Source organism: Chiloscyllium plagiosum, unplaced genomic scaffold (assembly GCF_037043375.1).
Source record: "Chiloscyllium plagiosum isolate Xiang-an unplaced genomic scaffold, Cpla_swu_hap1 HiC_scaffold_10, whole genome shotgun sequence".
Taxonomy (NCBI): Eukaryota; Metazoa; Chordata; class Chondrichthyes; order Orectolobiformes; family Hemiscylliidae; genus Chiloscyllium; species Chiloscyllium plagiosum.
In genome coordinates this window covers 16,790,800-16,862,888 of record NW_028270148.1, presented here as the reverse complement: position 1 = coordinate 16,862,888, position 72,089 = coordinate 16,790,800, and the positions used below count along the sequence as shown (strand labels likewise).

The window sequence follows — 72,089 nt, the reverse complement described above, 5'->3', positions numbered from 1 at the left end:
CCCCCTACCACCACCTCCACTCCTGAAGAAGGATTATACCTGAAACATTGACTTCTTCACCTCCTCATGCTGCCTGGCTTGCTATGTTCTTCCAGCCTCCTGCTCGTCTACTCCCTTTCTCAGGAGCAACTATTTTACACATCCAGCTTCAGCCATATACCCCATTAAATTTAAAAAGACGTTTTTCCCAAGTTGAGTGTTTGTCCTATGCCCCCAAAAGATTCCAGTTGATCTTCTTTCTGAAAGCTTAATTGTGAGAAATAAAACTCACAGTATAATAAATTTCAGTCCGAGTCAAAATCTGAAGCAGCGAATTTTATTGAAAACTTCCTGCAAGAAGGGGTGACCAGTGGGCACACACATTCAGGGATTGCTTTATAATTTATGCAGTTTTAATTTTTGGTACTCCCTGTTTACCTCATGGGTCTTCATACCTATCAATCTTCCTTATTGTGTTCTGCCACTACCCAGCTGCGCTCTGCCCTTATTACTCCCCCACCCCCCCTTCTCCAAGTTGGCGACCCTCCCCTCTGTAAGTGCTGACATAAGGGAGATTTTGCTAAACTTGGATCTTGATGTTCTTTTCACTTTATCTGTTTGCTTGTAACATCTTCCATTGTACATAGGTGCATTCCATTCCTGAATATACATTTTAACAATGTGTCTTTTCTTGCATAGTTTATGCGTTTCAGCTATCTCAGCTATTTTGCTGAGACTGTAAATTATTTAAACTCTGCATTTGTTTTAATATGTCGCTTCCAAATTGACCAGCATCTTTTCCGAAATTTCTTTTTTTTTGGAATCTCCACAAGGTCACTTATTCCCTCATTGTTTAATAGGTAGAACCCTTCCCCCCGATTGTTCTTTAAAGGCATTCATGTGGCTGAAGTTGTTTCAATCAACCTTAGAATTAAACCCCGTGTGCAGGGTACGATACAGCATCCTAGTGCGACTTGTACTCCCACCACTACGGTTGAAGAGGAAGGACCGAAACCACCACACCCTTCCATTTTCCAAACCACGATTCTAGCCACCCAGTGAATGATGTGCTGACTCCTGAATTTTCGGCTACTTCTTCGGCTAGTGTTGTTAGACCTTGCAGGACTCGAGTATTTGGAATATAAGTACAACAGCTCCCTCCTAACATTACACACACTCCCTCTTTTTCTGCTAGGATCATATCAAGGGCCGTTCTATTCTATCATGCCATTTGGCTGGTTGCATCAAGTTGTTCGGCCATTCCTTTAATTGCGTCTCTAGTGTGATTGATAAACCTTTGCTGATTATAGAAAATATAATTTATCCAATCCACATTTTTGTTAACTGTTACTCACCAAAAGAGAGCTGATTCAAAACCTGCTGTGATCTGGTTACGAGCCTTGAACTCATCAGGTACCCCTCTTGGGACTCCTATAGAGCCTAGATATACCTGATCATCAAACGAAGTACCCAATAGTGATCTCTTACTTTGTCCCCCTTCCTTTACTATCTCTTTCTTTTCAAAAGCCAGGGTGAATGGAATTGCCAATTGTACAATTGCACACATGCCCCTCCAATCTGGAGGTAGGGTGGGTCTCAATATTTTCCCTCCGCAGTACCACCACAGATCCGCTCGGGGAATCCTTAATGCTGAGTAGTTCCCTCCCTTTTCCGTCACATACTCAATCTCGGTACATAATTTCAGCTCCCTCAAGTATCTGGATGGATCTGTTCCTCACCTATTTACACACAAGGTGTGATTTCCGACCACGGCTGAAAACATGGGGGGCATCTTCAAGCCTTCCTTCTTCAGAGGAGAGAACTTTAATAGAACGGGCATACAATCTTTATTACTCCATGCAGTCTCATCCTGATACAGGGCTATCATGCATGTCATGCCCCTCCCATTTAGCTTCTACCCGAGCGGAAAGGGGACTACTTGGGCCATTGGTCTCACAGAGGCACATGCATAACAATTGCTTTTATTCAGACTTTTCACAGTGTACTTTACCCAATCAACCCAGGCATTTGTATCCCCATATCCCGTTTCTACTTCAATGGTCTGCTTTAAGTCCTTTACCTCTACTATCTTTATCACCTTAGGGTTAGAGTAAGGGATTTTACTATTCCTTTCTCCTACTCAGGTTCTGTCTTTCACCTGTATTTTAAAACAACATCCCAGGAAATTCTTTCCATTCTGCTTTCATCTCTATTCCAAGGATTTAGTTTAATTTGACCTGATAAGTTTCTCCCCCAAGATTGCTTCATACCATGATGTTTTCTTTATTGTTAAATATATTGGGTTACACTTTTTATCGAGACAGTCAAGAGCCGGCCGGAAGGGGCCTGGGTGTACTGTAATGAGTGGATTAATCAAGAGGTCACCTCTGAGGCCTTCCTGCCTCTGCCACTCTTTACATTCTTTATTCCGAACATATCTCTTACACTTTTCTCTCTGGGACATTTTCTTCCGGCTAGTCTTATCTCATGCCACACCCCCCCTTCTGGAATTCTTTCATAAAATCTAAGATGTATCTCTGAGTTACTGTACTGCCTTTGATTTATTACATCTCCACAATCCACCAGACTGCAGGCAACTGTTTCTATGACTTGTGGATTTGTACTTTCAGGAACCGTTATCACTGAGTAAGACGACATCACCATAATCTGACAGAGTCCTAAGACTAGAAAAGCTAATATAATGTACCTAAACATTTTTCCCATTCTATAGTGGTATGGAAGTACCGAGAGACTTAACATACAGTACTGCAGAAACTATCCCGCGCTTATGCTGCTACCATATAATCAGGAGAGACTTTGCATACAGTATTACAGAAACTATCCCACACTCACGCCGCTATCGTATAGTCAGTTATTTAAAGTCTTTTCCACGTAAGTTTAAGTGGCTCTTTTGTCGATTCAGTTGTCCAGACTTCTGTCTCAACTGGAGATTCCACTGGCCCTTTGATCCGAGTGTAGTGAGTCCAGCCTTTCTCTGCCGTTCTTATCGCTGTTTCAGTGGTCAAGAGTGGCCCCTCCCAGTCTGGTTGCAATTTGGTCTCAGTCCATGATTTGACTAGGACCCAATCCCCTGATTGGATCGGATGGACGGCAAATTCAGGGGGTGGAGTCTGTGCCAGCGAACTCTGTTTTCTGAGGAAAGACAAAGAGGAGGACAAGCCCAGTATATAGTTCTTCAAGAACAGATCTTTAGTCTCCAGCATCGGCAGTTCCCCTTTTGTTCCCAGATAGGGCAGGCCAAACAATATCTCATAAGGGGACAGCTCTATATCTTTCCTTGGGCCGTTCGCACTCGCAAAAGGGCTATAGGTAAACACTTAGTCCAAGGGAGTCTGGTTTCTACTACTAATTTAGATAACTGCTTCTTGAGTGTCTGGTTCATCCTCTCAACCTTTCCTGATGAAGTGCCAAGGAGTGTGGAACTCCCAGGAGATTCCTAATCCCTCCATTACTCCCTGGAGTACCCTGGAGGTAATATGAGTTCCCTTATTTGAATCAATGCATTCCACTATCAGATATCTAGGGATTAATTGTTCGAGTATTATCTTGGACACCCCACTTGCGGTGGCAGTGGCTAAAGGGTATGCTTCCACCCATCCAGATAGGTGATCAACCAGCATATACCTCAGTCTTCCCACTCGGGGTAATTCGGTATAATCTACTCGAATGCTCTAAAATGGTCCTGGGCCAGGTTCTCTCCCTCCTGGGACTTGTTTCCTTAACACCTTCTTGTTTTTTTTTACATGTTATGCATCCCTCACATATCTGTTTGGCTATCATATATATCCGTTTGCATCCATATTTCCTTAAGACTAAATCACACATTGCTTGCACTCCCCAGTGACTCCCTGATGTAGGACAGCCATAATCTCTCGCATCATCATTTTATTCAACATTTCCCTCCCATCGGGTAACATCCAGCACCCATCCGCTGTCTTTGCAGCTCCTAAATCTTTTAGTTCCTTTTCCTCCTTTGCAGTAAACAACGGGGCACCCTGAAGATCTGGAATTGCAGGTATTAGGGAGTGTATCACTGCTCCTTGTGGATTTAGGGCCGCTTCTTTAGCTACCTCATCGGCCAGTCTATTTCCCCTTGCTTCCGGGTCATTCCCCTTCTGATGTCTGTTTATATGAACTATCGATATTTCTCTCGGGTGTTACAAAGATTCCAGCACTTGTTTTATCGATTCCTCATGTGCTAGTTATTTTCCTCTGCTATTTATCAGTCCTCTCTCTTGCCAAATTTTTCCAAAGGTATGTACCACTCCAAACGCATATTTGGAGTTTGTATATATCGTTCCTTCTTTGTTTTCTAAGGTTCTGAGAGCTCTTTCTAGGGCATAGAGTTCACAAGTTTGGGCTGACCAGCTGTTAGGCAGTCTTTCAGCCTCGATAACATTTCCCTCTATCCCGTCTATTACAGCATATCCATTGTGTCTTTTACCCTCAATCACCTGGGAGGACCCGTCGATAAACAACTGAGCTCCCACATGCAACGGTACGTCTCTTAAGTCCATTCGCACTTTAGTCTGATATTCAATAATATCAAGGCAGTCGTGTTCTGGATTGTCAAGGGCCACCCTCTCTCCCTGCCACAGAAATGCAGCTGGATTCAAGCAACTGTCTGTGACTAGCACAAGGTCATCCTGTTCTATTAAGATCCTATTTCAAGATCCTAGAGTCTGTGAGCCATCGTCCTGCTTTCTGATTTAGTATGGTCCGTACCTGATGTGGGGTGCTGACTATTAAGGCTCCTTCAAAAGTAAGTTTCCCGACTCTCCTCTACCAATAAGGCTGTTGCTGCTACTGCCTGCACACATTCCGGCCAGTAACGTAGCTTTCCATTCTTTAATTAACAATAAATTAATGCAGTCATGTTTCAAATTAACCATGAATCAATATGACTGGTCACTGAGAATGTGTGAAGGAATCCTGCCAATTAATATTGATTCAGGCTAACACAATTGATTTATTATAAATATTAATTATTAATTATATATATTATATAATTCAGGATGGAAACGCAACAAGTGACTAAAACATTTTAAAAACTGTAATTGCGCAGTTCTGTTTGTTTACCAGTCACTTGTGACTTCTCATTCTGTTTCTGTAATTGTTTTGCTTGAGCACATTCATTTTTTAGAACCTCAACAGATTTCATAGCACCATTTGCAGTTAATTCAGTCCCCAATTTGGTGGCAGAAATCCTGAAGAAGGGCTCATGCCCGAAACGTCGATTCTCCTGCTCCTTGGATGCTGCCTGACCTGCTGCACTTTTCCAGCAACACATTTTCAGCTTAAAATTTAAGGATGACCTTGCTGCTCCCGTATCGACTAGGAAAACTACGTCCTCTTTGTAAGGTCCCACCTTTAAATTTATCAAGGATTCCTGGTGGGTCCCCGGGGGCAGGAACCCCTGACACCCCTATTCTTCATCAAGGTTCATAAATGGCACTGCCTTTGCTTCCTTTTTCAGATCTGGACACTCTCTCTTAAAGTGACCTGTGTTTCCACAGTAATAACATCCCGCCTGTGGGGATTTCCACTTGGATCCTTGTTCCTGTCTACCAGACCCCTTAACATCTCCTCCCTGATCTCTTCTCCTCCCTTTATTTTCAACATGCTGCCCGCCACCATTCCGGTTTCCTTCTCCTTTTAGGTTTGTCCTTTTCTTTATTACCTCATCAGCTGTGGCTATCATTATTTTTGCCTTCTGTTTCTGCTTCTCATGTTACGTTGCCAGATCAATTGCTGAGCCGATTTAACCAAGTGAACAGCTTTAGGGCCACCTAAAGGCCATTCCTCATCACGCAATGTTTTGTTTAGACCGTGATTTTTTTTTAAAGAAATATTGCAATATTTCTTGCTCCCTGTAACCTCAAATACCAGGAGCCTCTTTCTCCTTGTAATCTCAAACACAATTTATCAATTTATGCTTGTCTAACTTTAAAGCCTGTTCCTAACTATACATTTTGGAATCTTACTTGTAAATATATATTTATATATTATAAATTCATTTATTCAGTGTTTAATATTTAAAATGTAAAATGCATACAGTTCCCAACTTTGGAATCCACTATAATTACTGGTTTTAGTCCCTTGATTTAAATCCAAAATTAGTTTTCTTAAGTAGTCCTGACCAGTCATTGCTCAATTACAATGCTATAGGTCATGAAATAACCAGAGCTGCCTTAAAAAGGATTTGTCTATTCAAGTTAAAAAAAACTTCTAATGCATGAATAATGGCCGAATCCAAGGTCACCGATATTAACCATAGGATTTTTTTGATTTATTACAATCTAATGTTGAACTGAGACTTCAACTGTCCTCCACAAATTGCTTTTATGTAAAGTTAAAAGAGATTAGTTAGAAACTGGTAGTAAGGCAGTCATGACCTGTAAAAAGAACAGGAGTTAACATTTTATTTCATAATCTGTAAAATCCTTAACCTTAAAAGAAATCATGTTAAAATTTCCGTAATAGAAATCAGATTCAAAACAGTCCTGGATCTCAAGCTCCAGGGAACAAAGCACAAACATTCAATCACCAAATGTGCATTCAAACCGAATCACAAAGTGTTAAACTTTGTTAGCTGTACAGCTCTTTTTTTCTCACACACACACATACACAGACACTGTATCTCATAAACACTTTGAGCTTCCTGCAATGACTCCTCGAGCTTTTGAATATTTTTCTGGATGTCTGTCCACGATTTAGTTACGAAGCCCTTCAGCTACAAGCCCTTCCGACACGAAGCATAATCTGATTCCTCCTGACTGTAAGGCTGTTTTCCATCGACATATAAATTTAAATATTTACAAACCCAGTCTTCGTCCGACCCGTACTTTGGCCAGAAGATGGCAGGATGAAGAATGGATTCCTCAGTGCATACAAAGCAACAATATTTAATCATCTTTTTCCTATCTTTTCCCCTCTATCTTTTTCCTGTTCCACAAAATCTGACCCAACGGACTTTCTGGAGGTATGTTGTCAGGGACCCCACCTCCATTTCCATTTTCTTTTTCCCCGGAGGCTTTTTCCTTTCCCTTGGCACAACCCATATTGAATTCCTTCGTTAGTCCCTTATTAACTACTAGAACCCAATCCCAGCCACCAAGGCATTATTTAAAAATCAATTTTCTTACCTTGATCTGTGCACAGAGTTGCTTAGGTCCCTGTGCCTGCTTACAACCTCTCGCCTGGTTCAGATAGACTCTCATCGGATCTCGATCAGTCAACCAGAAGGGGGAACCCACCGCTGAGGAACACGGGACCTTCTAAAAGGAACGGGATGCGTCTTCCCAGCCGTTGACGGTGCTTTACCCTGCCGGTCATGAAGGACATCCCGGACGAAGCCCCCAAATTGTGAGAAATAAAACTCACAGTATAATAAATTTCAGTCCGAGTCAAAATCTGAAGCAGCGAATTTTATTGAAACCTTCTTGCAAGAAGGGGTGACCAGTGGGCACACACATACAGGGATTGCTTTACAATTTATACAGTTTTAATTTTTGGTACTCCCTGTTTACCTCATAGGTCTTCATACCTATCAATCTCCCTTATTGTGGTCTGCCACTACCCAGCTGCACTCTGCCCTTATTACTTCCCCTCCCCCCTTCTCCAAGTTGGCGACCCTCCCCTCTGTAAGTGCTGACATAAGGGAGATTTTGCTAAACTTGGATCTTGATGTTCTTTTCACTTTATCTGTTTGCTTGTAACATCTTCCATTGTTCATAGGTATATTCCATTCCTGAATATACATTTTAACAATGTGTCTTTTCTTGCCTAGTTTATGCATTTCAGCTATCTCAGCTATTTTGCTGAGACTGTAAATTATTTAAACTATCATAATGAAAGAAATTATTTGCTAGAATAATTATGCACTAAAGTTAGTACTCAATTATACTTGCAGAAGTAACACTGTTTTACCTATATCCCACACTCATGAACTACACTGTTGATTTTGTTCACTCGTAAACTCCTAAACAAATTCCCATTAGTCTCCCCACTTATCTCTTTCTCAGGCTTTTTTTAAAAGAAATCACCATGGCAACAAAGTTAAAAAATCACACAACACCAGGTCCAACAGGTTTATCTGAAAGCAATAGCTTTCAGAGCGCCGCTTTTTCATCAGGTGGTCCAGAACCACAAGAAGGAGCAGCGCTCCGAGAGCTTGTGCTTCCAAATAAACCTGTTGGACTATAACCTGGTGTTGTGTGATTTTTAACTTTGTATACCCCAGTCCAACACCGGCATCTCCAAATCATGACCATGGCAACAGAAGTATTGAAATGTTCTTTATTAAACTTCTTCAGACACATAGAAACCCCAATGCCACTAGTTAAAAGTTAAAAATTCCAAAATAAATTATATTAAATTATATGTAAATCACACATTTTACGTCCAGTAGAAACTTAAGAGCTGACTGGACTTGTGTCTCTGTAACTGAATAGCCGTGGGAAATAAATTGAAACTTTGTTTATTTGTTTTCATTAATATCTTTCTAAAAGTAATATAGATACCTTAGTTTATTATTTTCATTCTTTTGTGTAATGTTGTTTGCAAATGTTTTAACAAAAAAAGCCTCATGTGAATATGTTATAGAGACTAACTACCAGTTAACTAACTCAATAAGATAAATTAAAAATATGATTATCAGATCCCAGATTTTATTATGGGATCTGGTTTGTCCATTAGTACCATTAAATGGGACCAAATCAAAATACATCACTCTAAGCCACTCATTGTAGTGCATTATGGCAACACTACTTGGTATGAAACTAAATAAAGATGTGGTAACATTCATAGATTTAAATCTTGTCTGCATTTCTCCTCTTAGGTTGGTTGTCAGCAGGAAGCACAGACCTGGGAAAATATGCTTGCTACTCACAAAACTCAACGAAAAAGAAAAGATGTCTGGGGTCCTTGGGTAAATGTGATTGCTTAAATGCCTTTTTAGCAGATCTGATTTGGAGAGAAAAAATGTTAATAACTTTTTTTCTTCTGTTAAATATTGCTTCTCAAGCATGGGACTTAAGTAGTTCAGCCTAATATTTCAAGAATAATGCATTAGATTATTATACATGGAATGATAAAAGTATTGTCATTTACTGCCCAGAGTAGACCTTTCAGTCATTGTGTCTCTGCCATTATTATTGTTAATCAATCTGTTTGGACATGTTATAACACACTTCTGGGGGCAGATAGGATTTGAACTCAGACCTCTGAGTCAGAGGTAGGGATATTATCACTGTGCCACAGAACCCTTGTGCTGTTATTATGTACTGGTTGCTTTTCTGTAGCAGTGCATACAGAAGTCAAATCCAATGTTCAGGTCAGCTATGTTAAAAAGTGAGAGGATTATTGGACCAACTGGGGGAGTGGATTCATATAACATCATAAAACTTTACAATGTAAAAGAGGATGTACTGGTTCCTGAAAGAGCTCCCAAGCTGGTCCCATTCTCTAACCCTATCTCCATAGCCCTCTAAATTAATCAATTTCAAAGATATATCCAGATCTCTGTTGAAACCTCCTATAGAATTTGCATCCACCCTCTTCCAGACAGTGCATTTCAAATCCTAACAGCTCTCTGAGTAAAGCATCTCACTCCTAGCTAGATTGCTGATAGTCTTGAAATTGTAACCTCCCTGTTACTTACATACTAGTGAGACCAGAATATCCTTCTTTACCCTGTCAAAATTGTTCATAATTTTGAATACCTCAATAAAGTCACCTCTTAACCTTCTCTGTTCCAAGGACAATAAGCTCAACTTCTCTAATGTTTCCTTGTATATAAATCCGGTGGAGAAAGTGAGGACTGCAGATGCTGGAGATCAGAGCTTAAAAATGTGTTGCTGGAAAAGCGCAGCAGGTCAGGCAGCATCAAAGGAGAAGGAGAATCGACGTTTCGGGCATAAGCCCTTCTTCAGGAATTCCCGAAACGTCGATTCTCCTTCTCCTTTGATGCTGCCTGACCTGCTGCGGTTTTCCAGCAACACATTTTTAAGCCTTGTATATAAATCCCTCATTCCTGGTATCATTGTAGTAAATCTCCTTCGCAGTCCCTCCAGAGCTTGAACATCTTTCCTTGAATACAGTACCCAGAACTGAATACAATACTGCAAATGTTGTCTGACCAATCATTTGTAAAAGTTTACGATCACATTTTGATTTTTTTTTCTTTCTCTGTTTCTATTAGAATGAACAGGATACATCTTTGGTTTTATACTCTATTTGTGGGAGGGAAGGAAGGAGATCTCAGGGAGAGGGTTACAGGAGGTGAAGAAAGGAAAGGGAGATGAAGAGGAGATTAATAGGATCCCCAATAAAGTCTTTACGGACCTCTGGAAAGACACTACTGACCCCAAGGGTCAGCTGTCTCCGATTTGAGAATCAATGCTTTTACATCACCACTGTCATGTTCAAAGTACTTCATTGTATTGGTTTCTGGCATCAACAAAAGATAATAGAAACCACTTTATTATCCAATTATTGAACCTACAGACTAAAACCTGAACTTGACCCTAGATAGTTTTTGGTACATGACATCTTTGAAGGCCAAACAAGTTAAAAAGGAAATCTTCTGCATATTGGTTAAGCCACGATTTTCTATAGCTAAACATTGAGAAGATTTTAAGTCATTGTCTTTGGCCTCACCAGAAACCCTGGACTGTTGGCTTCAATTCCATCCCACTCACTGACCACTGTTTCAAGTGAAACTAGACAATTCACAGCCTCAATGTCCTATCTGATTCAAGCTAAGCTTTCAATTTCATATTCTCAGCATTACGGTGAACACTTTCATGTACCTCTGATTTGGAGGAGCTAGTATTGGACTGGATGGACAAAGTTAAAAATCATACACCACCAGCTTATAGTCCAACAGGTTTATTTGGAGGTACTAGCTTTTAAAGCGCTGCTTCTGCATCAGGTGGTTGTGAAGCAGGATTATAAAACACAGAATTTATGGCAAAAGATTACAGTGTCATGCACTGTAGCCTTGAAACATCTGTTCCTGAAACCCTCGTCTATGTGTATATCATATTTTTCGATGTCAAGTCTCCATAGTCTTACCAGATCATAAGGGTGATCTCATTAGAGACAGACAACTGGTGATGATTTAACCTGGGGGCCATCGTACTCAAGCAAGGGGAGAGTTTGAGAAGGAGAGTCCTTCACATTAACTTCAGCTGGTGATGGGAATTGAACCCACATTGTTGGCATCACACTGCTTTGTAAACTAGCCATCCAGTCAACTGATCTAAACCGACCCCATATACTTATCTGCTAAATGTATCTTAATCTCAAGTCATCAGCTGTCCCTCAATTCAAGGATGATATCTATTCAGCCCGGTGTGTTTCTGCTGTCGGGCTACCTTCAATTGAAAAGACAAAATCTTGACATGCAGCTCATTAGGCACATAGGAAAGAATGCCCCATGAGGCAATAGAATCTGGAGTGCACAATTTGTTTCATTTTCTCTCAATCTTTGCTGCCACTCTGCTTTATTAATAACTCGTGTGGATCTGAGGCAGGATGAGCTGAATGGGCAAGTTGTTGCCATTTTGAATGATTGGGAGCAGCTTGCTACTCCCAATCATGAATCTCAGTCTGCATCAAGGTCCACTTTTGTTCACTGAGCTACATTAGCTCCTTGTCTACTAACAGATTCAATTTAAAATTTTTATCCTTTTGTGTTCAGATTACTATATAATTTCATCCTTCTCTATCTCTGCAACGTACTCTAGATTTACAAGCTGCCTAGAGCTCATGTTTTGCTTCACATTGTTCCCTGCTAATTTTACTCCATTGTTCAATCTGCTGTCTAGGCTTTATGTTCTGGAATTGTCTTCAAAGTGGCTTTGCCTGTTCCACCTTCGCCCGCAAAGGCCTTTCAAAAGGTGCTGCTTGCACCAAGAATTTAGTCGTCCTTTCATTATCATAAGTTTTGGCCAAAATCCATTTTATTTGTTTAAACTTCTTGGAATATTTATCTACTTTAAACACACTATATAGATGCAATTTGAAGGCCAATTAGGGATGGGTAGTTAATACTGGCATAGCCAGTAATGTTCACACACCGCGAAGAATTGGCAAATAGAATTAAGGAGAATCCAAAGGGGTTTTACAAACATATTAAGGACAAAAGGGTAACTAGGGAGAGAATAGGGCCCCTCAAAGATAAGCTAGGTAAAAACAATGACTGTAGATGCTGGAAACCAGATTCTAGATTAGTGGTGCTGGAAGAGCACAGCAGTTCAGGCAGCATCCGAGGAGCAGTAAAATCGATGTTTTGGGCAAAAGCTCTTCATCAGGAATACAGGCAGAGAGTCTGAAGGGTGGAGAGATATGTGAGAGGAGGGTTGGGGTGGGAGAAAGTAGCATAGAGTACAATAGGTGAGTGGGGGAGGGGATGAAGGTGATAGGTCGGGGGGGAGGGTGGAGTGGATAGGTGGAAAAGAAGATAGGCAGGTAGGACAAGTCATGGGGACAGTGCTGAGCTGAAAGTTTGGAACTGGGGTGAGGTGGGGAAGGGGAAATGGGAAAACTGTTGAAGTCGACATTGATGCCCTGGGGTTGAAGTGTTCCGAGGCAGAAGATGAGGTGTTCTTCCTCCAGGCGTCTGGTGGTGAGGGAATGGCGGTGAAGGAGGCCCAGGATCTCCATGTCTCAAAGATCAGCAAGGTGGCCTTTGTGTGGAGCCACAGAAAATGGGGGAGATACTAAATGATACTTGCATCACTATTTTCTGTGGAAAAGGAAAAGGAAGATATAGACTGTAGGGAAATAGATGGTGACATCTTTCAAAATGTCCAGATTACAGAGGAGGAAGTGCTGGATGCCTTGAAATGGTTAAAGGTGGATAAACCCCCAGGACCTGATCAGGTGTACCCGAGAACTCTGTGGGAAGCTAGAGAAGTGATTGCTTGGCCTCTTGCTGAGATATTTGTATTATCGATAGTCACAGGTGAGGTGCCAGAAGACTGGAGGTTGGCAAACGTTTAAGAAGGACGGTAAAGACAAGCCAGGGAACTATAGACCGGTGAGCCTGACCTCGGTGGTGGGCAAGTTGTTGGAGGGAATCCTGAGGGACAGGATGTACATGTATTTGGAAAGGCAAAGACTGATTCGGGACAGTCAATATGGCTTTGTGCATGGGAAATCATGTCTCACAAACTTGATTGAGTTTTTTGAAGAAGTAACAAAGAAGATTGATGAGGGCAGAGCAGTAGATGTGATCTATATGGACTTCAGTAAGGCGTTCGACACGGTTCCCCATGGGAGACTGATTAGCAAGGTTAGATCTCATGGAATACAGGGAGAACTAGCCATTTGGATACAGAATTGGCTCAAAGGTGGAAGACAGAGAGTGGTGGTGGAGGGTTGTTTTTCAGACTGGAGGCCTGTGACCAGTGGAGTGCCACAAGGATCGGTGCTGGGTCCTCTACGTTTTGTCATTTACATAAATGATTTGGATGCGAGCATAAGAGATACAATTAGTAAATTTGCAGATGACACCAAAATTGGAGATGTAATGGACAGCGAAGACGGTTACCTCAGATTACAATAGGATCTGGACCAGATGGGCCAATGGGCTGAGAAGTTTAATTCAGATAAATGCGAGGTGCTGCATTTTGGGAAAGCAAATCTAAGCAGGACTTATACACTTAATGGTAAGGTCCTAGGGAGTTTTGCTGAACAAAGAGACCTTGGAGTGCAGGTTCATAGCTCCTTGAAAGTGGAGTCGCAGGTAGATAGGATAGTGAAGAAGGCAGTTGGCATGCTTTCCTTTATTGGTCAGAGTATTGAGTACAGGAGTTGGGAGGTCATGTTGCGGCTGTACAGGACATTGGTTAGGCCACTGTTGGAATACTGCGTGCAATTCTGGTCTCCTTCCTATCGGAATGATGTTGTGAAACTTGAAAGGGTTCAGAAAAGATTTACAAGGATGTTGCCAGGGTTGGAGGATCTGAGCTACAGGGAGAGACTGAACAGGCTGGGGCTGTTTTCCCTGGAGCGTTGGAGGCTGAGGGGTGACCTTATAAAGGTTTACAAAATTATGAGGTGCATGGGTAGGATAAATAGGCAAAGTCTTTTCCCTGGGGTCGGGGAGTCCAGAACTAGAGAGCATAGGATTAGGGTGAGAGGGGAAAGATATAAAAGAGTCCTAAGGGGCAACATTTTCATGCAGAGGGTGATACATGTATGGAATGAGCTGCCAGAGGATGTGGTGGAGGCTGGTACAATTGCAACATTTAAGAGGCATTTGGATGGGTATATGAATAGGAAGGGTTTGGAGGGATATGGGCCGGATGCTGGCAGGTGGGACTAGATTGGGTTGGGATATCTGGTCGGCATGGACGGGTTGGATCGAACGGTCTGTTTCCACGCTGTACATCTCTATTACTCTATGACTTTGTTTTCAACAATAAAACAAAAGACTGTGGATGCTGGAAATCTGAAACAAAAATGGAAATTGTTGGAGAAACTCAGCAGGCCTGGAAGCATCTGTGGATAGAAAATAGAGCTAACCTTTAGGTCCAGTGACCCTTCTTCAGACGTTCTGCTTCCAGACCTGCTGAGTTTCTCCAGCAATTTCTGTTTTTGTTTCCTTTTTTTAAAAGTTGTTGTTATTTGCTTTAAATTTATGGTGAAATTATTGCTGTTTGTAATGAGCTGAAACTACATCATCTGATATAGAACATTATTTTTATAACAATAAGATAATTGAGGTTTATGCAAATATACTTTTGGGTTAAGAATTACAGGTCTTGCTTTGAAGCTCATGGATCGGTTAAAAGCATGGATAGACCATACGAAATCCTGAACTCAACAGGCTCAATGTACCTGACGTGGCCAAATGATCATACTGGAGTTTATCTCTTCACTGTGAAAATAGTGGACCCCAATTTCAGGTCACTTGATATACACTTTAAGAATAGAAAACATTATTTATATGTTGAAACCATAAACCATGTTTTTTGAACAAAAATGTAAAGAATTTTCTCTTTCTTCCATCCCTGGAGTAAAATATTTTTAAAAACAGAATCCCATGCCTTTCTACACAATTCTAATTTAGAATCCCTAAAATAGAGGGATTACTTGCCCTCTAGATTACAGATAGAGTATGTTCTAAGTGAATGTTAATAATGACTAATTTATAGTGTCATTGTCAGCATTTTTCTCACTGGTTTCTAGGTAGGGTTTCTCAACTTCACACACAGCAGGTCCTAGGTTCAGACCCAACTAAAACTTGTAAGTGAAATCTTTCCTTTTCCCACTCTTGAAAGTGTGTGTGTGTGTGTGTGTGTTTGTGTGTGTGTGTGTGTTTGTTTGTGTGTGTGTGTGTGTGTGTGTGTGTGTACTCGTTGAACATTTTAACACACACCCTGGGATGAAAGGTTTTTTTTAAAGTCCTCAATAATGAGCACAAAGTAGTAAAAGTATAATTCATTCAGTATTGTCTTCATCGTCAGTATATGAAATCTGGTGAAAGTCAGAGTGAACAGAGTTGTAGATATCTAATTTTTTAAAAATTCAATACTGTGGCTTGGCCGTAATATCAAGTCTGCTGCATATTGCAAGAGGAGCAACAAAATAAGGCAACTAAGGAATATCGAGCATAGAGCTGACAATTTTATAGGGATGCACAGTATGTATGCTGCCAAACAATGCAACTGAACTTGTCACCTCGCTAACTCAATTTCAACAAACAGAGTGACTGCCCATAAAATAATAATTCTGTATATGCGGATACAGAGAAAGTGAGGACTGGAGATCAGAGTGGAGAGTGTGGTGCTGGAAAAGCACAGCAGGTCAGACAGCATACAAGGAGCAGGAGAATCAACGTTTCAGGCATAAGTCCTTCATCAGGACTGGATATGTCAACAGTTAAACTATTTGATATGGATAAGTCAACAGTTTTTATCATCCTTTGTACCTTTTTCATTACCTCTGAAATTCACTCAGTGTCACTCTTTATGGTGGAAGTATAACTCACTAATAGATAAATTTAGGTTAACAATACTGTTTTGTAAAGCTATGCATGCAAACATAACTAACAACAGAAATTGATAGTCATCCTCATTTTTCGTATTGTCAGTTGTCTTAAAATGTCATCTGTAGATGCTTCCAGGAATATGTTAAATGTTATGTTCACTACCTAGCAATTGCATCTCATGATTGGCAGACCAATCTTGATGTCCTTGCATCAGGTTGGATACAGCATAAATAAAAATCAGTTAATCAGTTTAACTGGTATTTCCTAGGTTACTGTATTTTAGTGCCATTTGGGGTTTTTAAAGCAGAAAACAATTAAATGGAGGGAATCATTTTAAGCTTCCTTATTTTCCCATTGTATCTGCAGACCTTAATGGTTACACTTGTAAGGAGTTTGGGTATCTACTAGGCATAGATCCTGTTATTAAGCACATGCCTTGCCTGAAGATTAAAGAGATTATATGTGCTTTATTAAAAATATCGACACTGGTGCAGGAGATGTGTATTTTCATGGTTGGATTTAAAGCACATGGAAAAGCGGAGGGATTTCTGTTGTCACTGATTTTAAAAAAATGTGCATTAAGATCACATTTCTCATTTAGTAAATTGATTCTCCCCAGAGTAAATGGAGCTTTACTCTTCACCCAGTCGGTCCCTGAAGCATTCAAGATTTCTGTCAACCTGGGCCACAGAGATATTTACCATAAAAAATTCTAGACTCTGATATCAAGATTAAATCCAGAATCTCATGAATTTATATACATTGCAAATAGCTAAGAATAGTAGATAATTCTAATCTGGAATTTTTCTGCCAGGGCAACTCTGCTCCTGATCTTGTTCCCCAAACATGGAAAAAAGAATTTGAACTCCAGAGATGAGGTGAAAAAACTGCCCCTGACAATCAGGTTGGTTGTTATTGAGTTGGGTGTCAAGGACCCCTAGCAAAAATGGAGCCAGTAGGAATCAAGGAGAAAAACTTCACTGATTTGGAGTCATACCAAACATAAAGCATAATGGTTGTGGTGCTGGAGGCCAATCAATTTGGGGTGGCACAGTGGCTCAGTGGTTAGCACTGCTGCCTCACAGCGTCAAGGACCCGGGCTTGATTCCTGCCTCAGGGGACTGTCTGTGTGGAGTTTGCACATTCTCCACATGGGTTTCCTCTGGGTGCTTCAGTTTCCTCCCACAATCCAAAGACGTGCAGGGCAAGTGAATTGGCCATGCTAAATTGCCCATAGTGTTAGGTGCATTAGTCAGGGATAAATATAAGGTAGGGAAATGGGTCTGGGTGGGTTACTCTCAGGAGGGTCAGTGTGAACTTGTTGGGCCAAAGGGCCTGTTTCCATACTGTGGGGAATCTACTCTAATTCAAGTCTAGGACAGCACTTCTGGAGTTCCTCAGAGCTGTATCCCAGGGCCAACCATCTTCAGCTGCCTCATTAATGGACTTTTGCATGTTTGCTGATGATAGCACAAAGTTCAGCACTATTTGCAACTCCTCAGATACTGAAACAGACCATGTCAACATGCAACAAGATATGGACAATATCCACTTTTAGGTTGATAAGTGGCAAGCAACATTGCACCACTCAAGTGCCAGACAATGATCAATTCCAACAAGAGAGAATGTAACTTTCACCCCCTATCATTCAATGTCATTTCCATCACTGAAATCTCACTGTCAACATCATGAAGGTTACCACTGACCAGGAACTGAACTGGACCAACTATAGAAATACTGTGGCTACAAGACCAGGTCAGAGGCTTGGAATTCTGCAACAACTACAACAATCATCCTCTGTGCTACTGTAACTGCAACCAGTGGAAAGCTTTGCCTGAGTCCCATTGACTCCAGTTTTGGTGGGGCTCCTTGAAACCACATTCAAATGCAGCCTTGATGTCAAGAGTATTCATTGTCACCTCGTCACCTTGCCCATGTTTGATCTAAAGCTGTACTGGAATCAGGAACTGAGTTTCTCTGGCTGGACTCAAACTAAGCATCAGAAAACAGGTTATTGCTAAACAAGTACTGCTTTGATAGTACTGTGGATAACACATTCCAACATTATACTGATGACTAATGGAAAGCTGTTAGCTGGATTGGATTTATTGGCTTTTTTGCATAGGACATAAGTGGGAATTTTCCACAATATTGGCTGGATGCCAATTTTGCACTGGAACAGTTTGGCTGTAGATGCAGCAAGTTTTGAGGCACATGTCTTCAGTACAATTTCCAGATTGTCATCAGGCCCCATAGTCTTTGCAGTATCCAGTGCCTCCAGCTGTTTCTTAGTATCTCATGAAATGAATCGAATTGGTTGTAGACTGTAATGCTGGAAATCCCTGAAGAAGGCTAAGGTGGATCATCCACTCAGCTGAATATTATTGTGAATACTTCAACTTTTTATTTGCACTCTTGTTCTGGGCTCCCCCATTATTGAGGATGGGGATAATTGTTTTAATGCCTACCATCATTCATGGCTGGATTTGACAGGACTTCAAAGCTTAGATCTGTACGTTAGTTTTGAAATTGCTTAGTTCTGTCTATCACTTTCTCTTATGCAATTTGGCACACTGTCACCTTTTAAAGTTTCACCAGATTGAGACCTCATGCTGAAGTATGCTGGAGCTGCTCCTCCTGCACTCTTCATTGAACCATGGTTGATCTCCTGGCTTGATGGTCATGATGGATATACCAGGCTCTGCAGTTTGTATTGAAATATAAATCCGTTGTTGCTGATGGACCACAGCACCACATGAATGTCCATTCTTGAATTGCTAAATCTGTTTGATTTAATGCCATTTAACACAATGATGATGCCACACGATGTGATGTAAGCCCTTCTCAACGGGAAGTCAAGATTTTGGCTCCACAATGATTATATGGTGGTCACTCTTAGAATCAAATAATATAAGGTAGTAAATAAGAAATATCAATGCAAATTAGAACTGAATTGCCTAGGTCAATAATAAACGATTAGCTAAACATCTCAGGCCTAAAACAAAAGTGATGTCTTCTATCCTTAGTTCTGTCACCCTGTACTCACAAGAAAATATTTCCTATGACTTTACTTTTTGAACTTACTAATTTTATATTTTTGTGTCTGCAGTTTCTGTGAATTGACAGCTGAATTTGCCATAGAAACCTATGGGGTCATAATCAGGTATAGTGTTTGCAAAAAAGTAACTTTCCAGACTGGACAGTATGCATCTGTATCAGCACTAAATAGCATGAAATAGAACTGAAAATAATTGAAACCTTGGAAAAAACCTGGGGCTTGATCTTCACTACCAAGGCGTGCAATCTGAGTCAGGACATTTTCCAACTTAGCAGACCCATTCAGCTCAAAGGTCACTGTTCCACCTACGAGGAAAGGTAGGAAAGAGTCCAGCCTTCCAAACCTGGTAGATCATGGGGCAAGCAGGTTTTTTAGTAGTCCTGCCTTGCTTCTCTGGGAGTTCCGAATTATATTAAAAACAGTTGGACTCTGCATCCCTCTCTCCTTATATACTCTCACCCCACATTCATACCACACCCATAGCTTTCACACCCCTTCAAACTCCAAGTCACCTCCATGGCTACTCATCCAGTAGTCACTATGGGTGGATATCAGGAGTTATGTAACAAAAACAGAAATTGCTGGTGAAACTCAGAAGGCAGCACCTGTGGGGAGAAAGTAGAGTTAACGTTTCGAGTCTGGTGACTCTTTGTCAGAACTAGTTCGAGAGTCCATTTTTTACAGTCCATTATTAAGGACGAAATTGCAGAGTACTTGGAAGTGCATGGTAAAATAGGGCTGAGTCAGCTTTGTTATAAAGTGGAGGTTGACCCCCCCCCTCTGATAACTAAAACCAAAACACCCAGAGAGGCTCGCCTCACCTTATCTGTTGAAAGAAATGTAAAAAGTGGTATAACCTACCCCTCACACCCCAATCTGTTATAAAGGAGTGGTTATATGAAATGAAATCCTTTAACTCATTCTATAATCAACAAATAACAATTCATTTATCTAACTCCAACACTGAACAAAAAAACAGAACCACTAACAAACTGAACAATTCCCCTTTAACTGCTGACTATCCCCAAATAAACAAAACTTCAATAGTATGCCGTTTCAATAAATAGAAGTCCCACTTACATGAACAAAACAATAGAATTTAGTCTTTCAAAATTACAACTAGGATACGTCTTCCAGAGTGTTCCGCACCCTCTCTACTGATCTTCTTTCAAGAACACCTTTCTCCTTTGAATTCTTGCATCAGGAATGTTCTCTCTATGAATTCTACTGTCTGGAATATTAGCTAAGAGTGCCTCGGTACCGTTATTAATTAGATGGTGCTTCCTCTGAGAACTGAAAGTCATTATTTCTTGGCATTTTCCAAATGCTCTCACCGTTTATACCCTTGATGACCTATTAATTTCTTTACAATCAGATTGGTTCTAGGTAGTCAAACCCATCAGATTCAAAGTTAATTGGTTTTTAATATCTAAGGGTTGGTTAATATGATTGGCTAAATTCAAAAAGAGAACAGACTGACTCTATTTCAAATGTAGTCTGACGGGCGCCTTAACAGCCTGAGAGGTACACATCTGCTCATGAATCCCAAAGCTTTTTTCCATTTAGAAAATAGTTTATGCCTCTATTCTTCTGACCAAAGTGCATAACTTAACACTTTTCCCACATTGTATTCATTTGCCATTTCTTTGCTCACTCTCCATGGCTGACCAAATCCTTCTGCAGCATTCCCAATTCCTCAAGATTACCTGTCCCTCCACTTATCTTTGTGTCATCTGCAAATTTAGCTTGTCTTGGTAAAAATGCTACTTGGCTGTTCCATATAAAATGTTTCAATTCAGGCACTTGCTGTGCATCTACACTTTTAAAATGCTTGTCTGAACAGCAGTTTACTCTAAACACTGAGGAAAAACATCATATTTTAAAGGGACCACACAACGCTTTCCCACATTTTACACACACCAACTTCACAATAGCTTGGCTTCATCAAGGGGAGACCATGCCTGACAAATCTGTTAGAATTCTTTGAGGAGGTAAATAGCAAGTTAGACAAAGGAGAGCCAGTGAACATGAATTTATTTGATTTCCAGAAGGCCTTTGACAAGGTGCCATACAGGAGGCTGCTAAATAAGTGCCCCTGATGTTAAGGTCAAGGTACTCATATGAATAAAGGATTGGCTGAATGGAAGTAGGCAGCGGGTAGGGATGAAGAGGTCTTTTTCAGGGTAGCAGTCAGTGACTAATGGAGTTCTGCAGGGGTTGTGTTGAGCCAATTATTCACATTATACATGATTTGGATTTGGGAACTGAGGGCATTGTTGCTAAATTTGCAGATGACACAAAGATAAGTGGAGGGACAGGTAATCTTGAGGAATTGGGGAGGCTGCAGAAGGACTTGGACAGCCAAGGAGAGTGGGCAAAGAAATGGCAGATGAATACAATGTGGGAAAAGGGTTAGGTTATGCACTTTGGTCAGAAGAATAGAGGCATAAACTATTTTCTAAATGGAAAAAAAGCTTTGGGATTCATGAGCAGACGTGTACTGCTCAGGCTGTTAAGGCTTCTGTCAGACTGCATTTGAAATAGAGTCAGTTCTGTTCTCAAGTAATCCAGTGCCATTTAAACTAATGGGGGTGGAATCACTATATAATTAATGGATGCTTTAAAAGTTCATGCCTTAGAAACAGTGTATGCAATTCGTCAATCATGTTATCACAAATTTGCATTAACGAAACACATGTTACAGGAGAACAACCAGGATTGTGAGCAGTTTTAGGCCTTGTATCTAAGGATGCGCTGGTGATGGGTCCAGAGAAGGTTTTTGAAATGACTGGAATGATGTCAGCCAGGTGGATCTGGATGGGTTCCTGATTGGGGCTATTAACCTGTCCAATCAGGGCGTCCTGGCTAACTGATATAAAGAGGATTGTTTTGATGTGAAGGGCACTGCTTGTCACTTACGTGTTTCTTTTCTTCCTGGTGGTGGAAACTGAATAAAGATTCATGCACCTTGTGTCTTTCACTGTGTCTCACACCTGCGATAAAACAAAAAAGAGAAAAAAAGGATTGTCACGGATCCTGCTCACTCTAGAAGACAACTCTGTTCTAGCTGAGTCAATTTTCATGTACTATGCATGTGTAACTAAACGGTGGCTTAGTAATGGTATGCCAGCCTTTGTGGAGTTATTTCAGTTTTCCAGAATGATCCTGGGGACGTAGGGCTTGTCATATGAGCTTCCATTAGTCGGACAGGCTAAGAACCAAGAGTACACACTGAGTGAAGAGACAACCCTTTAGAACTGAAGAAATTAGGAATTCCTTCAGCCACAGGCTGCTGAATCTGTGACATTCACTGCAACAAAGGGCTGTGGAAACCAAGTGATTGAGTGCATTTAAAAGTGAGGTAGATAGATTCTTGACTGGTAAAGGGATCAAGGTTATGGGGCAAAAGAAGGAGAATAGGTTTGAGAAAACAAATCAGCCGTGGTCAAATGGAACTTTAGACTTGATGGACTGAATAGCCTAATTCTGCTCCTCCGTCTAATGGTCTTATAAAAAGCTTTTGGCACGTCATGGAACTGTCATCCAAACATTCTTCATACTGAAAAACATATTCTAGAACATATTGTAAACTGTTAAATCCTCATGTTTAATTTTTTTCATACTCTTTAAACTTTAATCAAAATGTGAAACCTGCCTAGTTCATGTCTCTCCTACAAAGAAAAACATGCTTCAGTATCCACTCAGGATCGTATGTGTTTCAATAAGATTAACTCTGATTCTAATCTCAAACGTGTGCAGACCCAACCTTTCGAACCTTACCTGACATGACTCTGGAAATCCTCGTCCTAGAAATTAGTTGAATGAATATAAACTTGTATTACTTCAAACTATAAAGCATTCTTACTGTACCTCTTAATAATCAAAAGTTTTCTGTCATTACAGAGAAGACGGCACTATAATTGTCTCTTTGGTGTGGTCCTTTATATTTATTCTACTCTGCAGCTTTGCCTACAGTTACTATAAGTATATGAAGATCTTTGGAGAGATGCTGTACTACAAACAAATTAAATACACTTGATAATATAGCTATGCAATCTGTAGAACATACATGATGATGGATTCCATGGTTCTCTTTATTTTATCATAACTGCTTAATTTAATATCCTTATTGATCAAATATTCAAAATACTTCATGAAATGTTTGTGAGAATTGCAATGTTATTCATCCCAACATTGTCAATGAACTTTTACAATAAAGTAAGGATTAGCTTTTCATGTACTATTGTTCAATGGTTTCTTCTTGGAGGGTGGGGGAGGAAGGGGGCGGAGTGGTGTTGTTGTGTAGATTTACACAAATCTATAAATTACAAATATTGTCCAGCCCAGATAATCTGTGTTGCTGTTTTATCTCTGCATGAAAGTTGTTCTTATTCCTTGTGCCCAAACTACTCCTATATAATTTTGCAAAAGCAGAGTACAATGGCGATGTGAAGTAAAAACAAAACTTGGTATAAATAAATACCCAGCAAGTCTACAGACAGAAAAGTAAATGAGTTGGATTTTACAACAACTGCAAGAATCCAACCATCAGAGCCAAAAGTAGATGTGGAGGTATTTAAGTGTCCCTTGTAAAGTCAGGAGTCACAACCTGATTTTCAGTTAATTGGCTGCTGCCCCATTAAGAATTGTCACCTCATCCCAAGAGTATGCTGGCCAGTCAAGAGTCAGCAGTGACACTGGGAGCTGTGATTGTTGGAGTTTCTCCTTACAGTTAGGAAGTATCAATTGCCTTACATCCTCAAAGTAAGGGAAGTGGTATCTAGATCTTTGTGGTGCACTTACCATGTGGTATTCTTTGCTGCGCAGAGGTCACAACATGGGCTGCAGAATGCACAAATAAAGGCCCTCGCTCATAACCTGCCAGGCAACAAATTATGCTGGTCTGTCTGAGTGGCGGAGGGTTACCAAATGCCAGCATAAGTGTGGATAGGCGCTTAATTGGTCACATTAGAACAGTGAGAGAAAGTGAGGGCTGCAGATGCTGGAGATCAGAGTTGAAAATGTGTTGCTGGAAAAGCGCAGCAGGTCAGGCAGCATCCAAGGAACAGGAGAATCGATGTTTCGGCCATAAGCCCTTCTTCAGGAATGAGGAAAGTGTGTCCAGCAGGCTAAGATAAAAGGTAGGGAGGAGGGACTTGGGGGAGGGGCTTTGGAAATGCGATAGGTGGAGGGAGGTCAAGGTGAGGGTGATAGGCCGGAGTGGGGTGGGGGTGGAGAGGTCAGGAAGATGATTGCAGGTTAGGAAGGCGGTGCTGAGTTCGAGGGATTTGACTGAGACAAGGTGGGGGGAGGGGAAATGAGGAAACTGGAGAAATCCACACCCCCCCCACCAACCCAACCTCCACTCCCGGCACCTTCCCCTGCAACCGCAAGAAATGCAAAACTTGCGCCCACACCTTCCCCCTTACTTCCCTCCAAGACCCCAAGGGACACTTCCATATCCGCCACAAATTCACCTGCACCTCCACACACATCATCTATTGCATCCGCTGCACCCGATGTGGCCTCCTCTATATTGGGGAGACAGGCCGCCCACTTGCGGAACGTTTCAGAGAACACCTCTGGGACACCCGGACCAACCAACCCAATCACCCCGTAGCCCAACACTTTAACTCCCCCTCCCACTCCACCAAGGACATGCAGGTCCTTGGACTCCTCCATCGCCAGACCATGGCAACACAACGGTAGGAGGAAGAGCGCCTCATCTTCTGCCTGGAAACCCTCCAACCACAAGGGATGAACTCAGATTTCTCCAGTTTCCTCATTTTCCCTCCCCCCACCTTGTCTCAGTCAAATCCCTCGAACTCAGCACTGCCTTCCTAACCTGCAATCATCTTCCTGACCTCTCCGCCCCCACCCCACTCCGGCCTATCACCCTCACCTTGACCTCCCTCCACCTATCGCATTTCCAAAGCCCCTCCCCCAAGTCCCTCCTCCCTACCTTTTATCTTAGCCTGCTGGACACACTTTCCTCATTCCTGAAGAAGGCCTTCTGCTTGAAACGTCGATTCTCCTGTTCCTTGGATGCTGCCTGACCTGCTGCGCTTTTCCAGCAACACATTTTCAGCACATTAGAACAGTGTCTACATGTCATGCAAAATGCATTGAGGTATCCAGTGATTGTGAAAAGCACTATATGAATGCAAGTTTTTTTTTCATTTGAGAATAACGAGTCCCTTAGCTGATAGAGCCATCAATGTTCAGGAAGAACCTCTTCACAGGAATGATTCTATCTGTGGCCTTTGTGAAGACTCTAACTATTGTGGTCCTCGACTCCATTAGTTCCTTTTTAGTAACGAGGTATGCTTCCACCATGCACCCACTTTTTCCGGCTGAATTGATTGCTTATAATGTCACAACTTGTAATTACTATCATTACAGACTGAGTGGAGGGATTTGTAACAGCGGGTACAGAATCAAACAACTGAACTTGCTTTTGATTATTAATACATGTTTTGTGAGATGTAATTTTGGTTGAATGCTGTTCCTGATGAAAAATATTTGTCTTGTATTGATTTTCATTACCTTTGTAAAAACTTTCATGGCACAATTGGACAGTCTTCATGGCACACCAGTTGAAAACTACTCTCCAGCAGTTCTAGTTCTGCTGTCATAAGACTGCTTTGGGGAGCTGCTTTGGGGAGCTGCTTGGCTCCAAGTTTGTCGTGGTGGTACCGAAGGATTTTTTTTTGTATTATTTAATGGCATGTGCATGTCAGTGGAAATGCTGACATTTATTGATAATATATAGCAAGTTTTGAGAAGATTTGTAGATCAGGTTGAGGTTCTGGATGTATGTTTGCTCGCTGAGCTGGGAGGTTAATTTCCAGACGTTTCGTCACCCTATTAGGTAACATCTTCAGTGAGCCTCAGGCGAAGCAGTGTCCATGATTCCTGCTTTCTATTTATATGTTTGGGTTTCTTTGGGTTGGTGATGTCATTTCCGGTTATTTTTCGCGGGGGCTAACTCAATGTGTTTGTTGATAGAGTTCTGGTTGGAATGCCATGCTTCTAGTGCGTACTCTGTTTGGCTTGTCCTAAGATGGATGTGTTGTCCTAGTTGAAGTGGTATCCTTCCTTATCTGTATGTAAGGATACTAGTGATGTCGTTTTGTGGCTAGTTGGTGTTCATGTATCCTGGTGGCTAGTTTTCTGCCTGTTTGTCCAATGTAGTGTTTGTTACAGTTCTTGCACGGTATTTTGTAAATGACATTAGTTTTGTTTGTTGTCGGTATAGGGTCTTTCAAGTTCATTAGCTGCTATTTTAGTGTCTTGGTGGGTTTGTGGGCTACCATGATGCCAAGCGGTCTGAGTAGTCTGGCAGTCATTTCTGAGATGTCTTTGATTTAGGAGAGAGTGGCTAGGGTTTCTAGACGTGTTTTGTCTGCTTGTTTGGGTTTGTTGCTGAGAAATCGGTAGACTGTGTTCATTGGGTATTCATTCTTTTTGAATACAGGTATAGGTGATTTTCCTCTGCTCTGCATAGTTCCTCTGTACTGCAGTGTGTGTTGGCTCGTTGAAATATGTTCTGATTCAGCTTCGTTTGTGGATGTTGCGATGATTGCTTCTGTAGTTCAATATTTGGTCCGTGTGTGTTGTTTTCCTGTCGATGCTGGTTTGAAGTTGCCTATAATTTTCCTTCAGAAGGTAATGGTAGACACCTTCAAGCGTTGCAGTCTGTCTTGTGCAGAAAAATGCAAAGTGTTTTTGGGAAAAGAGTTCCAGGTTTATGACCTAAGAATGGTGAATAAACAATATTGTTCCAATTTAGGATGGAATGTCTTTGGAAAGAGAATTTACAGGTCATGACGTTCCATTTCATGCCTTTGCTGTCCACAAGGGTCCGCAGAGGCCCTTGGTTTCAAAGGTGTTGTTGAAGGAGATTTTATGATTTTCTACAATGTACCTTCTGTATGATCGATACTGCTGAAGCTATGTATTGGTGTTTAAGCTGATGGATGGGGATCCAACGAAGTTGACAGTTTGTCATGGATGGTTCAAGCATGAATCTTTTTGGAGGTGTGCGCTCATCCAAGCGAGTGTACAGTATTCCACTTTCTTGTGTCTTGTAGATGATGGCTTTGGGTACATGGGGTGAGACACTTGTCAGAATTCTCTTTCTTGTAGCCACTGTAGATACAATAATGTTTCAGGTGCCACTTTCCACAACATATTAAGGTTCTAAAGTATATACACTTCCACTAGAATGTCGCAACTTTTTTTCTCCAGAAAACAGAATTTTACTGTTTGTCACATTGTTTGTGGGATCTTTCCATGAACAAATTTTCTACTGTCATTCATTAATCCAGCAGTGAAAGTTTGTGTTTTTATTTTTCTGCATTTTCAGTGATCTGGAACCACCAGGCTTCCACTCCTAAAACGAGGCAGGGAGCCAATTTAATATTTGCTGAACATACAGTATGCATAACAGCAACTGGGAACCCATCATACATGCTTCGGAACTATATGGGGTAGTAGGGGTCACAAATATACAATTCTATTTAAAGGAAAGCAAATTTCGTGGAACGTTTCAAATCCAACACCTGAGTTCCCAAGTATTGGGCGAACAACTGGTGGTGGAACAGCTTTGCGCATGCGCTTATTGATGGTGCACCGGGGAAGGGTTTGAGTGAGGCACGGCAGTCGCCATCTTGGCAGTGAGACAGCAGCTGCATCAGGTCCGGGAGGAAATGCCGCATTTGTTCGAGTCCATGAGCAGTATGGAGGGATACCAGCAAGCAGGACCCACACAGTACCGCTTCTCGCCCTACACTTTTAATGGAGGGTGAGTGTGAGCTACCTTCAGGCCTTGGTAGGAGCGGACAGGTGATGGTTGGTGGTTGGAGTTAATCGGGCCTTGCAAGGGGATAGACAGGAAGAAGGTCCTGGGAGTGGTGTGTGTTGGAGGGGGCGGCTGTGACTGGGGAAAGTGGGTAAACAGAGCAATGGGTTAACAGGCTCGGGACGGAAATTTGGTGGGGGTGAGGGAATCAAGCAGTAGAGGCTTGGGAAGCTATGAGGGGTAATTCAGGACAGACTCGGGAATGGGCAGTAAACAGGCCTAGGCTGGGGAGGGTGGAAAATGGGCGTGGGGTGGCCGTGGCAAAGTGAGCTGGAAATGTGTTGCTGGAAAAGCGCAGCGGGTCAGGCAGCATCCAGGGAACAGGAGAATCGACGTTTCGGGCATAAGCCCTTCTTCAGATGCAGAAACTTATGCCAGAAGTTTCCTGAAGGGCTTATGCCCGAAATGTCGATTCTCCTGTTCCTTGGATGCTGCCTGACCTGCTGCGCTTTTCCAGCAACACATTTCCAGCTCTGATCTCCAGCATCTGCAGATCACTTTCTCCATGGCAAAGTGAGGCCAATCAGGCCCGGGAGTTGGTTTGTAACTAAGCCGCGGGAGAAGGCGAGGAGGTACAGACACAAAACAGAACTTAGCTAGATATTTTGAGTACAGAAATAGGACCTTTGGAAAGGGGTAAAGTATGACCAGTTTGGAGTCTACAATAAAAGGTCTATGTTGCATGTAACAAAACATTCACAAAGTTGGCAATGAGTGCTAAGCTTAGGGTTAAAGTCAGTGAACTAGTCCTGAACCTGGGCAGTGTGTTTGGCAAGGTGTATGAGGACTTAATTCCGACTTTCACGTTCACCCATTGACCTTTTAAACACCAATGATTCACAGCTATGAATTTGTGAGAATGGTGCAAGACCAATCAACATTGCATACTAACAGTATACTCCTGATAGAGGAAGCATGTTAGTGTACTGAGGCTAGTTTCCTGAAGGGATAAAATCAAATTGAATTTATTTTGTTTGTAAAAACTAGTTCAAGTTTTCAATCTTATTCATTCATACCTTGATGGAATAATTTTGAAATTTGCTCATGGTAGCAAACCCAGTGTGGCAACAGTGTAGATGAAACCAATTGACTGCCACAGAACATCAGGCAGGAGAAAGTAAGGACTGCAGATCAGAGTCAAAAAGTGTGGTGCTGAAAAAGTACAGCCAGTCAGGCAGCATCTGAGAAGCAGGAGAGGTGACGTTTCGAGCATAAGCTCTTCATCAGGAATGGGGGAGGGGAAATGAGGGATAAATGGGAAGGGGGCTGGGGGAGTAGGTAGCTGGGAATGCAATTGGTAGATGAAGGTGGTGGGGTGATGCTGATAGGTCAGAGTGGATAGGTGGGAAAGAAGATGGACAGGTAGGACAGTTCAAGAGGGTGGTGCCGACTTGGAAGGTTGGATCTGGGAAAAGGCAGCAGGAGGGAAGATGAGGAAACTGGTGAAATCCGCATTGATCCTGTGTGGTTGAATGGTTCCAAGGCGGTCTCCTCACCTTATCCTAGATCCAACCCCCCAACTCAGCACTGTGCTCTTAAACTGAACTACCTGATCTCCTTTCCCACCTATCCTTTCCACCCTCCTCTCTGACCTATCTCCATAACCCCCCCCATCTTCATCTACCTATCACATTTTCAACTACTTTCCCTCAGCCCCACCCACCCTCCCATTTATCTCTCAGCCCCCTTGGGCCTCCCCCACATTCCTGATGAAGAGCTTATGCTTAAAGCATCGGCTCTCCTGCTCCTTGGATGCTGGCTGACCGACTGTGCTTTTCCAGCACCACACGTTTTGACGCGCAACATAAGGTAACAGAATGAGCAGACAGAACTTAAGCAGGTATGAGGAAATTCATTTAGGTAGAAGGAATGGGAGAGGTGATGTACACTAAGTCATAGTCATACAGCGTAGAAACAGTTCTTTTGGCCCACTGCATCTTTGTCAGCCAACAAATCCCAAACTGCTCTAATCCTTTCTCCCTGCACTTGGTCCATAGCCTACTTTGCCCTGGCATTTTAAGTGCTCATCCAGATACTACTAAAATGTTACAATAGTAATTGCCCCTATCACCCTCTCAGGCAACCCATTCCATTTTTCTGCAAATCTGTGTTGAAAATCCTTTCCTCAGATCTCGTTTAAACTACTTGTCACCTTAAACATGTGCTCTCTGGCCTTCGATGCATCTACCATAGGGAATTGCACTGAAGAGTGCAGTAATCTGTAAATTATCGTACAAATATTTGAAAGACACTGAAAGAGTGGTTAGCAAAATAAATAGGATTTTGAAGTTTTTTTTACCTGGAGGCATTGAATACAAAAGCAGCAATGGTGTGCTGAACTCTTAAATCTCTGTTTTGGGCACACCTAGAATATTGCATTTTATTCTGGTCACCAGACTTTACGAAGGATGTGAGAGTGCAGAGATTTTCCAGAATGGTTCTATGGATGAGATAATTTAGCTGTAAGGTTAGCTTAGAAAAGCAATTTGGAATACAGGTATTCAAAGGGAGATTAAATGGATGAGTACAAGATTGTATCAGGTTTAGCTAAGTTCGAGAAATGTTCACATTTACAGAGGACACACTTGGAAGTTTGTCAAGAAACGCAGGTATGAAGAAGAACTTTTATGCACAGCCTGACCTGGAGCTTGCTATCTATGAAGATTGTGCAAGTGAAATTAAGAATGATTTCAAAACACAATTTAATGCATATTTGATCTTGTAGCACTTTAAGAACAGAAAAAAATAAATTCAAATCAAAAGCAAAAGACATCTGAATGAGAGGTTTGCTAAATCCATACATTCAACTAGTTGCTCATGTCTGCAATACAAGGCCATCTTCGAAAGAGACCTAAAGTTGACTGGAATCATTCGATGCATGGGAAGGCTATGCTGCTAGCTGTGGCTGCCTAGATTTTAACAATCAGGAAGGGTTTGGGAGAAGTGGAGGATAGTAAAGTTATCAGTTGATAGAAAGGAGTGTGATATGGATGGAGCTGGCACTGACTTATTGGTCTCCACAAGCACAAGATTTAATGCTTCATGCTGATGTGGCATGCATCTTGGGTGTAGTCCATCATCTCCCAAATTGGATGATGCCTTCCTGCACACCCCACCCCGATAGGCAATTTGTTAGCTTCTCAATGCCATCTAGAAAGGATCTCTTCTCTATTATATTGGAAAGCCTTCACCTCCATATTCATAGACAGATCATGGCTGTAAAGTAAGTGAATGTGGGTAACCAGAGAGGGAAACTGAAGTCTTTTACTGAGATAAATGTTAGCTCTCACAAAAATGCAGCTCTTAACTGCAACGGTTGCTGCTGTGCCACATACATAAAGTATCTTTGGCAGACCTGAATTTGTATTACATCTGTACATAACTGAATACAACTAAATGTCTGTAAGTTCCAAACAATACTTTCTTTTATATGAATGATTAAGGGCATAATAGTACATAGGCTTTTAGACATGTTTGATAGAAACTGCTAATGCTATATGTTAGATTTATTTTGTTTTAATTTTAGTTTGATTTATTGTTGTCACATGTACTGAGGTACAGTGAAAAGTTTTGTGTGCTATATAGGCAGATCGTACCATACAAGTGCATCAGGGCAGCAGAACAGCTTATAGTGTTAGAGCTGCAGATAGATCAGAATTCACTTTGAGAGGTCTGTTCAACAGTGGGGAAGAAACTGTTCTAGAATGTATTCACATTTACATGCAAACTTATATCTTCTGCCTGCCGGAAAAGGGTGGAAAAGAGTATTACCAGGGAGGAAGGGATCTTTGATTATATTGGAGTCATTTTAGATTATTGATGGAGTCAGTGGATGGTTTTTGTGGTGGACTATGCTGTGTTCATGACTCTTGTAACTTATTGCATTCTTGTGGAGATCGGTTCCAGTACCCTAGCTGTAATGCACCCAGATAGGATGCTTTCTCTGGGCCATCTATAAAAAATTAGTAAGTGTCTTTGTGGACATGTTGAGTTTCCTTAGCCTTTTGCAGAAGTAGACATGTGCTTTCTTGACCGTCTTGTCATCATTGCTCCCAAGGACTTGGCGCTCTCAACCATCTCCATCTCAGCGCCATTGATGCAGACAGAGTCATGTCATCCACACAGCTTCCTGAAGTCAGTAACCAGCTCCTTTGTTTTGCTGACATTGATGGAGAGATTGTCTTTAACCATGCAGCTAAACACTCAAACTCTTTCTTGTATTTTGTCTTGTTGTTTGAGATCCAACCTACAATGGTGGTGTTGTAAATGGAGTTAGTGGAATTTGGCCACCCAACCATGTATATATAAGGAGTATAGAATGGCTGATGCAGTCTTGCAGGGCACCATTATTGAGGTTTATGATGGAGGTGGTATTGTCACTTATTACTGATTGGGGTCTATGGGCCAGTAAATTGAGGATCAGGTTACAAAGTGGGGTGCCGAGATGTAGATCTCCAATTTTAGAGATGAGAAATTGGCTCTTGTCCACTGCTATATTGTCAAACATACTTAATTGGTTGTAAAGCATTTTGAGATATTCAGAGGTTAAAGCAGCAATTTTGGAAATGCAAGTTTGTCTTTGAAAATCGGTTATACGTCCCCTGACCATATGTACACTGAAGAACAGGTAGCCATGATGTGGAGATGTCAGTGTTGGAAATCTCAGGACACCAGGTTACAGTCCAACAGGTTTATTTGAAATCGCAACCGTTTGGAGCATTGCCACTTTGTCAGGCAAAGTATGACAGCAAAGGAGCAGCGCTCTGAAAGCTTGTGATTTCAAATAAACCATAACATGGGTTCATATGACTCTGAAGAACAGGGCATTCTTTGTGAAAATGAAAAATGAATGTCTCCACTTTGAGAGGTGCAAATAAGTTAGTGAATCCGTATGATATGAGAAGTTGCTGACTGTGTTAAATTCTACTGAGTGACTGGAGCAATGTCTATGTAAACCATATTGAAATTATTTTCACAGTAAATTCCAGCACATGTAAAGCGCAAAATGAAAGGCAGCCTTCGGTTGTTCTTTTTGTATTTTTTGGAATGTACTTCTGACATATTGATTTTCTTTCTTCCCACCCCACTTGTCACTATCAACAGAACTGTGTTGGCCTTAGCTGGCGAGGACTTTTCCATTGTTGCTTCAGATACACGACTGAGTGAGGGTTACTCCATTCACAGCCGGGACTCTCCAAAATGCTACAAACTGTAAGTTCAAAAAGCATGATTTTATTCATGCCAAAGGATTTTGAGCAAAATTATGCACACCTGTGTGTTTTGAGATTTATTTTTCTTAAATCATTAGCTTTAAGTGAACAGACTGTGAAAGAGAAGGCAACCTGGGCTCTGGTTCAATTGAGAAATTTATTCTGGCATGGTAGAATTGGTTTGTTCCCATTCCAAGTCTGAGAGGATGTCTGCTAAGGTTTCCATTCTTGACTGTTATTCTATGGGTGAAGGATTCAAATTGATGGTATGCAAGAAAAATCCTCCCTTGTGCTGTTTAGGATTGTATACTGGCTAATTCATTTTCCTTTTCACCTTATGGTTATAAATTGCATTTATAGATTTTATTTCCTATACAGAAAGGAGGGCAATCTTTGGGATAAAAATTCATAGAACCTAGGAACTTCAAGTGTGCCTTGTGTTTGATTCACATAGCCAGATTGTTCCAAATATTTATCCATTTATCTTTGTTTTGTGTGTGTGTTGAGACCCTTGGGTTTCCCTCTTGCATCCCCCCCCCCAACAACTTCCTTGTGGAAGCTTCTGACCATCACAGAGATTACCCAGCATTCACTGCTTTCAGTCCACCAGACACTGAAGGTGTGTGCAAGTGGGAAGTTGTGCCTCAGTATTAGCAGGTGGACTGTCTGTAAATTGTTGTTGGTGTCTCAGTTTTATTTAAGTCTGCTTTTGGGCCTGTGCATGCTAACCCTCTTGTGATGTTTCTGGTGACTAAATGATTTTTCTTTCCCATCTCTTAAATGTCAAATGGGGTGAATCAAATCCAGGATTTAAACTGTTCCAGTGATTGTGAAAATGGTGGAAATTGTATTTCTCTCATTTGTAAGTCACCATGGTTCAGTTGGTAGTATTCAGGCCTCTGAGCCAAAGTTTGTATTCCAAGTTTTACTCCAGAACATGAGTTGAAAAGATAAGGCTTGCACTATAGTCCAGTACTGAGGGAGTGCAGTGCCGTAGGAGGTGATCTCTCTCCCTCTCAGGTGAGAGGCTGAATTTCAGGTGGATGTGATTATGCTGTTCAGTATTATTCAGCAAATTAGATTAGTATGTTCCAGCCACTCAGATTTCACATGATATCCTTTTTGTTTTTAGGACTGACCAAACAGTGATTGGATGCACTGGATTCCATGGGGATTGTCTTACTCTAACAAAAATTATTGATGCAAGATTAAAGGTATTTACAATTTGTAAAATGCAGCATAAGATATTCAACTACATTGGATATTGAAAGTACAGTGCTGAGGATTGTTAAATTTCTATTTGTGTTTATCTACATTATAGATTATAAATCTGAACAGTGGAACATCTCTCACATGAGCCACTAGGTAGCAGATTCAAGTATGGCTTTGTCGGGTCAGTTACCGTCAGGATTAGAGTAGTGCTGAAAAAGCACAGCAGGTGAAGGCAGCATCTGAGGAGCAGGAAAATTCGATGTTTCGGGCCAAAGCCCTTCATCAGGAATCCGATAAAGGGCTTAGGCCCAAAATATCAATTTTCCTGCTCCTCGGATGCTGCCTGAGCTGCTGTACTTTTCCAGGACAACTCTAATCTTGACTCTAATCTCTAGCATCAGCAGTACCAACCTTTCTCCCTCAATTGCAGTCAGGCACACTAAAACTCTCATTTATCTTCTTTGTCTGAACACCTGTACTCTTGCCTAAGATTCACTATCTTTCCACCCTTCAGGCACTCTGCCTGTATTCCTGATGAAGGGCTTTTGCCCAAAACGTCGGGATTTTACTGCTCTTCGGATGCTGCCTGAACTGCTGTGCTTTTCCAGCACCACTCTAATCTAAACTCTGGTTTCCAGCATCTGCAGTCATTGTTTTTACCTAAGAGTACAGTCTTGTGGAAAAAACTGAACCTTCAACATCCTTTGGCCTCTGTAGTTGTCAAATTAGAAGTAGATTCATGTTTTTTTGTGACTGTGGGACTAAAAATTAGTTCTGTTGTTTTAGTCCTTAAATCACCATTGCTGAATTAGGCCATTCAGCCCATCCCGTCTGCTCTGCCATTTAATCATGGCTGATATGCTTCCTAACCACATTCTCCTGATTTCTGTCCATAACCTTGAATCCCCTTACCAATCAAGAATCTATCTCTCTCTGACTTAAATACACTGAAAGACTAGGCCTCCACAGCCGTCTGCAGAAATGAATTCCATAGAATAACTACCCTTTGGTTGAAGAACTTGCTCCTCAACTGTTCTAAAGGCCTGTCCCTTTACTCTTGAGGCTGTGTGCTTGAGACCTCGTCTCTCCTACTTATGGAAACATCACCTCCATGCACTCTATCCAGGCCTGTCAGTATCTCTTAAATTGAAATCAGATCACCCCACCCCACCCATCTTTTAAACTTGACTGAGCACAGACCCAGTGTCTTCAACCATTTCTCACATGATAAGCCAGTCATCCCTTGAGATATTCTTGTCAACCTCCTCTGGACCCACTTCTTCCTTAGATTGGGCCCAAAACTGCCCATAATATTCCAAATGCAGTCTGACCAGAGACACTTGCAGCTTCAGCAGTGCATAGAAGCCCTATAGTCTGAAAACAGGCCATTTGGACCATTGGGTCCACGCCAACCATCTGAACAGCATCCCACTCAGACCCTCCTATTCTATCCTTGTAACCCTGCATATTCAATGGCTAATTCACCTACACTGGACACTGGGCAATTTAGCATCTTTGGACTGTGGGAGGAAAACGGAACAGCCCGGAGAAAATCCATGCAGACACTGAGAGAATGGGCTGACTCCACACAGACAGATGTCTGAGGCTGGAATTGAACCTGGGTCCCCAAAGCTGTGAGGCAGCAGTGCTAACCACAGAGCCATTGTGCAGCTCTTGTTTCTCTGCTTTTGTTTTCTAGCTCTCGAAATAATAGCTAACATTGCATTTGTCTTCCTAACTGCCAGCTGAACCTACATACTCACCTTAAGAGAATCCTGAATTAGGATCTCAAGTCCTTTGTGCTTCAGATTTCAGAAACCTTTCCCCATTTAGAAAATAGTCTACACCTCTGTTCTTCCTGCCAAAGTGTGTAACCTCGCACTGTGCCATATTGTATTCACCTGCCACTACTTTGCTCACTCTCCCAACTTGACCAAGTCCTTCTGCAGCCTCCCTGCTCCCTCAACATTACATGATCCTTCAACAATCTTCGTCATCTGCAAACTTAGCAACAATGCCCTCAGTTCCTTCATCCAGATCATTGATGACAATTCACATTATACATCAATGTAGAATTACTATATGTCTTTTTTCACCACGATGCTTATAGCTGCAGTATTTGTTTTTATATTTAACTGATCCCTTTGTAATGTATTTCAGATGTACAAACATTCGAACAATAAGACGATGACAAGTGGGGCGATAGCAGCAATGCTGTCTACAATTCTGTACTCACGACGGTTTTTCCCTTACTATGTTTACAATATCATTGGTGGCCTTGATGAGGAAGGTGAGATTGATTGCTTGTTTAATTGTGACTGTACAGTCTATTCTATTTTCTTCCAAATCATGTTCATTCTTAGCACCGGTCTATTTATTTCTGTGCCTGAGATTGATCGATTGAGTTGCTGTGTTTGTGTTTTTTGTTTATTTTGCAGCTAAAGGTACAGTAATTGTGAAGCATTTATTTCAGGCTGTTTACAGTGTAGCATTCACTGAGGCCTGGGAACAACTTGCCTATCCACCTGTTCTCCTTATTGCTAAGTTTACAAAATACTTGTTTATAAAGTATTTTTCGCAATCTCAGAATATTGCTAAACAGGCTTTTTTATTCACTTTGCTGGCTGCAGCAGCATTTATTACCCATCCCTAGTTGGTCTTGAGAAGGTGCAGATGAGCTGCTTTCTTGAACCACAGCAGTCTACCAGCTGTGGGTTGACCCATAATGCCGTTAGGGCGGGAATTTCAGGATGTTGAACCAGCAACAGTGAAGGAATGGCAATATATTTGCAAGTCAGGATGGTGAGTAGCTTGGAAGGGATCTTGAGGGGGATGGTGTTCCCATTTATCTGCTGCCCTTGTCTTTCTAGATGGAAATGGTCATGAATTTGGAAGGTGCTGTCTGAAGATCTTCGATGAATTTCTGCAATGCATCTTATAGCACACACTTTAACTGAGCGTCGGTGGTACAGAGTGTGAAAGCAGTGCCAGTCAAATGGGCTGCTTTGTCCACGTGGTGTCAAGATTCTTGTGTGGTGCATTCATTCAGGCAAGTGGGGAGTATTCCATCACACTCCTGACTTGTGCCTGGTAGATGGTGGACAGGGTTGTGGAAGTCAGGGGCTAGGTTTCTTGCTGCAGTATTCCTAGCCTCTGACCTGCTCATGTAGCCACTGTATTTATCTGTTGAGTCCAGTTGAGTTTCTAATCAATGATAACTCCCAGGATGTTGATAGTGGGGGATTCAGTGATAGTAACAACATTGAATATCAAGGGGCAGTGGTCAGGTCGTCTCTTGCTGGTGATGGTCATAGCCTGGCATTTGGCGCAGATGTTACTTGTCAGCCCAAACCTTGTTGCATTTGGACATTGATTGCTTCAGTGTCTGAGGGTCGCGAATGGTGCTGAACATTGTGCAATCATTGGCGAACATCCCCACTTCTAACCTTGTGATGGAGGTAAGGTCATTGAAGCAGCTGAAGATGGTTGATCCGAGGACACTAGCCTGAGGGATTCCTGTAGAGATATCCTGGAACTGAGATGACCTCCAACAACCACAGCCATCTTCCTAAGTGTCACATAAGGCTCTAACCAGTGGCGAGTTTGCCTCTTGAAACCCATTGATTCCAGTTTTGCTGGGGCTCCTTGATTCCACTTGGTCAAATGCAGCCTTGATGTCATTTCACCTCTGGAATTCAGCTCTTTTGTCCATGTTTGAGCCAAGGCCGTAATGAGGTCAGGAGCTGAGTCGCCCTGGCGGAACCAAAATTGACCATCACTGAGCAACTGATTGAACAAGTGCTGCCTGATAGCACTGTTGATAACACCTTCCACCACTTTACTGATGATTGAGAGTAGACTGATGGGATGGTAATTGATTGGGTTGGATTTGTCTTGCTTTTTTATACTTGGGCAATTTTACACATTGTTGGGTAGATTCCAGTGTTGTAACTGTTCAGGAACTTCTAAGGGGACAGTAAGATCTGGAGCATAAATCTTCAGAACTATTGGCGGAATGTTGTCAGGACCTGTAACCTGTGTCCAGTGCCTCCAACCGTTTCTAGATATCACGTGGAATGAATTGAATTGGCTGAAGATTGTTATCTGTAGTGCTGGGGACCACTGGAAGAGGCCGAAGTGGATCATCCACTCATTATGTCTTGCTGAAGATTGAGTGAATGTTTCAGCCTTCTCTTTTGCACTGATATGCTAAGCTCTTGCATCATTGAGATTGGGGATATTTGAGGAGCCGCTGCCTCCGGTGAGTTATTCAATTGTCCACCAACATTCACGACTGGATGTGGCAGGACTGAAGAGCTTAGATTTCAATCGTTGGTTGTGAGATCACTTCGCTCTGTCTGTCACTTGCTGCTTATGTTGTTTAGCATGCAAAGTTGACACTCCTCTTCAGGTATGCCTGGTGCTGCTCCTGGCATGCCCTCCTGCACTCACCATTGAACCAGGGTGATCCCCAGCTTGACAGTAATGGCTGAGTGTGAAATATGCTGGTGGACCATGAGGTTATAGATTATTCTGGAGTACAGTTCTGCTGCTAATGGCCCACAGCACCTAATGAATGCCCAGTCTTGAGTTTCTAGATCTGTTCGAAGTCTGTCCCATTTAACATGGTGATAGTGCCATGCAACACAATGGAGGTTATTCTCAATGTAAAGGCAGCACTTTGGTCTCCACAAGGACTGTGTGGTATCCCTCTTACTGTCATGGACAGATGCATCTTTAGCTGACGGATTGGTAAAATGAGGTCTCACTACCTCCTGCAGATCCAGTCCAGGAGCTGTGCCTTTTAGGACCTGACCAGTTCAATCTGTAGTACTGCTGCTGAGCCATTCTTGATGATGGACATGGAAATTCCCCCACCCAGAGTACATTTTGTGCCCCTGCCATTCTGAGTGCTTCCTCTCTGTTATTCAGCATGGAGGAGTACCAATTCATGAGGGAGGACAGTACGTGGTAATCAGGAAGTTTTCTTGCCAGTAGTTAACCTGAAGCCATGAGACTTCATGGGATCAGGGGTCAATGTTGAGGACTTCCAGGGCAACTCTCCCAACTGTACATCACTGTGCTGTTACCTCTGTAGGTCTATCCTGTTGGTGAGGCAGGACATATTCAGGGATGGTAGTGTCTGGGACACAGTCTATAAGGTATGATTCCTTGAGTATGACTATGTCAGGCTATTGCTTGATTAGTCTGTGAGGCAGCTCTACCAGTTTGGCACTAGCCCCCAGATGTTAGTGAGGAGGACTTTACAGGGTCACCAAGGCTGTTTCCACCATTGTCTTTTCTGGTGCTGAAGTTGATGTCAGGAGAGTAGTTTGGTTTGATTTCGGAGACTTCATAGCAATTGGTAAAACTGAATAGCCTGTAAGGCCATTTCAGAGGGCAATTGAGAGTCAGCCAGATTGCTGTGGGTCTGGAGTCACATCTCAGCCAGACCAGGCGAGGAGGGCAGAATTCCTTCCCTGTAGGACATTAGTGAACCAGATAGGTTTTTTCACTAATCAGCAATAGTTTCATGGTCACCATCTGCCATGGTAGGATTTGAACTTGGGTCCCTAAAACATTATCTGGGTTTCTGGATTGATAGTCTGTAAAAGCTGTAGTCAGGTGTTATAAAATAGGAAACATAGCAGTTAATTTGTACACAGCAAGCTCCCGTAAGCATCACTGTGATACCGACCATTTTGTCAGGTTGTTTTGTGATGTTGATTTGAGGGATAAATACCTGTGGCCGTGGGGATAAGTTTTTTGCTTCTCTTTGAAATAGTATTTTGGGAGCTGTTTTTCCACCTGAGAAACATCAAGGGGCCTCAGTTTTGCCATTTCTTATGAAAGGCCGCACTTCAAATAGTGCAGTGCTCCCTCAGTCAGCCTAGATTTTGTGCTCCAGTGTTTTGATTGAATCTTGTTCTTCAATCTTCCAATTTACAAGTGTTACCATCTGAACCACAGGAAGTGAATAGATTGGTTCTGTTATAAATTTATCCTTAGCTGTAATGTAATTGAATCAGCTCTTTGAGAGCTTTGGCTAAAGACTTTATCTTTGAGGTTGTAAGTAGAATAAGAATATTAATTATAATTGCGGTGGTCAACTAAGCTGGATATAAGGTGATACTTAAAAACCAGAGAGACCACAAATTGCAGGAACATTTTTTAATTCATTCATGGGATATGAAAATCCCTGATTAGGCCTGCATTTATTATGATCTCTGGGTCGGTGTGATGAGCTGCGCCTTAAACTGTTGCAGTCTATGATGGGTAGGTTATTTACAAAATACTGAGAGGCCTGGATAAAATGGATGTTAAGATGTTTCCACTTGTAGGTGAGATTAGGACCAGAGGACACATCCTTGGTGAAGGGATCACCCTTTTAGAATGGAGATTCTGAATTTCTTCAGCAAAGGGGTAGTTAATATGTGGAATTTATTGCTGCAAAAGGCTGTGGAGGTTATGTCAATGAATCTATTAGCGAAAGAGATAAGTTCTTGATTAATAAGGAGATCAAGGGTTATGGAAGATGGCAGGTGAACGGGAGTGTGAAACATATCTGCAATGATCGAATGATGGAGCAGACTTGAGCCAAATGGTTTAATTCTGCTCCTAATTTTCATGTTCTTATAGATGTCAGACTTTCCTTTCAGTAAGAAGGTCATGGATACCAGCTGAACACGAGTGATTCAACTCCATAATCCGGTAGTAATAAGCCAGTGCACTCCTAAGGGAGTGCTGTTGGAGGTGTTGTCCTTCAAATAATGTTTTAAATGAGCTTCTGTCTGCTTCCCTCAAATAAACATCAATTTATTCCTCAGTATAACTATAGATTACTTGCACATTTCACAACTGTTTGTGAGCACCTGCTGTGTTTCCCTACACTAACAAACTTTGAAAGTACTTCCTTGGCGTTGAAGTAGCTTAATATATCTTGAGGTGAAAGAAGCTATTACTGTATAATTTATATATCTTTTATATATGGAATGTTTAATGTATGTTTCTTGATGCTGCTTCACTATGGAATAAGTAGTAAAAATTTATACAAATAAGTTGTTTTGATACAAAAGCAGTGGCATTTCTGCCAGTTTTGAAATACATGAGAAAATAATTCATAACTGTATTCATTTGTGATGTACATACTTGAATGTGTTTTCTCACTTTGTTAAATGCAGGGAAGGGTGCAGTGTATAGTTTTGACCCTGTAGGATCCTATCAGAGAGATGCTTACAAAGCTGGTGGATCGGCCAGTGCTATGCTTCAACCGCTTCTGGACAACCAGGTAATATTTTTGATCCAAGAACACACTCACTAACAAACTATGCAGCAAGTAGAATTTACGCAGGGCTATGTCAGAGCCGGACTCCTATCGTAGTGTGGAGATTTACTTGATGGGGATATGAATCACAGCACTCTTTTATTTTACCAGTCACTAATGAAACAACTCAAACTTAAGGCACTATTTGTCTGTTATTTTCTATTTAAATAACAATAAAAGTATAAATCAATTATCAGCTAAATGCGGTGAAGATTTATAAATAGAAACCTTTAATCTGGTTGTGTCTTCTTTGCTAGATTGGGTTCAAGAACATGGAGAATGTGGAACCCATCCCCCTCTCACTGGAGAAAGCACTACAGCTGGTAAAAGATGTTTTCATCTCTGCGGCTGAGAGAGATGTTTATACCGGTGACGCTCTGAAGATTTGCATCATTACAAAAGATGGAATCAAAGAGGAAACATTGCCTCTGCGGAAAGATTAAGACACAAAACCCTTTCTATTCAGAACAATCTTTGACTTAACATAGTTACTTTTCCTTTCATGCCAGTAATGAACCTGATGGAAAATGGTTTTTGTATGTTTTATTGTAAGATACTGAACTAAACATTCGCCAATAAATTAAACATGTTTCTGTTTTGAATTTATAGGCAAAATTATACTCTGAGGCAGGTTGTAATAATGTGTTGCGTTTGAGTGTGGAATGCTCAGTGTTTCCAGACAACAGTTTGTTCTTAGCCAAATTCCTGTCCTGAGGGCATTTCCTCCGTGTTAAGGTATGAATTATACTTTTACAAGCTAACCTCTGGTAGCTATCCAAGGTCAGCTGGTGACTTACAATTAAACTCCTTTACCCATAGAATGCTGAGAATGTGGAAGTGTCTTCCATGAGGAAGATAATACATGGTTGAATGAAAGATGGATAATCGTGAGAGGGTGAAAGAACTAGGTTAGTTTGAGTTAGCGGAGAGCTAGAGGGAGTTTAACTGGAGCGTAAACAGTCCTGTGACTGACAAACCTGTTTCTGCAATGCCCTTTCTATGGATTTTTTTTTGATTCAGTCCAAGGGTATAAGAGCCACTGGCAAGGGCAACATTTGCTGGCCATTCTAAATTGGTTGTGAGAAAACAGGTCGGAGCTGTTGCATTGTGGTCCAAATACGGGGCTATCTGGGGAAGCTGATCCATGTTTTTGAGCCAATGATCATAAGAATGGGGATATCATTCCAAGTCGAGATATGTGAAGATGGTGGTGTGAAGTGGGTTTATAGAAAGGATGTGAAAGCTTTGGAAATGGTTCAGAGGAGATTTACTAGGATGTTGCATGGTTTGGAGGGAAAGTTTTACGAGGAAAGGCTGAGGGAACTGAGGGTGTTTTCATGGAGAGAAGAACGTTGAGAGATGACTTAATCAAGACGTATAAGATAATCAGGGTTAGATAGGGTGGACAGTGAAAGCCTTTTTCTTGGGATGGTGCAGACTAACATGAGGGTACGTAGCTTTAAATTGAGGGGTGACAGACTTAGGACAGATATTAGGGATTGTTTCTTCACTCAGAGTAGTAGAGGCATGGAACGGCCTACCTGCAACAGTAGTAGACTCGCTGACGTTAAGACCATTTAAATGGGCATTGGACGTACACATGGATAATGGTGGAATGGTGTAGGTTAGGTGGGCATCATTATTTTCACAGGTTGGCGCAGCATCGAAGGCCGAAAGGTCTGTAATGCTCTATAACATTCTATGTTCAATGTTCTAAACCTTCCCAGACTGATCCACTTGTGTGTTCAGATCTAACGACTATGAGTTTGACTCTTAACTGCCCTCTGAAACAGCCTCGTGACACACTTGTATCAAAACTGCAATTAGCAATGGCAACTCTAGAGGGGGCAAATTTATTGAGCTTAATAGAAAATAATGGGTATTGCCTGTATGCTACAAGATATGGATAGTGTAACAAATACAGCAGGGAAGCATTGAATACTCAAGTCATTTTAAAAAAAAAATTGCTCTATTAAATGATTTTTTTTCAAAATGGGTGCAAATCCATCATATGCAAACAATTGGAACAGCTTTCACTTCGAATTTTACCAAAAGGTGTTTAAGTGAGGTTATTTACGAGGGAGAAATGGAATTGAACAGCTCAGACAGGGGAACAGAACATTTCTTGGGTTCCCTGTTGCTGACCGCTACACGTGAATAAACCTTCAAGCTTAGTCTCAGTGACAATGTCCAACATACAAATTAGAAGCAGAAGAAGATCGTTCATCTCATCCAGTCTGCTCCACCTTTCAATAAGACCATGCCTGATCTGATTGCGGACTTAATTCCACTTTCCTGCCTATCCTCCATAGCCCTTGACTGTTGTAGTTGAAAAATCTGTCTTAACTCAGCCTTGAATATATTCCTAAAGTCTTGTTCCTTGAGATAGAGACTTACAAAGGATAAAGACCTTCTCAAAGAACAAATTCCTCCTCATCTTCCTAAATTGAGGCCCCTTATTTTTAAACTGGGGCCCCAAGTTTAAAGGTTCCATATGGTAGACTGATGGAAAAAAATGCAGAGGCATGGAAATGAGGGTGATTTAGCAGCTTGGATTAGAAACTGGCTTTCTGAAAGAAAGCAGCGAGTGGTGATTGATGGAAAATATTCAGCCTGGACTCCGGTTACACAAGGTGTGCCACAAGGATCTGTTTTGGGACCACTGCTGTTTGTCATTTTTATAAATGACTTAGATGCAGGCATAGGCGGATGGATTAGTAAATTTGCAGATGACACTAAAGTCAGAGTAGTGGTCAGTTTGAAAGAATGTTACAGGTTGCAGGGGGTCTTGGATAAACTGCAGAATTGAGCTGAGAGGTGGCAAATGGAGTTCAATGCAGCTAAACGTGAGGTGATGCACTTTGGGAAGAATAACAGGAAGGCAGAGTAATGGATCAATGGAAAGATTCTTGGTAGTGTGGATGTGCAGAGGGATCTTGGAGTCTATGTACATAGATCCCTGAAAGTTGCCACCCAGGTGGATAGTGCTGTTAAGGAGGCATACGGTGTGTTAGGTTTCATTGGTAGAGGGAGTGAGTTCCGGAGCCACAATATAATGCTGCAACTATACAATGCTGCAGCCACACTTGGAATATTGTGTACAGTTCTGGTCCCCATATTTCGAGAAGGATATGGAAGCATTGGAAAAGATGCAGAGGAGATTTACCAGGATGTTGCCTGGTCTGGAGGGAAGGTCTTATGAGTAAATGCTGAGAGACTTGGGTCTGTTCTCATTGGAAAGAAGAAGGCTATGAGGAGATTTGATAGAGACATACAAGATGGTCAGAGGATTAGACAGTGAAAGTTTTTTTTCTAGGATGATGACGTCAGTTATACGAGGGGGCATAACTACAAATTGAGGGGTGATAGATTTAAGACAGATGTCAGAGGCAGATTCTTTATGCAGAGAGTGGTTAGGGCGTGGAATGTCCTACCTGCTAATGTAATCAACTCAGCCACATTGGGAGATTTAAACAATCCTTAGATAAGCACATGGATGATTTTGGGATAGTGTAGGGGGACGAGCTGAGAATAGTTCACAGGTCGGCGCAACATCAAGGGCCGAAGGGCCTGTTCTCCGCTGTATTGTTCTACGTTCTAAGTTCTACATACACCCAAAACAGGAAATACTCTTACAATCTATCCAACTTGTGTACATTTATACATCAAATGGTCATCTTTCTCTTCAAACACATCCTTCAATTATTTTCTCCATCCTGTGCTTGCCTAACTTTGCTTTAACTTTAGCTATTCATTGTGGGAGTGAAAATCAAGCAAAATTTCCCCTGATTCTCCTATTAGATTTATGAGTGATTACCATACACCATATGCATGACCCCTGGTTCGGCCTTCCTTCATAAAGTGAAACCAACTTCTCTAGTTCTACCCTCTCAAATTTCTTCATAATTTTGAAGCTCTTGTGATGGTCACTTTTGAACCTTTTTTATTCTAGTTAAAAACATACTTTAAAAGAAGGACTTAAATTATTGCCCAAGACAAAAATCCAAACAAGTAACCAACGATTTTGATGCTGGAGATGTATCACACCCTGCAGCGTTTAACTGACTGTAAAGCTATTGTGTCAATATTGGAAAAAGTGTTATCTAATGAGCTGTGCCAAAGATTAACACAACAAAACAAGCAATCTTCTCTGTATGTGGGTTCGATGCAGCGGACGTGTACTGCCTGCAGGATTTCCCTGGGGCAGGCTATTTTGACGTGACCTTCAGGAGCGTGAAGAATTGCAAAGGTCTTCAAGGAGAAGGAAGGGGAACCTTTGTTCTCCATCTTGTCGGCGGTCCCGTTGTGTTTGCTTCCTGCGCAGAGGAGTCGGGTCGTTGCAATCCATATGTACAAGACCAATGTCCCAGCAGCGGATGTCCTGACCTTCCTGAGAAGATACGTCCAGGTCAAGGGAGAAAGCACCGATGGGGTCGATCCTTTCGGGATCTGGACCAGCAAGCGGCAGGTCAGGGTAACCCTGAGGGTCGATGCCTGTGGGAACATCCTCCACCCACCCTCCAGCTTCGCAATCAGAGGAAGCAGAGGTTACCTGACATACGCAGGGCAGCCGAAAGTGTGCCGAACCTGCGGGAGGTCAGGCCACATGGCGGCAGATTGTAAGGTGACCGTCTGTCGAAACTGCAAGCAGGAAGGTCACCCGATCAAGGAATGTAAAGAGGCCAAGAACTGTAAACTATGCGGAGAGGCGGGCCACATGTACAAGGCCTGCCCAAGACGAGGGGCTGCCACCTATGCACAGATGGCAACACGAGCCGTGGACCGCCTAAGACCAGCAAGGTACCACAAACCAGCACGGGAATGGTGTCTGGTGGCACCCAGAAGGAAGGACAGGCTGGAGCGGAGCAGACGGCAGCCATCGGGGAGGTGCAGCAGCCGATCCAAGCTCCTTCAAGACAGACGGAGGAAATGGAAGAGGAGGGAACAAAGAAGGGAGAGGATTGGATTACTGTCAAAAGCAGGAAGAGGAAACCTCACCAGGCCACCAAAGCCACCCAGCAAAGCGGGAAGCGATACCTACACGACAAGGATACAGGCAGCTCTTCCGATGGTGAGGATGGGCGCAAGGAGGGACGTCACCAGAGGAAGAGACGAGTGCCGCAGAGAAAAGGGAGGGCAGCAGGAAAAGACAATCTCTCTGAGGGGATGGGTAAAGACCTCCCCCCAACCGGTGAGAACCATGAGGTACCCACTGCCCCACAGCTCCAGGTACCTGGGAGCAGCGGTCCTGTGACAGCCCTGCTGTCAGACAGAGAACTGGACTGTGCAGACCCTGGGCCCGACCCGAAGACACCAGAGCGGGGAAATGGCCCCAGCGTGGAGCCGGACAGCTACCGCAGCCCTGGGAGGGTCCAGAAATTTGCCGTCACCACGGGGATGCACACAGCTACCCTAGAGAGGCAAGACCAGCAGCAAATGGACACTGGTAACCTCGTAAACTGTTAAAATGGGGATAAAAATTGCCAGCATCAATGTGCGTAGCATCAAATCGGCTACGCAATGCGTTTCTATGATGGCCTTCCTGGCCAACGTTAAAGCCGACGTCCTGTTTCCGCAGGAGTGTGGGATACCGCACCTCAGTAGCTACAGGTGATGGTCGAGCTTGTGGGCCCATGGGCCAACAGTTTGGTCGGGCGGCAATGATAGCCGTGCCTCCGGCCTAGGTATCCTGTTGCGAGGAGGTAACTTCACCATCTCCGAGGTTAATGAGATGTTGGGCAGGTGCCCTCTCGTCACCGACATCATATACAGTAATGCTCCCCTGAGACTGATTAATGTGTATGCCCCAGTGGGTAAGAGTGAACGGTTGGCAGTCCTGCAGCAGCTTCCACTGTTGCTGGCTACGTCCAGGCCAGTCATTCTGGCCGGAGACTTCAACTGTATCATCGATGCAGATGGACGATCCGTCAGGGGTGACAGTAAACTGGACGCCATGTCCAGAGCCCTGATGGACACGGTAAAAGATGCCAAGCTGCACGACGTCTTCAGCACCCCTGCAGATGGAGCGCAGCGTAGATACACCTGGTCACGGGCAGACGGGTCTATCCACTCAAGGATAGATTACCTGTTTGTGTCCCGAATGCTCTCGGTCAGAGCCACCGACGTCAAGTCGGTGTTCTTCTCTGACCACTGCCTCCTGCTGGCCGACTGTCACCTACAGGACGAGCAGGCTGGTAAGGGAAAGTGGAAGCTGAACACAAAGCTGTTGACCCCGGAAAACATTGGGGAGCTCAAGAGGGACTACGCAGGTTGGAGAACCGTGAAGCCCCTGTTTGACTCTCCAGCGGACTGGTGGGAAACAGTAAAAGGGAACATCAAGAGGTTCTTCATCCTCAAAGGTGTTCAGGAGGCGAGAGAGAGGCAGGGAAAACTGTCCCAGCTCCAGGAAAGTATGCAGAACCTGCTCCTGCTGCAGACGATGGGGGTCGATGTCACAGAGGACCTCAAGGAGGTGAAGGGCCAGCAAGCCTCGCTCTTTGCCTCGGAGGCCTCCAAGATAATCTTCTGGTCCAGGGTCTGCTCGGTGGAGCAGGATGAGACATGCTCACGTTTCTTCTTCCAGAAGATGCACAAAGACAGGTCCGTGCTCAGCAGCCTGAAGGAAGAAGATGGCTCGATAACATCATCTCAGGCTGACGTGATGAGGACTAGCAAATCCTTCTGTGCCAGTCTGTATGACTCGAAGCCTACCGACAGCGCAGTCTCTCAGTTGTTCCTGTCCTCTATCACGGAGGTCTTAGACGGGAGGCTGGACCAGCCGCTATCTCTGGATGAGCTGACCAAGGCCCTCGAGTCCTTCGAAAAGAACAAAACTCCCGGAAGTGACGGCTTACCGGTCGAGCTCGATTCTGCTCTGTGGGACTTGATTGGCCAGGACCTGCTGGAGGTATATGTCAGTATGCTTCTGGCAGGTAGCATGAGTGAATCCATGAGGAAAGGCATCATCACCCTCATCTACAAGTGGAAGGGGGAGAGGGAGGAACTCAGAAATTGGAGACCCAATCTCGCTATTGAATGCAGATTACAAAATGTTGTCAAAGGTAATCGCCAACCGGGTCAGGTCTGCTCTGGGGTCGGTGATTCACCCTGACCAAACCTGTGCTGTACTGGGCAGGAAGATTGCTGAGAGTCTCGCACTCCTCAGGGATATGATCGCCTACGTGCAGGACAGAGGGTTGGACACGTGCCTTATCAGCCTGGACCAGGAGAAAGCCTTTGACAGGGTATCAGACACATATATGAGAGATGTTCTCTCCAAAATGGGCTTTGGGGAGGGAATCTGCAATTGGATCAGACTGCTCTACACCAACATTGTCAGTCCAGTCTCCATCAATGGGTGGGAATCAGATAGCTTCCCAGTCAGATCTGGAGTCAGGCAGGGCTGCCCTCTCTCTCCTGCAGTGTTTGTGTGCTGCATAGAGCCATTTGCCGAGTCCATCAGGAAGGATGCGAGCCTGAGAGGGGTGACTATTCCTGGCAGCGGGGGCCTGCAGGTTAAGGCCTCCCTGTACATGGATGACGTCGCCGTTTTCTGCTCGGATCTACTGTCCGTGCGCAGATTCATGTGCATATGTGACCAGTTCGAACGGGCCTCAGGGGCCAAGGTAAACCGAGGCAAGAGCGAGTCCATGCTCTTCGGGAACTGGGCCAACCAATCCTCGATTCCCTTCACCGTCAGGACCGACTACCTGAATGTGCTGGGTATTGGTTCAGGGGGGCTGGGGCGTTCGCCAAGTCTTGGGAGGAGGGTATCAGCAAAGTGAGGCAGAAACTGGGCAGATGGAAGCTACGGTCACTCTCCATCACAGGAAAAAACCTGGTCATCAGGTGTGAGGCACTGTCAGTGTTATATATGGCACAGGTCCGGCCTATTCCCAGAACCTGTGCCGCTGCAGTCACCCAGGCCATCTTCCAATTTATATGGAGGTCAAAGATGGACCGGGTCCGAAGGGACTCTATGTATAAAGATCTGGGCAACAGGGTTAAAAATACACCTAATGCCACCCTCACCCTGATGGCCACCTTTGTATGTGGCTGCATCAAGCTGTGCGTAGATCCCCAGTATGCAAAAACCAAGTGTCACTACATACTGAGGTTCTACCTGTCCCCGGTGTTGCGAAGGATGGGCCTGGCCTCATTGCTGCGGAACGCTCCAAGTAGTTGGACCGTTCTGTATCACCTGTCCTTCATGGAGAAATGTATGAAGAAAAACACCTTTGACCACAAGTCCATCAGGAAGTGGTCAGCACGTAGTGACCTTGACACCCTTCGGGTAAAGGAGAGGGCGGATCCTATCGAGCGGTTCCCTGAGCAGACTGTCAAAGTCATTTGGCAGAATGCCTCATCGCCAGAACTTTCCAACAAGTTCCAAGACATGGCTTGGCTGGTGGTGAGAAAGGCTCTGCCTGTGAGATCCTTTATGCACGCCCAGACTCTGCCGCACCACACGCTGCCCTCAAAGCGGCTGCGGGGGGGGGACGAGACTGTCACACACCTCCTTCTGGAATGTGCCTATGCAAAGGAAGACTGGAGAGGAATGGAGTGGTGTTTGTCGAGGTTCGTCCTGAGCAGCGCCATGACGCGCGACTCCGTGCTCTACGGTCTGTTCCCCGGGACGCACACCAAGACAAACATCAACTGTACCTGGAGGATCATCAACTCGGTGAAGGACGCTCTCTGGGGCGGTCCGAAACCTGTTGATCTTCCAGCTGAAGGAGTTAACCCCGACTGAGTGTTGCAGACTGGCACATTCCAAGGTCCAGGACTACGTCTTGAGGGACACGCTGAAGCTTGGGGCAGCTGCCGCCAAGGCACGGTGGGGAAAGACCACCGTGTAATGTCTGCCTGCCAAAGAATAACAGGGGGCTCATGCAGTCATTTGGGCTCTGCTGATGCCTCAGCTAAATATATGGATGTATGATTGATAAACGTATAGACCTGTATATACAAATGATAAATTCTGATCTCTGTATGCAAAGAAATGGAATGTTTACGTATGTATGGCATGACTAACTGTACAGACCATCAAAATATTTTATGAATAAAGTATATGTTTGAAATAAAAAAAAGTATTTGAAAATTCAGGGAAATATTGGCTTATATTTAATTGCTGGTTTTGAATATAATTAAAAGAGATGAACAGTTGAGATGCCAGTGTTTCACAATGTGGTTGAAACACACTGAAGTCAAATCCTGGCTTCATCTGACCTTCATCTGAGGCCAATGGTAAAGACACTTCACTACCACATAGTGGCTGCTTGCTGTACACAGAGTAGCTGCTGAGTGTCCAACAATGTGAACAATGGCAACACTTTGGAAGTGGGTCATTGCCTGTAAAGTGCTTTGATACATCCCAAGGTTGTGAAAAGCATATAAATGCAATGCTTACTTTTAATCTTCATTGTTGTGGTTCTGTTCAGCAAGCTGGGATTTTGTGTTGCAGACGTTTCGTCCCCTGTCTAGATGACATCCTCAGTGCTTGGGAGCCTCCTGTGAAGCGCTTCTGTGATGTTTTCTCCGGCATTTATAGTGATTTGTATCTGCCGCTTCCGGTTGTCAGTTCCAGCTGTCTGCTGCAGTGGCCGGTATATTGGGTCCAGGTCGATGTGCTTATTGATTGAATCTGTGGATGAGTGCCATGCCTCTAGGAATTCCCTGGCTGTTCTCTGTTTGGCTTGTCCTATAATCGTAGTGTTGTCCTAGTAGTGGGACAACGCTACTATTATAGGACAAGCCAAACAGAGAACAGCCAGGGAATTCTTAGAGGCACGGCACTCATCCACAGATTCAGTCAATAAGCACATCGACCTGGACCCAAAATACCGGCCACTGCAGCAGACAGCTGGAACTGACAACCGGAAGCGGCAGAGACAAACCACTATAAATGCCGAAGGAAACACCACAGAAGCACTCCACAGGAGGCTCCCAAGCACTGAGGATGTCATCTAGACAGGGGATGAAACGTCTGCAACACAAATTCCCAGTTTGCCGAACAGAACCACAACAACCAGCACCCAAGCCACAAATCTTCTCCCAAACTTTAATCTTCATAGATTACCATTCTGACTGGCATATAATAAATTAATAACCATCAAAATTTTAGATTTTGAAATGAAGGCAGCTTGCATATATCAATTGAAATTCAAACTCTAGTTTTCTATTCTTTGTCATTTCATACTTTCAAAAGTCTTGATTCTAAGGTATAAAGCTACATATCTTTACTCAGAGAGTAGAAAGGGTGTGGAATGCTTTGCCTGCAACGGTAGTAGATTCACCAACTTTAAGTACATTTAAGTCGTCATTGGACAAGCACATGGAATAGTGTATGTTAGATGGGCTTCAGATTGGTATGACAAGTCGGCACAACATCGAGGACCGAAGAGCCTGTACTGCGCTCTACTATTCTATATGTTTATGCATGGAAAGTTTTTGAAAAGTCTTGTGTACAATTGTAAATTGGTTAAAAAATATTAAGAATTCTCATTTGCTTTGATCAGACTGGGAGCAACTAATCAATTGCCAAAGTCAAATGTCATTATTGTCCGCTGCATTAGAATTGAGATATTTTCTAATCAGCTGGTTCAGTGATGTTATGGCATACCACTGGAGCAGGTGGGACTTGAACGCAGGCCTGGTTCAGAGATATGGAGGCTGCAACAAAGGCCCTCATATTAAAGTTTATCATCCAGACAATAAAAAGTATAATCTAGTGAGTAAGGGATGGGGTAATTTCATAACATCAGTCATATCCATACTTATACCACTCACTGGAGGGAATCATGATCTGAGGATAACTTAGTGGAACAGGATTTCAATTAAATTTCAATTTCCCGATGGCTGGGTGAGAAATAGAGGTAAGTCACTGGCAATTCAAGCATTATGCCATCCCGTGGCTGTTTAGACTTACAATATAGTTGTTTTGGCAAATGTTCATTCACTTGAAACAATTTTCTTGAAAGTCCTACTGTTGAGATCACGTCAGCATGTTTGTTTAATTGTATGGCAGAAGGGAGAGGAACATGTGAACGTGCTCATTCTTGGAGGCTCAGTTCCACAAGGGTGATTCAGCTGGAAGGGGATGGTGGAGTTGAGCACAGGCTGAGGAGAAGAAAACTTGGGTAGGGCCAGATGTGGTGGGAATAGGATTCTGGGGACAGTCAGTCATGGTCAGAGAATATGCGTGCCTGAAGGACACTTTGTGTTGTCCACATGTAAGTCCATCTCAAAGTGTCAGTTGGCAGAATCCTGCCAAAGACTGCAATATTTCAAATACTCCACTGGGAGTAATGTTGGACAATATTCTCTACAAGACATGGAGGGGACAGTCATCTAAATCTGTAAGTTCAGCCATATCTCATAGAGTGCCAAGTACAACACTAAACATTAAAATGAACATTCAGTTGGGTGAATGCCAAAACAAAACATTGTTTCATCACAAATAAAGGAAATGTCCCTAACTCCCCTGTAATGAGATGTGCCAGTACAGTTCATTGTCTGACTAAGCTGGTCTCAATGAGTAACGATGATGCACAGATGTATCAAGGGAATGCAGTGGGATATGAAATATTTACAAATGGAAGTTAGTTTTGAAAAACAAAGATTCTGCTTCCATCACTGTTTCAGGGAAAATTCCAGAGACTCAGGACTAAGAGGTAAGAAAACATAATTACTGTTGTAAATGGACGATCCCTTATTTTTAATATGTGACCCTTGGTTTTAGATACTCTCACAGAAAGAAACATCCTTTCCACATCTATTCTATCAAAACCCCTCAGAATCTTATATTTTTCAATCAAGCCTCCTAACTGTTCTAGACTCCAGCTGATACAAACCTTACAAGAGAGGCAATGTCGTGATTTGGAGGCAGAGTAAGACTCTCCAGCCGAAGCTTTTTTTCAAACTTTTAATTTAAACTTAACTGGAGGCAAATGGAAGAGACCAAAGGTGAGACCCGGAGGCGAGTCCTGGACCAGGCAGGAGAGGATGGGCGGTGAGTGCTGGAGCACAGGGCAGTGTGAGGAGAGGGGCAGTGAGTCCCAGACCAGGCCAGTGCGGGATGGGGTGGAGGGGTGAGTCCCAGATCAGAGGGGAGGCCTTCGGGGACTGGAAGCGAGGCCTCAACATTTGAAGCCCAATGTAGATTAGATTCCCTACAGCGTGGAAACAGGTCCTTCGGCCCAACAAGTCCACACCAATCCTCCGAAGAGTAACCCATCCAGACCCATCTCCCTCGGACTAATGCACCTAACACTATGGGCAATTTAGCATGGCCAATCCACCTGACATACACATCTTTGGACTGTGGGAGGAAACCCAAGCATACACGGGAGAATGTGCAAACTCCATATAGACAGTTGCCCGAGGCTGGAATCGAACCTTGGACTCTGATGCTGTGAGGCAGCAGTGCTAACCACTGAGCCACCATGCCGCGCAAAGAGGGGTGAGGTTGAAAAGGTGAGTCCTTCATGATAACCTCAGCCTGTGCAGAAATTGAACTCGTGCTGTTGTTGACACACTGCATTGCAAGCCAACTACCCAGCCAATGTAGCTAACCAACAGCAGTAGTCTAGAGACGTGGCCTGAAGGCTTGGTGCTGGCATGGACTCGGTAAAAAGACTGAAATTCAAGGTCGTTTAAAATAGGAGATTCTTTATTCTAATGCTGAACTTCTATTTATCATTCTTTCAAGTCTGTAACACATGCTTAAGTATTCTGTACCTGGGTACCTGTATCTAAGATGACATCAAAGCGGCAACATTACAAACTTTTCACTGCACTCACTCCAGTGCACGTGACAATAAAGGCTAATTCAATTCAATTCATAAGACAACACACCTGTTCCAGGTATCAGTCTGGTAAATCCTCTCTGAATTACTTCCAATGCATTTACAATAAACTGACCAACACAGTATACAGTAACCTGGATGTGTTCTCACTAACACCATTTTACTGAAAGTTGGCCAAAGTAGGATCTTACTGACACTTTTAAGCTGAGAATGGGAGGTGGATGTGTTAAGAGGGAGGACTCTACAGATTGTAATCTAAGTGACAGAAGCCAACAGCCAGTGTTGCGGGAGAGAACTGGTTAGATGCTCTAGGGAGCCAGAGTCAGAGGATTGGAAAGTGTGGATTGTATGGCTTGAAGAATTTAAAGAGATAGGAAGAGGCAAGGCAATGCAGGGCTTTAAACAAATGGATGAGCTTATTAATTTGGAAACAGTGCTCCCCTGTAAGTCAGCAAGGACAGGAATGATGAGTGAGCGAGAACTGGCTTGATCATGAGTTGATTGGTCATGGAGTTTTGAACAAGTTGAATGTCACAGAGAGTGGAAGGCTGGAAGTGAAAGTCTGGAGGTAACAAAATCTGGATGAGAGCCTCGTGAAAAATTGGTTGAGGCAGGGATGGAAGCAAAGAATATGGTGGAGATCAGGATCTGCCAGTAATGTAACAAACACATCCAGGTTACTGTACACTGTATTCATGATTTGGAGATGCCGGTGTTGGACTGGGGTATACAAAGTTAAAAATCACACAACACTAGGTTATAATCCAACAGGTTTATTTGGAAGCACTAGCTTTCGGAGGTAGTGCTTCCAAATAAACCTGTTGGACTATAACCCGATGTAGTGTGATCTTGAACTGTATATTGGTGATTTTATCATAACTGCATTGGAAGTAATTCAGAGAGACTGATACCTGGAACAGGTGTGTTGTCTTATGAATTGAATTGAATTAGCCTTTATTGTCACATGCACTGGAGTGAGTGCAGTGCAAAGTAATGTTGTTGCTTTGATGTCGTCTTAGGTACAGGTTTGTCCTGCTGTTCGTGCTGCTGTTATCATCTGTACAGTTGGAGGAGGGATGTTATAAAGCAACACTGCAGGTCATTGATCTGGGAGTTTAGGTAAAATGTAATAAAGGGAGAGTTACATGTTAAAACAATGTTGTGGCAATCACTGTTTTTTTAATCAATATTGTTTTTCTGTGAATAGGCCAAAGCCTCTTCACTGGGGTTTCGTTTTACAGAAATGATAGATTGCAGTTGGCAGCCTGGGTTTAATGTTGTTTTAATTTCTCCACCTGTTCCTCCATTGTGGATTGCTAAATCCCAGCACTAGAATAAAAATAGGTTATTGAGCAAATCTGTTTGATGTTCACAGTTTACGAATGCCATAAATGTTCATATTGAGATTGGGAGCTCCGTAAATGTCATGGAAATGCTCTGGGGATTAAGATTTGACTCACAGCCGGTAGCTGCGTTTAGATGGGTTCCAGCATCGTTAGGGCTGAGCTCAGATACACTCCTGTGTGCTATCCATGTTCGGTGCCTTCTCCAATGGAATGAGGGCTGCTGGGAATGCCAGGCAGGGAATACGATCACATTAGGCTGTGATACCCATCACTGGAGAATAGTCAGTCAACCACATGATCTTCAAGCATAAAGAAAGGACAATGTGGTTGCTAGATAGCACAAAACTTGAGTATTGCTGATAAAGGGCACAATGTTGAAGACTTTTATCCTGCACTCATCATTGCAGTATAAATTGCTCTTCCCTTTGAGATTTGGTGTATTCCTGTGATCCTGTCCTGATGAGTACAAGACACGTTTCTTTTTTCAGCAACATTTAAAGAGCGATGTATTGGTAGTTGCAGGGTTTTTGCAGAGTTGGGAGTGGGTTGGGTAGGTTGGGGGGGGAAGAGTTTGAGGGAATTAGTTGAAAAGAACATACTACCAATTATTAAATTTATCTTTAATGGGTCATTAATGCGCAAGTTCCCATTGTCTTTCGGAGGCTCACCGGGAGATTGAAGGCCAGTTGCCATTTTCATGAAGCTAATGGTGGAACCACACACATCTTCCATGAGCTTGTGGCAATTCACGGTTCACAGAGTAGACTTCCTTGCTGTATAATTTATAGGATAACAACAGTGGGTGCTGCTCACATGTCTTTCTTTCATGAAGCAAATTGTAATGCTACGTGAGATTTCAATGAATTGCACCAGGTAGTGTTCTCACATCAGATATTGATGTAAGTTCTCCTCCACCCCACCCCGTGCCCTTTTCACTCCACCTTCACTGGGCAAAGTGATCCTGACCATTCTCCCTGGAGCTCCCTCCCCAGTGCTCTCCACCTCAACTTTCAAAAGCCTCTCGAAAAGCATTTAATTCTCACCAAATGTTCCATCATCTCTTCTGACCCTTTCCTGGAATTCCAACATCTGCTCCTTATTACCTCTTTGATATACTTTGGACTGAAAAGTGTTAAGTTAAATGCTAATCGTTAACAAGAGAAAACGTTTCCTTTGAGGACAACATGCTGATGTGTCAGCATCTCCTGTGGAGGGTGCTGTTGTCAATTATATCAGAGTTCAGGAGACAATTCCACACAGATTGGCACCAGGCTGTGTTTAAACATAACCAGGTGACAAACCACAGCATAAATACTGCGGTAAAGAATTAGAAAATAATCACTTATTTTAACAAGTTGCTTGGCGAAAAGTCTGTTCAATCCAAATGAATCACTTTTAAACAAAGAGCTATCAGCAGCCAGATAACAAAGTCACTTTATCAGCCCACACTATAAAAACTGCAGAAGATTCACCTTTGAGAGGGTTAAGGGAAGGACTTGCTTATGTAGATAAAATAGGTATTTGAAAGAGTCAATCTAGAATAGAGCTTCAAGGTGAAAAACGGAATTAGCTCAAATTGAAGAAATGCCTTCAAGACTGATGACCTGAGGCTATTAATTCAATGCAGATTTATGGTGATTCTGGGGACTGAGGGCATACTATCTGTTTAAAACCAACAAGCCATTTCTGAATTACGAAAATTTGGGAATGGATGAATATCTCAGAAGGTTTACCAATCATGATCGAGAAATGTACAGCACAGAAACAGGTCCAACTAATCCATGATGGTGTTTATGTTTTACATCAATTCTCTCCCACCCCCCACTTAATCCATCACAATTTCTTTGTGCATGTGTGTGAAGTTTCCTGTTACATGCATTTCTGTGTTTTGTCTCTACACCCTGTGATCATGGGTTCCACATTCTCAACACAAGCTACATAAAGAACTATGTCCTGAATTCCCTGTTGGATTTATTCAGTACTGTCCCATGTTTATTGACTCCAGTTTCAGTCTCCACTGGAACTTGGGAACCTTTTCAAAAGCTATGCTATCAAATGTTCTCATAAGCATAAAGACCTTTACTACCTTTCCCCAAAACCTCTCCTTTCTAGGAAGAAAAAGATCCCAGCTTGCCTTCCTCAGTCAATTCTTACACTTTCTGGAAAATTGTTTTTCACCTTCACCATCTAGCTGAGGACAGCAAGACAGGTTTGAGGGGCTGAAAACTCTCTGTTGGGAACTTCTCCCCGCAAAGTGTGATAACTATGTGGAACCCACTTCTGGCTAAGGCGGTGAAGGCAATACAATATTGGAATCATGTATGGAATGGTCAGATGTTGTGATGATTTCTTGTTTCTTCAGATGGGTGAGGTAAGGGAGCCTTGTCATTTTGTGAAGAGAGGCTATAATATTCACTGTCACTTTTGGTTAATTCAGTCCCACTGGGTGGCCAGCAGGTGGAGCTAAATCACACAGTACAACTGAAGACCATGGCTGGCCCAACAATGAGCCTGTCCATTGGAGTCAGTGACATCCAACTCTCATCTTTCAGGTTGATGCAGAAACAGTATCTAAACATACCTCATGTCACAGATAGAAAAATGGCAACACCACAAGCTAAGTGACACTACTGACCTGAAACAGAGACAGATAACGTCCTAACAAATAAAACTGAAATTGCTGGAGGGATTCAGCAGGTCTGGCAGCATCTCTGGAGAGAAAAAGGAGTTAATGTATCAAGTCCAGTGACTCATCTTCAGGATGGTTCAGGATTCTGAGGAAGGGTAATTGAACTTGAAACTTTAACTCTGTTTTCTCTCCACAGATACTGCTAGACCTGGTGAGTTTCTCCAGCAATTTCTGTCTTTGTCTGTTTCAGATCATCTGCAGTTCTTTGTTTGATCCAGATGACTGATGTCAGGCTCCTCATTTTGTGTACTATTTGCCTGTTGGATTGGTTTCTCTCTGCACACTTCTCTTGAGACATGACTCCAAGGGATGGGCCCATCATCCAAAGTTAATTTTAAAAAGTTAAAGATAGTATCAAACTTAAAGAGAATGTAATTTCACAAATTCACTTCACAGCTCAGAACATTAGACAGAATATCAAAAACAATAAAGAATAATTAAAAGATTAATAAGGAGAAAACTAGAGAATGAGAAAACGCTATCTAGAAAAATATAAGATATTAAGAATTTCTCCACATATTTAAAAAAGAAAATAAATGCAGTGAGTGTTGATGCTGGAGGAAGTGAGTCTGAGGAATTACTAATAGAACTTAAGGAAATGGCCGATGAAATGAGCAAGCATGTTGTATCGGTCTATACCGTAGAGAGTACAAGTAAACTTTCAGAAAAAATCTATAAATCAGGAAATGCAATGGAGGAAGGAACTCAGCAAAATTATGACTTCCAGAGAAGTGATACTGAGCAAATTGTTGTGGATCCAGTTGATAAGATCCAGATGGATACCATCTTTGGGCCTTAAAGGAAATAGCTGCTGAGATCATTGATGTGTTGTTTCTAATTTCTGAAAAGTCCCTCCATTTAGGGATGGTTCTGTTAGGTTGGAAGGTAGCAAGCGTCACTCCTCTATTCAAAGAAAGGAAGCAGAAAACTGGAGATCAACTAGCTTAACGGGAAAGCTGTCAGGAGCTTAGAAAAACTTAGAAAGATTCAGGGTAATTAGGCAGAATCAACATAGTTTGCGAAAAGGAAAACAGGTTTAACTTATTTATTAGAGTTCTTTGAAGAAGTAACATGTGATGTGGATAAAAAGGAAGGTGGTACTATCCTTAGGTTTTCAGAAAGCATTTGGTAAAGTGCCACCTGAAAGATTATTTTGGAAACTGAAAGCTTGTGGTCTTGGGGATAACATACTGACTTGGCAAGGAGATTGGCGAGCTGACAGGTAACAGATTGTAGGTATAAATGCACATTTTTCTTGTTGGCAAGATGTAACAAGTGTTATGTCATAGGGATTAGTGCTAGAGACTTCAACTTTACCATTTTAATATAACTCGGATGAAGGGACTGAAGGCATGATGACTAAATTTGCTGATGACAGTAAGATAGCTAATTAAGTGAGATGTAAAGAGAATGTAAGGAGACTGTAAAGGCATATAGATAGATGAAGTGAATGGGCAAGTATCTGGCAAATTGAGTATGATGTGGGAAAATGTGAACTTGTCCATTTTGGCAGAAAGAATAAAAAGAAGCATGTTATCTAAATGGTGAAAGTTTGCAGAACTCTGAGGGATCTGAATGTTCTAGTACATAAATCACAAAAGGTTAGCATGTAGGAACAGCATGTAACCGGGAAAGCTAATAGAATATTATCGCCTATAGTGAGAGGAATTAAACACAAAGGTCGAAGGTTATACTGCAGTAATACAAGGCATTGGTAAGAGCGTGACTAGAGAACTGCGCTTAGTATTGGTCACCTTATTTAAGGAAGGATTGCAAGCAGTTCAGAGAAGGATGACCAAATAATACCTGGGACGGGTGAGCTACCTTGTGAGGGATGTTTGGACAGACTAAGCTGAATCCATTGGAGTCTCGAAGAGTAAGAGATATGTTGATCGAAACAATATCCTGAAATACAAGTGGTCGGCATGGATGAGTTGGACTGAAGGATCTGTTTCCATGCTGTACGTCTCTATGACTAGGTCCCATAGTAACTTCAACAATGTTTAAAAGATACTTCAATAATTTCATGAATAGAAAAGGTTTGGAGGGATATGGGCCAGGAGCAGGCAGGTGGGACTAGTTTAGTTCTGGATTGTAGTCAGAATGGGCTGATTGGACCAAAGGGACTGTTTCCGCGCTGTATGATTCTATGACTGTATAAGGTTCTAAAAAGCACCATATAAAGTCTTCCTTTAGTAAATACCTCAATAATTTCACCATCTCAGACCTGCTCTCAAGCAGATCTGGATTTATACTGATCAGTTCAATCAATGGCTCATATTTTAATTCCCAGATCCATTTTCCATTGATATGAATGTGTTCACACTGAGGTACAGTGCACAGTGGAGATTAGCAGTACAGGTGAATCACATAGTCATATTTCAATGTCAGATGGAATTGCACAGCTTGTGGGAATGGTTCAGGCACTGACAAGAGGACAGATAAAAGGATCTTTACCTGTTTGTGGGGAACGCTTTCTGTTTTCTCTCTCTGAATAACAGCTTTTAACCACTTGAACCTTTGTAGACACTGTTGTATGTTCCACTCTTGATGTGGAGGTGCCAATGTTGGACTGGGGTGGACAAAGTTAAAAATCACACAACACAAGGTCATAGTCTATAACCTGGTGTTGTGTGTTTTTAACTTTGTTCCACTCTTGAGCAAGATGGAGAAGTAAAGTTTCCCTGGGATATCCAAGACCAAACTAGATATTAGCCTGGACAGCTGATGTGATTCTGATGAAAACTGACTGTGTGAAATAAGAACTTTCAGTCCCATTGTCAAAAGACAGAAGCCAGACGTTGTCTTCTGATTAGATTCCTTTAATGGAGCGTTGAGGTTTAATTTTGCTTACCCTTACAAAATTAAAAATCATACAACACCAGATTACAGGAGAAAGTGAGGGCTGCAGATGCTGGAGATCAGAGCTGAAAACGTGTTGCTGGAAAAGCGCAGCAGGTCAGTCAGCATCCAAGGAACAGGAGGGAGGGCTTGTGCCCGAAACGTCGATTCTCCTGCTCCTTGGATGCTGCCTGACCTGCTGCGCTTTTCCAGCAACACATTTTCAACACCAGATTACAGTCCAACAGGTTTAATTGGAAGCACTAGCTTCTGGTTGTTGTGAAGTATAAGATCGTAAGACACAGAATTTATAGCAAAAGTTACAAAAGATGTAACTGAACTTATATATTGAAAAAGACCTGGATTGTTCGTTAAGTCTCTCATCTTTTAGAATGAACATGTTGATTTCAGTTCTTTCATATGTAAATCGCAAGACTTTTTTGAAAGTTACATTCTCAAGTGAACTTCAGCAAATGGTGTCATGTCGGCCCATTTAAGGTGTGAGCTGCCCTGTGTGAGACTGTCTATGCCACAACGGTCAGACTGATTCTAATCTAAAAAGTGGATTTACATAATCTTACATGGATTCATGCAGTTTTTGGGCAAAGTAAATTGTAATTCTTCAAGTACAAACTCACCCCACAAACTTATGTGTGTGTGTGTGTGTTGGGGGGTGGAGGGGAGGGGCGCGGTTATGAGCCTGTGAGAGAGTGTCTGTGAGTGTAAAGGGGTATAAGTCTGAGAGGATGCATGTGTGAGTATGGGAGTGCATGAGAGAGGGTCTGTGTGAGAGTATGGGACTGTAAGCGAGTGTGTGTGTGTGTCTGTAGGAGTGTGAATGTGTATAGGAGTGTGTGTGTGCGTGTGTAGGAGTGTCTGTGTCTGTCTGTGTGTGTGTATAGTTCAATGGGGTCAGCTGTCATGTGACATGAACCCAAGGTCCCGGTTGAGGCCCTCCCCATGGGTACCTTACAGTTACAGCGACAAGGAAGCTTCTGGTAACCTGAGCACATTTGTAGGGCTTCTCTTCAGATCTTTTGTGAACAATGGGTGTTTTTCACTATCCACCAGTTTATCTAAAACCTAGATAAGAGGAAACATTCATTTTTTTTAAAAAAGCATTCTTAGCTCCAAGTAATTGTGGATGGCTGCTTCTACCGAATTGTAGATTTTATGTTAATGTTCCTGCCAGTGCTGCTGCTTCCTGTAACCAAAGGAAAGGTGAGATCAAATGCTCAAAATAGTGGAAAGAAAAATAAAATCAGAAATTCAGCTTCTTTTTCTTCTGATGTACCTCTTAGCCACACAACCTCATTGCCAGCCCTCCCACGGGCTTAAAGCAAAACATCACCTCATGTCTTGAATGGAAAAAAAGAGCAAGTGTGAATCTTTTTGTGTGAGAGAATCATGGAGTCCCTACAACTGTGAAAGTAGGCCATTAGCCCATTGAGTCCTAAGAGCATCCAAGCCCATCTCTGGAACCCTGCATTTCCCATGGCCAATATTTGGACTGTGGGAGGAAACTGGAGCACCCAGAGGAAACCCACGCAGACACGGGGAGAATGCACAAATTCCACACAGACAGTCGCCCAAGGCTGGAATCAAACCTGGGTCCTGGTGCTGTGAGGTGGCAGTGCTAACCACTGAGCCACCGTGCCATCCTTCCCTTCAGTGTGAGTCTGAGCGTGTGTGAGGGTCTGTGAGTGCAAGTGAGAATCTGTACAAGTCTGAGTGAGACTGTGTACTCGAGTGTGAGTGAAAGAGTCTGAGTACAAATGACAGTGCATGCTTAATTGTGAATGTGTGTCAGTGAGAGTGTGTATGAGAGAGTGAGTGAGAGTGTGAGCAAGCCTGAGTGTGTGAGAGGGTGTGTATGTGTGAGAGTGAGTGAGTGTGTCTTTAGACCACCCCCACCCACTGCCTTTTTCAGAACAGGCACCTGCTGTTCTCACAGCTCCTCACAGCTCACCAGTGGCTCAGCACCAGATTCAGTCAAGAGCGTGGGGCTGCCTGAGCCTAAGGGTACAGTAACCATCATTGGTTTCAGACAGCAGTCAATCCCCAATTCTCGACAGTGTCCATGCAGCTTCTCTGTTGACAGAAGAGGTACTCAAGCGGGTCATCAGGAAGTCGGAGAAAAGAGAAACAATAGCCATGGCCCGAACATTGTTTGAAAGAAGTGACAATAGCGGGAGCGAAGAGTGTGAATGTTTTGTCCAGATCATTGTTAACCAGTTAGTGACACTGCATTGAGCCTTTTCTATGTGGAACAATGTTGATGATCAGCCAGCTGAAGATTGGTACTGATCACAAACCAGGGAAGTTTAATGTTGAAAACCGTGCTATGCTCCTCTGTGAAACTTGTTTATCAAGTCATCCATTCCAGCAGGTCACTGACTGGTGGCACCAGATCAATGGATTCCCAATGGACAATGGCGTGGTGAACCATGGCAGAGGAGAGAAAGATACTGAAAGATGCAGAAACTGGCACAGACAATTGGCCTGGCACCAAACTCCATTGACCCTATAAGGTCAGTGAGAAATTGAGGAGCAGTGTGGAGAGAGATGTCAGATACCTGTAAGAATAATCGGATTATAATTGGAGGGGATTTTAACTTTCCAGACTGGGACTGCCATAGTGTTAAGGGCTTGGATGGTGAGGGATTTGTTAAATGTGTTCAAGATATTTCTTCATCAACATGTAAATGTACGTACTAGAGAAGGAGCAAAACCCAACCTTCCCTTAGGAAATAAGGCAAGGCAGGTGACTGAGATGTTAGGAGGGGAATACTTTGGGACTAATGATCATAATTCTATTAGTTTTAAAATAGTCATAGAAAAGGAGAAGCTTTGTATAACAGTTGAAATTCTTAATTGGAGTAAGGGAAATTTTGATGGTATGAGACAGGAACTTTCAAAAGTTGATTGGAGTAGACTGTTCACAGGTAAAAGGGACAACTAGCAAGGAAGCTTTCAACAGTGAGATACTGAGAGTTCAGAGGCATTATGTTCCTGCTATGGTGGAGGGTAAGGCTGGTAAGAGTAGGGAACAATAGGTGGATAAAGATATTGAAGTTCTGTTTTTAATCATTGTGTCCAGTCTGAGATCTCCCAGGAAATTATGGTGGCACAGTGGTTAGCACTGCTGCCTCACAGCACCAGAGACCCGGGTTCAATTCCCGCCTCAGGCGACTGACTGTGTGGAGTTTGCACATTCTCCCCGTGTCTGCGTGGGTTTCCTCCGGGTGCTCCGGTTTCCTCCCACAGTCCAAAGATGTGCAGGTCAGGTGAATTGGCCATGCTAAATTGCCCGTAGTGTTAGGTAAGGGGTAAATGTATGGGTGGTTTGCGCTTCGGCAGGGTGGTGTGGACTTGTTGGGCTGAAGGGCCTGTTTCCACACTGTAATCTAATAAAGTAATCTAATAAAGTTCAGTTTGTAGTTTATTTCTTTAAAAAAACATGATGCAGTTAAAGCTTATCATGCCCTTGGTGATTGTGTCACATGTCTTTATATATTTTTATTATTTCAAGGGATGTAGGCATTGCCAACCAGGCAAGAACTAAGAGCCACAGAGTCATCCAGCACGGAAACAGACCCTTCGGTCCAACCAGTCCAGGCTGACCATGTTCCCAAACTAAACTAATCCCACCTTCCTCTGTTTGACCATATCCCTCGAAACCTTTCTTGTTCATGAATTCATCCAAATGTCTTTTCAACATTGTAAATGTACCTGCATCCACCACTTTCTCTGGCAGTTCATTCCACACAACTTTGTGTAAAAAAATCATGTCCTTTTTAAAGCTTTCTCCCCTCGCCTTAAAAAAATGTGTGCCTGGTATTGAACTCCCTTATCCTCAAGAAAAGAGCCTTGTCTTATTTGTGCCTGTCATGATTTTATAAACTTCTATCAGGTCATTCAATCCAGCCTCTCCTTATAAGAATTAGATTTAGAATTAGCTTTATCTCACATGTACACACATGAGTATAGTGTATAGTTTACATGTAGCCACTTGCAATGCCAGCTTAAGTGCCAAGGTACCTAGGTACAGATTCTTAAGTACAAATTCTTAGGGAAAGAAATAGAAAAATAAAAAGTCCAGTAATAAATTAGAAAAGTAAAGAGATAAGAGTTCAGTACAACAGTCCTCCCAACCCAGACCGTACCAGGCTTCATCTCGAGGCTGGGAGTCAAGTCCATTCTGTGGCTGAGTGCACTGAACCCTCCACTCCCAGTAACGTCCTGGTAAATCTTTTCTGAACCCTTTCCAGCTTAATGATATCCATCCTGTAACTTGTTACCTGTCCCTAACTGCCCTTGAACTGACTTGCTTGGGCCATTTCAGAGGGCAGTAAAGAGTCAACCAGGTTGTTGTGGATCTAGAGTCACATGTAGGTTGGGCCAGACAAGGTCAGCAGATTTCTCTCCCTAAAGGACATTAACCAGACAACCTTCATGACAGTTTTTTGGTCACCATTAACGTTCATTCCAGATTTCTTGATTGCGGAGTAACACAATTTGAACCCTGGTCGCAAGAGCATCAACCAGGGTCTCTGCTTTACCAGCCCAGTGACATTACCCTTCGGCTGCTGTCTTCCATGACATCTCTAATTTGTATAAATGTCATGTCACAACTGTATTCGCCAACTGTTTAAAAGCTGTCATCAGATGGGATAGTCTTGGCTGGGCTCAATCCTGGCGTGTGTTAACCGATCTGAATCACAATGATGTTAGAGGAGACAGCACTGACCCCAGCCTGTCCCCTGGGAAAGCCAGACAAGTCAGCTAGAGCATCACTTTCTGTATTTTCCCCTGGCCTAGAGTACGGCCGTGGATTAGGGGAACATCTAAGCTGCCAGCTTCAATCAGCTGCTCCCGTTCGCTGTTTAAACTCGAGCTGGTTGAGGGCCAGCAATTTGGAAAGCATCCTGTGTCTCCGAACAGCCCTCTAACAACTAAGGATGAGTAAAGGACGAGGGCCCTGAGGGGACCAGAGGCAAAACTACAAGGAGCTGGATACAATGGCATGAGATCTGCAAGCGTGTGACCTCGTAATAGGGTCATTAAAAATAACAAAACAAGGTTTGAACTTTAAGATTTGAACACTTTAGAGGAAGTGGTAGATGCAGGTATAGTTGCAACATTTAAAAGACATTTGGACAGGTACATGAACAGGAAAAGTTTAGAGGGATATGGGCTAAACACAAGTAAGTGGGACTAGTTTAGTTTGTGAAACTTGGTTGGCATGGATAAGTTGGACTGAGGAGTCTGTTTCCATGTTGCATGACTTTATGATCAAGATTCATTTGGCACTTTGTAGAGCTGACCACTTGTTTACAAAAAGGATGTTAAGGACGAGGGTGGTGGATGATAGGGAACAGCACTTCCTGTAGGTTGCCCTCCAAGATACACATCATCCTGACTGGAAACTGTGACCATTCCTTCACTGTCATTGGGTCAAACACCAAGAAAGGCCAGCAACACAGTTCTCTGGGTGTCCCTGCTCCCCAGTGACTGCAGTGATTCAAGAAAACAGCTCATCACTGCCTCCTCCTGGGCAATTAGGGATGGGCAATATGTGCTGGCTAGCCAGTGATGCACACATCCAATGAAGAAAGGTAATAAATGTAGTGAAGGCACAAGATATAGGAGGGTGAGATCACAGCCAGTGGAAGCAAACTTGTTTCGCTGGAGTTAAATTATTCAAATAATTTTGGTTTCAATAAATATTTGTTTAAACTATTCTCAGGGTCACTTGCTAACAGGCTTGCAGTATGACAGAAATGCTAGAAATGACTTAAACTGTGGGACATTCCTTAAAGCAAGGATGATTGTAATTTCTCCCTGTACTATAACGCTCCAAGATCTCTGCCCTTCTCCAACTCTTGTCCTAATATCTCCTCACAGGAATCAATAGCAAACTCTGTTCAATAATATCCCTGTGAACTGTGTTGGGGCATTCCACCACAGCCGCTGGCTTATAAATTGACCTTTGAAGCCTTGATGGAGCCCTCCTAGAGAAAGGGGGAGGTCAACTTATACTCTGTGATTTACAGTATTAAGGATAAAGGCTCTTCTATCAATAGAAATTGTGCCAGTTGGTGTTCTTGCAAATCCTTGGCATCCATTGCTGGACTGTTGGTGCTGCTACTGTCAGCTGCCTGAGGCCTGGTCTGTGAAAACTTGTCACAGTCTCTCACGCTGGCTCTCACTCCTCCTTTCATAGGCTCCTGAAAACCTACCTTGTCACCAAGTTTGGGTCACCTGTATTCATATTTTTTGCTAGTGGCTCAGTGTCAAATTCTGCCTGATAACCCGCCTGTGAAACATTTTTGGAGATTTTAGTGTTCGAGGTGTTATGGAAAGGCAGGTTGTTGTTGTAATAATAATAGGCATTTGAACAATTTGTAAGTAGGACCTGCCCCGAGTAAACTCAGGGAATGATATTTTGCACAGACACCAAGTGATAAGGGACGTTCTTGTACATTTTTATAGGTCCGGGGAAAGACATAAAGATTTGCAAATTTTATAGCACCATTCACAACCTTGGGATATCCCAATGGGCTTTACAACAAATGAAGACGTAAATTTTGCAGTCTTTGTCATAATGTGGGAAATATCTGATAGACGATTCATCAGATAGTAACATGAACTTGTTTTGATTAGAATTTCTTTTGAGGTCAAATCAGAATTCCTCTTTACCCAGATGATTTTCCAAGAACTCTAAAAAATGTTGGCTTCTTTTTTCAGATAAATCTTCTGCAGTTCTTTTTAACTGTGAATTTACCGAATGAGCCAATCTTAGACAGAGAGCGGGAGGCTGGGCTGATCTATAACAACTTTTGTAAAGACAGCATCTCAAGTGAAATTATGTTTATCTTCTGCAGTGGAGAGGGGGAAGCAAGGAGACAAAGTTTATATTTTATCACTGGTTGTCTCACATTGAAGTTCGGGAACGCGTGAAATCGTCCCTTATTTGTGTGTGCTTGGAGCTCCCTTCTTTTTCAAGGCTTGTAAGAAAAGAAATCTAATTATGTTTGAAAAGGTTTGGTCTCTCGCCTGTTGTGATCTGACGGGTGGGAAGCTGGGTGTATTGACCGTGTTGTCTCTGACACCCAGATTCAGTGGTTGGGGGGGTGTGCGCACAGAGGGGGCAAGCTCAGACTGTGAGAAACATTCAGGGAGATCCATCTAAATCAATTAGGGGGTGTCAAGCTGACAGTGTAAGATCTCCATGTACAGCAGCAAAATGGGGTGGAATTATAATACGGTCCCATTCACTCGACCCCCACTAGGGAAAGATAAAAGAGCACAGCGAGGTTTATTTAATAAACTGCCTGAGCAGGAATGAGGGAACCCACTTCCTTGTGAGTAATTTTCCTAAGTGTGTTTCATGGTGATAGTGTCTTGAATGAAAGTGCCAGCAGAGGGTGGCTGGCTGGTAGGCCTCCTGATACTGTTCCAAAGGCAATCGTCGACTCTTAACTTAATCATGGAAAGAAGCAGTGACAAAGGATGTGGAACATTTATTAGTTTGCCCAATGGCTTCTCACAGTCAGAAATCCCCATCTCCACTCCACAACATGACAAATGGTATTGGGAACGCCATCAGATCTGAGGCCGTTCTGTTATGAGATGGTAAATGGGGTGGTGGTGGCGGGGGGGGGGGGGGGCGCAGTGAGAGAGAGGGAGTTAGCAGAGAGTGGACATCCATTCTGAGCTGCCACTTCACAAGCTCCGAGCTAAGAAATGTGGACCCAGTTTTGGAAGGATCTTGAATTTACAGAGCGCCTGGCATATCCTCCTTCACGGCCAAGGAAGTACAATTATTCGCTCATGTCGTGGGTTTTCCTTGTTACTTTGTTCACAGGATGTGGGTCTCGCTGGGTAGGCCAGTATTTATTACCCATCCCTAATTACCCACAGGGCAGTTGAGAGTCAGCCACATTGGTGTGGGGCTGGAGTAACGTGAAGGCCAGTTTGCTACCCTAAAGGGAATTAGTGAACAAGATAGGTTCACACCTGTCAATCAACACCTGTCATCATCAGATTCTTAATTATAGATTGCTATTGAATTCAGAGTCTACCATCTGCAATGGCAGGATTCAAACCCAGGCCCCCAGAACATTACCTGGGTGTCTGGATTAATAATTTTTTGTTTACTATTGCCTCCACATTCTCTGGCTCTTGAATTATGCACAACAAACTTCCACTTGCAGCAATCAGTTGGCTGCTTGAGGGATTAATGGGAGGCCGGATCATGGGAGAGTGCATCCATCCTTTTATGGAAATAGATCCGTGAGGATTTTTACATCCAAGTAAATGGATAGACAGGGGCTTTAGTTTACCATCTCCTAGAAAGATAGGGGCAGGAGTTGGCAATTCAGCCCTTCCAGCCTGCTCTCCCATTGAATATGGTCATGGGTGATCTTACTCAGAGAAAGTGAGGACTGCAGATGCTGGAGTACCAGAGTTGAAAAATGTCGTGCTGGAAAATCACAGCAGGCCAGGCAGCATCCGAGGAGCAGGAGAATCGACGTTTCGGGCATAAGCTTAAGCCTGAAACGTCGATTCTCCTGTTCCTCGGATGCTGCCTGGCCTGCTGTGTTTTTCCAGCATGATATTTTTCTACTCTGATCTAACTCAGACTCCTGTTCCCACTTTCTCCCCAAATCCTTTGAATTCTTTACCACTGAGAACTATATCTCATCCTTCTTCAAAATATTCAAAGTTCTGACCCCAACTCACTTTCTGTAGTAGAGAATTCCAAAGGCTCCCCACCCTCCATCAAGGAATCTTTCCTCATCTCAGTCCTGAATGACACAGGTATTACATCTCAAGAGAGACAAAACATAAAAGAAACAGAGAAACATCTATCTAATAAAGAAATGAAAAATATTCTGCAAAGCTATTAAAACGCGTCCAAGTCATCACATGGGACCCTGGGTTATCTGTAATTCTACACACCTTCTCTAAGATGCACAAGACATTGGGAAATGGGAGGAGGCTGATCTGCCCGTGATCTCGATCCCAACTTTCCCCCCTAACCCAAGAACTCTTCATTCCCTTGTCAATCACAGCTCCATCTGTTCTGAAGAACTGATCACTGACTTCAGAAAGAAAGGACACACTCTCATCTACATCAATTTGAGTTTGAGAGAGTGGAGAGAGATAAAATATAAATATTTTAAAATATAATACAAAATATAAATACATAATATGATAAATATATAATGTATAAATATATAATAAATACATCATATAAAATATAAACTTTGTTTCCTCACTCCATCCTCACTGCAGAAAATAAGCATAATTTCACTTGAAGTGCTGCCTTTATAGAAGGTGTTATAGATTCTTCTAGCCTCGCTTTCTTTCTCTCTCTCTCTCTGTAAAATTGGCTAGTTTGGTAAATTCACACCTAAAAAGAACTGCAGAAGATTTATCAATCTGTGGAGAGCATCACGTTCCTCAATAATTGACAATCTGTCCTGAACTTGCCATGTAGTTGCGACGGGAAAGAGAGCACAACAATGCCTCTTCTTCCTCAGGCAGCTCAGGGGATTCAGCATGTCTGTAAGGACCCTCACCAACTTTTACAGCCACAACATCAAAAGCGTACTGTCTGGGTGCGTAACAGCCTGGTACGGCAACTGCTCTGCCCAGGATCGTAAGAAACTACAGAAGGTTGTGTGCACAGCTCAGACCATCACAGAAGCCAACCTTCCATCCATGGGCTCCATTTACACGGCTCGCTGCTGCAGAAAAGCTGTCAACATTACCAAAGACCCATTGCACCCCGGTAATTTTTTTTAGATTACGTTACAGTGTGGAAACAGGCCCTTCGGCCCAACAGGTCCACACCAACCCGCCGAAGCGCAACCCACCCATACCCCTTACCTGACACTAGGGTCAATTTAGCATAGCCAATTCACCTAACCTGCACATTTTTTTGGACTGTGGGAGGAAACCAGAGCACCCGGAGGAAACCCACACAGACAAAGTGCAAACTCCACACAGTCAGCCACCTGAGGCGGGAATTGAACCCGGGTCTCTGGCGCTGTGAGGCAGCAGTGCTAACCACTGTGCCACCATGCCGCCCTAATGGTCTCCTACAACCTCTTCCGTCAGGCAGAAGATACAGAAACCTGAACACACACACACGCACACACACACACACACACACACACATATTCAAGAACAGCTTGAATAGACTCTCTAACATTCAAATAAGTTGATCTTGCCTAGCACATGCCCTGTGCGGTGCCTCTGTCTAAGTTATCTGTACATCCTTGGTTACTATGATCTGTTTGTACCCTTGTAAATAAAGCTTTTCACTGTACTTCAGTACATATGACAATAAATAGGTCAATCAAATCAATCAATCTCACTCAGCCTTGAATATATTCAATATCTCCACTGCTCCCCGGGGTAAAGCCTTTTAAAGCTTTATCAATCTCTGGATTTATAAAGAAAAGAAGGCACACCAACGACTCTTCTTCCTCAGGCAGCTCAGGAGATTATATATGTCTGTAAGGACCTTCACCAACTTTTACAGCTGCACCATCGAAAGCGTACTGTCCAGATGCGTAACAGCCTGGTACGGCAACTGCTCTGCCCAGGACCGTTTATTTTCTGTATTTGTTCTGGGGATGTAAGAATCACTGGCTAGGTCAGCATTTATTGCCTGGCCCCTATTTGCCCAGAGGGCAGTCAAGAGTCAACCAAGTTGCTGTG

The 72,089-nt window shown here is 42.8% G+C and overlaps 1 protein-coding gene across 1 annotated transcript; it reads left to right on the top strand.

Moving 5' to 3' along the window:
• Positions 1–27,710: 27,710 nt before the first annotated feature.
• On the top strand, positions 27,711–42,272 carry psmb1 (proteasome 20S subunit beta 1). The gene is made up of 6 exons (XM_043695399.2): positions 27,711–27,867; positions 33,028–33,135; positions 34,267–34,348; positions 36,507–36,636; positions 41,528–41,634; positions 41,928–42,272. The coding sequence occupies exons 1-6, from the start codon at positions 27,773–27,775 to the stop codon at positions 42,111–42,113; spliced, it is 708 nt and encodes a 235-aa protein (XP_043551334.2). The 5' UTR covers positions 27,711–27,772; the 3' UTR covers positions 42,114–42,272.
• The last annotated feature ends 29,817 nt before the right edge of the window (positions 42,273–72,089 follow it).

What these genes read in the sequence shown, in the direction of transcription:
- psmb1 (XM_043695399.2), top strand. Translation starts at nt 27,773, where the DNA reads ATGCCGCATTTGTTCGAGTCCATGAGCAGTATGGAGGGATACCAGCAA. An exon ending in CCCTACACTTTTAATGGAGG is followed by an intron (nt 27,868 to 33,027) that starts GTGAGTGTGAGC and finishes CACTATCAACAG; the next exon opens with AACTGTGTTGGCCTTAGCTG. An exon ending in TGGTGGCCTTGATGAGGAAG is followed by an intron (nt 36,637 to 41,527) that starts GTGAGATTGATT and finishes TGTTAAATGCAG; the next exon opens with GGAAGGGTGCAGTGTATAGT.